The sequence below is a fragment of the Talpa occidentalis genome, unplaced genomic scaffold, assembly GCF_014898055.3.
Source record: "Talpa occidentalis isolate TD23 unplaced genomic scaffold, MPIMG_talOcc4v2.1, whole genome shotgun sequence".
Classification (NCBI taxonomy): Eukaryota; Metazoa; Chordata; class Mammalia; order Eulipotyphla; family Talpidae; genus Talpa; species Talpa occidentalis.
In genome coordinates, this window is record NW_026555331.1 from 110,128,874 (window position 1) to 110,200,962 (window position 72,089).

Here is a 72,089-nt window from a genome sequence, read left to right on the forward strand (position 1 = left end):
ACTTACTACTGACTGTGGTCTTCACACTGGATCATATATCCTTAAAGGCTGGTGTGAAAAAGTTAGAATGTTAAGTGGACACTGTGTCCAGTTCTCTAACATTCAAGTTTAAAAAGGAAAAACCTTTTGGTTTGAAAGATGGAAATCAAATAAGCAGCAGTAGTAGTCTAGTTAGCATACAATATGCCATCAATCCTGAAGAAAACTGCAAATATATTATTTGAGATGGGGACGCTATGACTTCTGACAAGGTTGGCCAGGGAGGTGAGGTCCAAAAGCAAGAATCAGACCAGCCATCGCAGCTGTGGTTTCACTGGGACCCTGAGTTACAGAGAGTTGATAACCCGGACCAGTTTAAAACAGAAAGTGAAAAACCAAACACAGTTTCAAGAGCCAAGGTCATTAAACCAGGAAACCCTGGCTGTCATGAAAAAAGGATAGACCCCAAAACTCAGGAAATAATAACAGCTGATCTCTGTTTGAGCCTACCACACCCCCACACACACCAAATTGGGTCATCCTTCTGCATGATTTATCTGATTCAATCTTTGCTATTCATAGTGAAGGTGGTCATATTGTCCCTATTTTAAAGAAAAAACTCTGAAGATGAGGAAACCAAGACTCAGTGGGATTAAGACACTCGACAGAGCTGGGGTTGAGCTTAGACAGGCTACCCAGGTCTTGCTCTTACACTTAGCTCTGTGTTGATGGTGTCTCATGCTAGGCTTATGTCAATGGCAGGACCTGCTGCATGTTTCTCTGTTTCCTTGTTGCCAGCACAGTGCTTGGCATATATGCAAGTACTTAAGAAGGGTTTTGGCAAGAAAGGATGTCAGGGACTAAAGCCAAAGCAAAACCTGATGTCACAGAAGGAAGCTGAGTGCCATAATCATAAGGAAGACGAAGAACCCGCAGGTACAGGTACACCATGATCAGTCACGAGATGGGACATAGCTAATATCTGGCTAACAGGAGTTAAGAATTCTAACTTTTAAAGCATTACTTGAGCAGAGTTAGGCTTTCTATCAGAATAAATGCAGTCCTACACTTTTATTTCACTGGACGTTGTGGAGTAAGGTCCCTAAGTAGCCATATGGACCTTATGTATGATCCAGTATCTGCTACAAACTCCCAGGAGTCAGTTGGAGAGAGTATCATCCCACTTGCAGCAAGCTGGAACAGACTGGAAACTTCTCTTTCAATGGTGAAATCCCTCAGTGGTTCTGGATTCATCTCCATAGCCTCCTGTAGTTGCATGATGGGGAAGGGACTATACTTCTGTGACATCAATTTCATCCTCTCTTAAATGTAAATTATAAGAGTTTCTACTCCAAAGAAAATCATAGGCTACAAGGAAGTTTAAATATCATCTTCAAAGTTATGAATACAGACTATATCCAAAAAATATGAAAACATCAACACAAAAGCTATATTTCACAGTGTTCATAGCAACGTTATTTACAATAGCTAGGGCATGGAAGCAGCCTCCATGGCCACTGATGGATGATTTAATCAAGAAGATGTGGTATACCCACACCATGAAATATTATATAGCCATAATAAAGGAGGAAATGCAGCCATTTTCAACAAAATGGGAGAATTTCAGAGAATTATGTGTAGCAAAATAAGTCAGGATGAAAATATGCTGGACATTTATATAGCAGACAATTTGATAAAATACTTTCAAAAACCAGTGGACATTAACATCATGAGAGGTCTGAGGTAAAGAAGGAGATGAGAGGAAAAAGGGACATAAGGGATTTTTTTGTGAGGGGAGAGGGGGGAAATTAGGAAGTCGGTGCATTAAACTTGGTCTCTTTTTTGACATAAAAAGAATGATTTTTAAGGTACAATCAGGGCAAGGTTTGTATGCTATAAAATATTAGGTAAAGAAAGGTGAAATAAATGGAAGAAAAAAGTTATGAGCACAGGGTCTGACATTTAGGAAAGGTTCAAGAAACAGTTGGTATGATCATTTTCTTCCTAGGTGCTAGTTCCAAATCAAGTGGGCATGTCCCTTCACAAATGTGTCATATCCTTCCTATGTAAGCCCAGGCTGGATACTCAGGACGCCAATGGGGCTGACTTGCCATTCTTATCCTAGCAGAGGGAATGAACGAACTCTGAAGATAAGGCATCCCTAATTCCCTTCCTTCCTCTGTAATCTCCACTCCCTGTTTTCCCCTTTCAGCCTTAGTAGACAAAGATGGAGTGTCCTGGCGTCTCTCCAGATGTCGCAGGAAGTTATGAATGAGGATTGCACAGGACAGTTGCCTCTACAGAGATAGGCCCCAAATTAATCATGAAGGCTGGGCAATGGCCACAGGAAACTCGGAGCCTTGAGGCCACCACTTAACACTTGCATATCTCTGTCTATCCTGCAACAGCAGTGAGCAAACAATAGCCTAATCTGCTAAAGACTGGTGGTGGCATTATTAGTCATGGACTATCTGAGTTCAACCTTTGGGAACATTCACTCAGAACCAGAATCTGGTAAGGGGGCTATGGGGGGGGACTAGGGCCCCTATATGAGTCTTTGAGAAATGTCACAGAAAATTTCCAACAACTGGTTAATGTCTACCAGTGCTTAACAAATTAGGCCTGCGTTGAAGTGTCAATGCCCAAGGGACTGATTTATTGACTTGCCCTAATTAGGATCTTGTAACACATCAAGGGAGCATTAAAGAAAAAACAGTGCTGGCTGGAAAGACTAAGGCATATACATAGATCTGCAATGTCTCTTTGCCTGTCTTGATTAATGGCCTTCTGATACTTCAGTAGGCTTCAGTGGGACCAGTTATCAATGAATTAAAATATTGACCAATCTGCAGGAGCTAGCATGCTGCCGCCTCTTCCCATGCCCATTTTCTCCTTTCCTAGACTTTCTCCCAATTTAGAGACTAGAAATTAGCTCAGAGGTAAGACTGGAATCTCCTTTGGCCACAGGAATAACAGACATTGAGGATTATTACCACTGAGGATTTAGAAAACTGTGGAATTAACCAGCTTCTGGATCGTTTCCCTCCACCAACACCAAGTCCTAAATATGCATCTTCATACAAAATCCCCTTAAACACAAATCAGCACAGTTTCCTCATAGTCACATCTTGCCAGTCTCTTTAAGCAGCTTGGATGCCTTGAAATAATAGGAAAGACATAGTGGTCTCTGCTCCTCTCTGCCTCCTCACTCAGAGTTCCTAAAGCCCTTGTAAATTCCTCAGTGATAAGAGCCCTCGGGGCATCCTTTGTTCTCAGAGGAGACTGGATGGGCTCCTGGATGGGGCTGGTCACCAGAAAGAGTAAGTCCCGATCTGAAGCTTGACATTTTCAGGCCTGCACCCCACTTCTCTAAAGACAGGAGAGGGAGTGGAAAATAACTGATCAGGCCTAGTTGAGGGAGCCTCCACAACACCCCAATGGTACAGAGTTGTTGAACACAGACTGGTGAACCCTGCCAGGAAAGAGATGTACCCCAACTCCAAAGAGACGAAAGTTCCTGTGCTCAGGACCCTCCCAGATTCTGCCTTATGTATATTTTCATCCAGCTATTCATCTGTGTCCATTATTATTTCTGCAAATAAAATCTGCAAATAGAGATTTATTGTCGTTTTATTCATAACTACCAAGACTTGGAACCTACTGATATCCTTCAGTAAGTAAAGGGATAAGCAAACTGATACACCCAGACAATGGTATATTATTGAGCACTAAGAAGAAAAGAGCTAGCAAGCCATGAAAAGACAAAGAAGAACTTTATTTTTTTATGAATATAATTTCTATAATTTATTTTTTGTATATACACTATTTTTTTAATAATAAATTTTATTTTTATATTCCCCATACAATTGCAACCCCCTTATTTTGACCCCAATCCCTCCCCTCCCGCCCTCTACCCCCCATAGAGTGTCTCTGATTCATAGTTTTTTGTTGATTTTGATTTTCACTTTCTTATAGTTATTCATTTTCCTGGTCTCTTATTTAAGTTTTCTAGATTCCTGCTATGAGTGAGACCATCCGGTATTTTTCTTTTTCTTTCTGGCTTATTTCACTGAGCATGATCCCTTCCAGCACCATCCATGTTGCTGCAAACTGCATGTGTTTATCTTTTTCGAATGCTGAGTAATATTCCATGGTATATATGTACCACATCTTCTTGACCCAGTCATCTATTTTTGGGCATTTGGGTTGTTTCCAAAGCTTAGCTATTGTAAATAGTGCTGCTATAAACATAGGGGTGCAGGTGCTCTTTGGATGTTTCTGTGTCCTTTGGGTAAATACCTAGGAGCGGAATTGCTGGATCATATGGAAGCTCTATGTTTAGTAGGTCCAGAAATCTCCACACAGCTCTCCATAGTGGTTGAACCAGTTTGCATGCCCACCAACAGTGCAGAAGAGTTCCTTTTTCTCCACACCCTCGCCAACATTTGTTGTTGCTAGTTTTTTTAATGTGTGCCATTCTCACTGGTGTGAGATGGTATCTCATGGTAGTTTTGATTTGCATTTCCCTGATTACAAGTGATGTTGAACATTTTTTCATATGCCTGTTGGCCATTTGCATTTCTTCTTCAGAGAAGTTTCAAAGAAGAACTTTACATGCATATTACCAAGTGGAAGAAGCCAATCCGAAAAGACAATAGATTTTATGATTCCAATTATATGACATTCTGGAAAAGACAAACTATGAAGACAATGAAAGATCAGTGGTTACTAGTGGTTGGGGGTAGGGAGAGATGAAAAGACACAGCACAGAGGATTTTTAGGGCAACAAAATCTGTATTTGTATGTTACTACAATGTATGTACAACTGCGTGATATAATAATGATGATACATATTACTATATGTTTGTCAAAATATTTAACACATGAAGACAGTAGGTCATTGCCATCTGGAAACCACTGAAAAGTTAAAACAAATCTAATTAACTATTTCTAACCACATAACCCTGTATCTATCAGGAGTTCCATGGTTGTCATGTTTAATAGGAATAAAGTTCGTGTTGTCGTTTTCTTAGCATTGTTATTTAAAAATTAAATATGGAGACCATCTTGATATTGGTCAAACAAAAGGAGGAAAACAAATACTGAGTCTCTTCTATGTGACAGACGTTAATGAGCTTGCTTCACCTCATTTAATACTTTTAGGGGCCATTTTGGTAGGGATTAATATTTCTCACTTTGAGATGGAGAAACTGAAGCTCAGATTGGTGAAACAGTCTACTCAAGGCCATAAAGGGCATAAGTAACTGAGTCAGGATTTCAAGCTTGGTCACCTTGTAACAGGGTGGTCCCAGGAAAGGGGGAGGTTCCAGATTTCCTGCCCCACCTAAGGGAGGGTGGAGCTGAGCAGGGAGAGTAGAAGCTGCAGAGAAGTCTGAGGAAGGAAGGAAGCAAGCAGATTGGAGAGCCAGAAGGAGACCTGGAGAAGCCACATGGAGCCAAGAGACACATGAAGAAACTACACTTGCTTTTTGGTCATGGACTGGGTGACACAGATGTGGATGAGAGACCCGTGGGGAGGTGACAATGGTGGTTTTTGTCTTGATTTTGATTTTGCCCTTTTCCTTCCAGACTTGTCTGGTTGTTTCTGATCCTTTTCTATGTGTCCCCACTGGAAGATGCTTTAGACTTGTGGCAGGCTTTGGGGCCTTGCTCTGGGCCAATCTCATTTGGATGGACTTTTACCCATGAGGGGATGGTAACTTTGGGTACTTGATTTAGAAACTATATTCTTTGCCTTTCCTGTATTGTTTCCTAATTGTATTAAAGTTCTTTCCCATTAAAATCTCATATGTTTTGTGTTGATGCAGCGGATGGCAGAAACTATTTAGAGCAGGCAGGTTTGCAGGGTCTGAGGTGCCCCTCTCCCTGCCCTGTAACAATATCAGTACTTAGCACAGATTTTTTTTTTAAAGATTTATTTATTTGTTTGTTTGTTTGTTTATACATACAAGCACTGGGTACAGTCAGAAGCGCGGGAGGGTGAGAGAATTCACCAGAGCCAGAGAGGGGAGCAGAGCAGGCAGAAGGACCAAAGTACACCGCTGAGGGGAGCAGCGGGAGGCAGGAGAGGTCTGCGCGCCATGAGGGACCCTCCTCCGGTGGCCAGGGAGCAGCCAGGGATCGAACCAGCGCCGCAGAGGCTGTGGGCAGCTTTGCAACCCAGCGCTCAACCGCTGCGCCACCGGGGAGGCCCTTAGCACAGATTTTTTAATGTCTTTTCTGTATTCTCTTAGTCTGGAGTCAACCCAGACTGAGTTTATTCATCATTTAAGAATATATCAAAAATTCTCTGATTTTACATGTCCAACTCAATCTTTATCTCTTTGTTTTTTCTCTGTCTCTCTCTTTCTCCCCCTCCCCACATACAGCAGGTGTTGGGTTGTTAAGGAGAAGGCTGGGCATGTGTGGGGGTAGGAGGAAGTTCTGGGATTGGTCTGAGAACATGGAAAGTTGAATCAATGATCAAGGGTTAAAGACAAACCACACACCAGACATTCATCCAAATCAGAGGCCTCTCTGAAGGACTGGGGAGGACCAGGTAAGGGGTCACGAGATGGCAATAGGACCATCAGTTAGATGGAAAGAACTACATAAAGGAGACCTGAGGGAGGTATCTGAGCTGATTCTCTGAGCCAATGAGCCTGGAACTGCAGGTCTCCACCCTCCATGGTCTTGATCTGGGGGCTTTGTTCAGATAAGCACTCTTTTCCATTGTGTTCCCCACCAACCTCTCCCTTTACGCAGTTCCCAGTGTCAGTCTCTTGAACTACACATGTTTCTCTGGGTCATTTGGCACTCCATTCCACAGAATTGTTGGGAGTCTAGGTCAGAGGTTTACAAACTGTTCTGAGTGGGCAACCACCTTAAATCGCCTCACAGGTCACTTGCCTAAAACGCAGACTTACTGTTTTTTGTCTATTAATCCAACATAGGTCACTCTGTGAATCAGTCCTTCTGAAGTCAGCAGGCCCATTGTGGAGGCACTCAGCACTGGGCTCTCAGCCCATGCTCAGGACAAACTGAGACAACACACAAAGAGCAAACAAAGTCAGGGTGGATTTTAGCAACAGTAACTGAAACCATCTAATCATATTTCACAGCTTCAAAGTGTTACCACCATTGACACGGAACAAGTGATCAACGTGCTAACATTTCATGCCCCTAAACTAATCATGCAGGGACTTCCTACCACCCAGAGCCCAGAATCACGCCCTCTTTGACCTCAGAGGATGGAGTTGGGCTGCATGGGCAGCAAACACACAGAGAATGCCACCTGCCGACTACTGAAAGCAGAACCCCCACCCCACTAACACACATCTCCTTTGTCCCTTAGGATTCCCAGGAAAGCAAACAAAAAGCTATAACTCTTCCCATTTTACAGACAAGGAAACTGAGGCACAGAGAACTAACATCATTTGTTCATAGTACTAGCGCCAGTAATTGATAGAGCTGAGACAATCCCCTTGGTCTTCTGACACTTAGGCTTGTGTGCTTTCTATCTGTGCTTTTATTTATTAAAGCAATGCAGGAAAAGAATGAAACGTGACTACTACCTCACACCATGCACAAAAACCAACTCAAAATGGATTAAAGAACTAGACATAAGATCTGAAACCATAAAATATATATAGAAGGAAATACAGGCGAAACACTACATGACATGCACCTCAAAGACATCTTTACAGACACATCACCCAAAGCAGTGATAGTGAAGGCAAAGATCAACAGCTGGGACTACATCAAATTAAAGAGCTTCTGCACAGCAAAAGAGACAATAACCAAAACAAAGAGAAACCCCACCGACTGGGAGAACATTTTTGCACACAACACTAATGATAAAGGACTGATCACAAAAATCTGCAAAGAGCTCATGAGACTCAACAACAACAAAGAAAATAATCCAGTCAAAAAGTGGGCAGAAGAGCTAAAAAGAAACTTCTCCAAAGAGAAAATACAAGATGGCCAACAGGCCTATGAAAAAATGTTCAACATTACTTGTAATCAGGGAAATGCAAATCAAAACTACAATGAGATACCATCTCACACCAGTGAGAATGGCACATATTAAAAAAACTAGCAACAACAAATGTTGGCGAGGGTGTAGAGAAAAAGGAAATCTCCTGCTTTGCTGGTGGGAGTGCAAACTGGTCCAACCACTATGGAAAGCTGTGTGGAGATTCCTCAACCTACCAAAGATAGAGCTCCCATATGATCCAGCAATTTCACTCCTAGGTATTTACCCAAAGGACACAGAAACATCAATTCCAAAGAGCACCTGCACCCCTATGTTTATAGCAGCACTGTTTACAATAGCTAAGCGTTGGAAACAACCCAAATGCCCAAAAATAGATGACTGGATCAAGAAGATGTGGTACATATACACCATGGAATATTACCCAGCATTCAAAAAAGATAAACACATGCAATTTGCAGCAACATGGATGGCTCTGGAAGGGATCATGCTCAGCAAAATAAGCCAGAAAGAAAAAGAAAAATACTGGATGGTCTCACTCATAGCAGGAATCTAGAAAACCTAAATAAGGGACCAGGAAAATGAATAACTACAAGAAAGAAAAAATCAAAATCAGCAAACAACTATGAACCAGAGACACACTATGTGGGGTGTGGGGGACAGGGAAAGGAGGGATTGGGGTCAAAATAAGGGGGTTGCAATTATATGGGGAATATAAAAATAAAATTAAAAAAAATAAAGCAATGCAGGTGGGAGTCCTTATTGTGATGGGTCATTAGTCTTCTGAAAGGGATTCATTCCTGTAACTTATTGCAAAATAGTAGCAGCAGCAGGGTCATTCTCCCATCATGAGGTCATCTGCTAATAATGTTTCTTCTTTCCCCCCAAATTTCTCTCCTATCTGGCTCCTATTCCTCCCCCACTTCCCATTCATCACCACCGCCTGCCTTGGGCTACTTTTTCCTGGGAGATTTGCATTGTCCTCCACTCCAGTCAGGGTCCCCAGACGGAGATTCTCAGTTCTGACACATGTCAAAGTACGAGAAATTAGGAAATAACAGAAAAGGGAACTTGAGGGAAGAACAACTATCTTATCTCTAATCCCTATAGGAGAGAGAGAGGAAGATTTCCTGCTTCCACAAACAGTTCAGCTCTGAAAGGAGGCTTCTTTTACATACACTTTGCAGGGATGACTTAAGTAAGTCTTGACGACTCTCTTTCCCTGGAGACTAGACTAAAAGTATTGTTTAGAAATCTAATATATGGTTTATTTACTCAATTTGTGCTGAGCTCCACAGTTCCTTCAGGCCAGCTTCACTTGCCCATTACTCTATTAATGCTCCATTACTGAAATTAGTGCTGTAATTGGAGGGGGAAGGGCCAGGGAAGGGGGCACTCCTTAAAGGCACAGGTCTTGTTTAATCCCATCATGGGCAGAGGCACTGAACTGGTTTGGGGCCACAGAAACATTTGGACCAAAGTGACGCCTTCGCAGGGAAGCAGCAGGAGATGGACAGAGGCAACTGCACTGACAATCAGGGTGCAACACAGGGCACATAAGTTCCTATGTGGCATCTGTGGGAGGCCCAGGTGAGGCAGAGTCAAGGTCAGCTTCATGGACTTTCATGCTTTCATTATCTAGCCTCTCTAACTAGCAGTTTCACACATATCTGCTCAGCCCCAAGTCCACCTGTGATCTATCTTCACAGGTTCTTCACCAACAAGGTCAAGGTCATTTTTTTTTAAAGATTTATTTTTTTTTATGCATACAAAAACTGGGATACAGGCCAGAGGTGCGGGGGTGGGTATGTGTATGTATGTGAGAGGATTCACCAGAGACAGAGTGGGGAGCAGAACAGGCTGACTGATATGCACTGCTGAGGGGAGCAGCGGGTGAGACAGGAGAGATCTGCTGTGCCATGTAGGTAGCTCCCTGGCTGGCTGGGGATTGAACTCATGCTGCAGAGGCTGCAGATAGCTTCACAGTGCTGTCCTTATTAACCCCCTGCGACACCAGGGAGGCCCCCTCAAGGCCTTTTTTTAAAGCTTCTTTTGCTTACCTCTTTCCTTTAATAAGCCAGAGGACTTTTACTCTTTCTTTCTTCCTTCTGCATGCCTAAATTGAGCCCCCTTCCATCCTCCCAACACACACACACACACACACACTACCTTCAGTCTGGGCTCCACTCACTTTCTCAAACAACCACTTCAGAAATCCTCTGACCTTGCTTTCCTTCTCCATTGTTTCTTCTCCTCTACATGATGACTGATTTGTCTTCCACGAGGTAAAAAAGTCAGCTACCTTTTAAATATCAGGGCCTATCACATCCTCTCAAAAATAAATCTCTTGTGAAGGCTGCTCATGCTCCTTGCTTTCAGATTCAACTCCCAGTCATTTTTCAACATTTTGAGATCTGAACTGTACCCTCTCCCATCTACATAACCATCTTCCTTCTAAGTCACCAGTCATCCAATCCATTGGAAAAGGGCATCAGACATACAATGAATGCTTCAGATCAATTGTGTCCATCCACCATGGCAGAGCAGGTTAAGTGGGGAAAAAATTGGAGTTAGCAAGAAAGGACAATTACTATTCATTAAACCATAGTAGTTAAGTAACTATGCTTGCCATGACACAGAATTATAATTTATCACTTCATTTGGCCAGACTGGAATTTCCTTAAAGGAAGAAACTATATCTGTTTCACCTAGGGGCTGCACATGTCTTGCACAATAAAGGTGTTTTAAAGGTTTTTAAAAGATGTTTTAAAAAAACCTCACATGTCCTGATTATTTTTGTGATTTCCCAGATCTTTAGCACTCTTGTCACAGCAAACATTTGACTTGATGGCTTCTCTGCAGAAAAAAAGAAAGCCAAGAGGCTCATTGCCACTTCACCTTCCTGTGAAACTTAAAACAGAACATTGACAATTCCCAAGAAACCTAGGTTATTTTAAGGGTGTGTGGGTGAAATACTAATAGGTTCTCACATCTCTCTACCCTTTAATCCTGCTGTGCTGAAACCAGAGGCAGAAGTGCTAAAATATAGGTGAAAAGGCTGGTCTCTGGACATTTCTGGCCAAGTCAAAGTTTGGAAGCTAAGAAATCCCATAAGATTGTTGTTGTAAAGCTTAAGGCTATATCTTGAGCAGACTCAAGGTTTATGGAGATGCAGCTGTCCTTCTGAGCCCTTGATGGGTTGGGGGATAGTTTCAGAGTCACACTTTCTAGGGGAAAGGGACATCTTCCACTGCCAGAATGATTTTCCAAACACAGACTTCTTAGTGGTCTGTGTTGTTCTCTGGTGCGAACACATCTCATAGGAAGGTGGAGGGAGATTGTGAGAACTGAATAAGATCAAGTGTGTTGAAAGTGTTGCCTAAAATGAGATTTGCAAAGTGAGTCCCTAGCATAGTGCTTGCCCCACAATACATGGCAATAAATGCCAATTGACTGATTGCTACAATCAAACAGTCCTCAATAACCCAACTCTCAAAATCAAGATAGTGAAGAGATAGCTATCTATAACTAGTCCAAATATTTGATCTTAACTTATATATATTCAACAAGATGTAAGTTTTAGAGCTTTCTTATATCCCTCTGTGAAGGGAATAACTCTCAACTGATACGTGACTGAAAAGCACAAGAGGATGAGTCCCAATTTGTGATTTTTTTCTCCAATCAAGACATCAATTAACCGAGAAAGTATTTAAATGGAATGTGGAGTATTTTGTTCCATCCTTTAATTTCTTCTTCTGGGCCATCTCCAATTCTCAGGTATGTTATAGATTCCTAAGTCTTGAGATCTACCACCATCACCAATTTTATATTTTCATTATTTTCCTCTATGCACAGAAACACTTTCTCCCTCCAATTTATAGGTGCAATTTTCTGCAAGATCTACTCTCTTCCTTACCATCTTCAAATGGTAAGGAAATTCTGTAGTTGCCTTTTCTTATTTCAGCCAATTTTTTGCACAATGCCTTCATCTCAGCCCATTCTGACTTCACAGTTTCCTTGTTTTTGTTTCTAGATGCAAACAGCAAGGTTTATTTTACAATTCTTCTTGTTAATAGAATAACACCTCAGTCAAAAATGATTACATAGTCTCCCATAATTTGCATAACTTTCTCATAATTTGTAGTACCTTTCTACAGGCACTGTAGAATAAGATCTTTCTCTTATTGATCTTTTCTACTCATTCATTCATGGGAAGATTGTTCTCTGTCATTGTTCATTCCAGTGCTGCAGCTTTTCTTTTAAGGTACAGAGCTCAGAACCAGCCACTAGCTGAATATACAGTATTTGTATATTGGGCATTTGTCCTGGGTAATGCTGCTGGGCTGAAGTTAGATTTCCCTTGCTCCAATCAAGTTTTCTGAATAAGATGCAGATTTAATTCCAGTTGCATGCAGTTTAGAACTTGAAAGATTCCACTCCTCATCCATAACTATCCTGTGTTCTTTCTGATTCTGCCCTGCTTCTGTTGTTCTTTTCAGGTGTCTAAGTGAACCAAGATGCAATGTACTTCCACCAGCTTCCCTCTGCATTGGGGATTCAGGTAAAGATGATCTGAAGCCATGGCATGAGGGGCAGGAGATGGTAAGGACATCCTGGGGAAAGACAGCTGCTCGGTGAACTCAGAAGACACTAGATGAAAGATGGCTTGCTTCTGCAACCTCTGTCATTGTGACTGGGCTACTTGGATATTTGATAGAAAGATATTTAGGTTATTTCACCTTCTATCTTTGAATCTGAGCTGTTTTAACTGGAGAATATATATATGTTCCAAAATTAATTCTCAATCCTTTCCTGTGCTGATGTCCTCAATAACAAAATTCCCCTCATCACAAAACAAGAAGAAAAAAGTAATTATAACTGTAAGATGATCTGTATGGGTGTTACCTAGCCTCAATGTGGTGACCATTTGATAATTTGATAATTACACAAATGTCAACTCATTATGCTGTATATCTAAAACTATTAAATATTGTATCAGTTACACCTCAATAAAAATTTAATTAAAAAAACAATTATCCCCAGAATTTAATATATATCCTCTTTTATATTTCTTACAGAATTATTAGGTTTTTGCTTGCTTGCTTACATTCTCATGAGTTTTATATTGTTAGGGTGGTGACTATACCAGGTACCTAAATTTCACTGAATTTTATTTATTTATTTAAAAGATTTATTTATTTATTTATTTATTTATTTATACAAGCACTGGGTACAGTCAGAAGCATGGGAGGGTGAGACAATTCACCAGAGCCAGAGCGGGGAGCAGAGCAGGCAGAAGGACCGAAGTCCACTGCTGAGGGGAGCAGCGGGCGGCAGGAGAGGTCTGCGCTCCATGCGGGACCCTCCTCGGGTGGCCAGGGAGCAGCCGGGGATCGATTTTCGCAAGCCAGCACTCAACCACTGCACCACCGGGGAGGCCCTGAATTTTATTTTTAACTTCTCCCCCTAACTTATTAGCCATTACAAATATGCAAAATTGTCAGGGCTCTAACACAGTGAATATTTTTAGGTTATTAAAGGATACAGATGATGTCCTTAATCTAAATGACCCCAGTCTGTTGCACTTTATAGAATCCTTTTATTTTCTTTCTCTCTCCTCCCTAATTTTTAGGTGGAACTATCATATCTCTTGTATTCCCTCTAGAATCACCCCGTCCTTACTGATGTGAAGCCTAAACAGTGCTGTGGCTGAAAAGGCAGTTATAAAATCTCTCAAAATTGAGGAAAATCTGTAAAAAGTCTAATCCAGTCACCCACACTTTTCTGGAGTCTCCTCCTCTAATTCTCTCCCCACCTCCCTCCGCCTCTGTATCCTCACCAACGGGTCATTTGTCCTGTTTGAACACCTCCAATGGCATGGAACTCACTACTAGGTGCTGTCAATTTCATCTCTGGGTAATTGCTTTTAAGTCATTGCCCATATTGAGTTAAAGTATGTTTTCACCTAACTTCCCAACATGGACACTGGTTTCTCCCTGATTCTGTCATCTCTTCCACCTGAACATTTGTTACAAAACTGCCCATGCTCCTCCTCCAGCCAGGTGGAATTCACATGCTCCATTCCTTCAATCACTCCTGAAATTCCATGATAACTTAGTCCCACTTGACTCTCGGGAGTTCTTAGTTCTTTTAATAAGAAGAAGAATACCAAGTTCTCTTAAGTGTCAAAAGGTAGTCTGAAGAGAAGATGCCAGTGATTCCCTCTGAGTGTTATAAGAGCAAAAAGGACTTTCCAAAGAAGAGGAACAGGAAAGTTTGTCCCAGCTAGAGCAGCTGTCGTCAATGAGATGGGACTCATTCACACTGGGAAGCCAGAGGAAAGACTAATAAAGTCGTGAATTCCAAAGATGGAGACAGGGTTTAGGGAAGCCACATGGGAGGCACTTATATTTTTAAACCCTCACTTTTACATATTAATTGGTACCCATTAAACTGCTAAGAACCCATTTTTCTAATTAAGTGCCAAAGAAAGACTGAACCAAGTAATAAGGATGGCCCTAATGGGAGCAGGAAAAGAAATGCTTTCTGGGACTTCTTTTAAAGGGATTTGTGAGCAAGTGCCAAGCCCTTCAGCATGTGGGATCTCACTGCCCACCCCTGTCCCAGAGGTGGAGATTATATGTCCCTGTTTGGTTCAAGTCTGAAGCACAGCCTGGCTGGCAAGCACCTGGCACTGGCCCAGACACGAATGTGTGCCTATTCCGCTGGGCCCCACTTTTAGCAGGTCACCAGGGTCTGTGTTGTCACCTTGAAACATTTGAGAGAGCTGTGAGCTTCAGAAGGTGAGACGGGGGTGGGGGAAGTGGAGGGTGGGGGCAGGGCAGGCTGGCCCTGGAGGGTGACTGGAGAGCTTTTGACAGCCCGGGCCAGAGCCCAGGGTCCCATTCCTGACAATGTGAGCCCCCAGGCAGGCGCCGAGTGGATAAGAGTGTAGACAGTGAGGCCGCTGTGATGCTTGCCAGCACCTGCAGATAGCAGGCAAATAATTGGCACATGTTTAAAAAAAAATTAAAAAGCTATTGGATGTGAGTATTTTCTAACAGTGTCTGGCGGGAGTGCCCAGAGGAATTTAATCAGCAAGAGTTGTTTAAATGGGACTTCGCACACAGCCCCTGGCCAGGCTGGTAATGAACTCCGTATCATGTGCCACTCCTGTCTGCTGAGGATATTCAATTTGTTAATTTTTCAGCTGGTGAGAGAGGTCAGATAGGAAAGTGACGATTGTTTTCTGACGTTCCAACCCCTGCTCACATCTTTCTAATTAATCCTTTTAGGAGCCACTGGGAGATTAAGAAGGAGAAAAGGTAAGGGAAGCAAGCAAGAGAAATGGATGGCAAGAGGGAACTGCCCTTCTCTTCTCAAATGGGATGGGAGGTGGGGGGCTGGGGGAAGGGCAGGGAAAAGCCAACATTTGGTGGACCGCCTGCTGCCCTTCCTGCTCAAAGGGAAATGAGATGCTGGAGAGACTGAGCCCACAGGGCCAGCAGATACTCTCCTATGTTGACTGTTTTAAACAACGGTCACAGAAGGAAGGGCCAGAGTCTCCATCACTCGGTCTTGGACAGACCTTAGCCATCAGGAGCTGCGGAGGAGTGAGGCCTCCCAAGCACAGTGGACAGTCTTGCAGGGTGAGAGTGTGAACCGCAGTTAAAGGCCCACGGCTACTGGAATTTTGTAAGAAGATCCCTCTGGTGTCAGGGGCCCTGATTCAGGGTATCCATCCCATTGTTTGACTATGCAGTGTTGCATATCTTCTGTTTTTGCTTCTATATCCATTTTTCCTCCTGATCCACCTGCTCTGTGATGAGGAAGCAGACCCATGTGGCCCCTGCAGGTTCCATCGATTTGGATCTGGATTCGGTCCACAGGACCCCCAGCACACTGAGGGAGGAAGAGCAGTGAGAGGTTGCCACAGACTGACTGGTCTGGAACTGGAGTCCTACACCTCACAATGGCCTCTTTCTCTCCTTATGTTTCTGTGCCTTCCCTCTCCCTGCTGACAGCTGAGCTGCCGCCAGCCAGGTTCCCCATACCTACGCACAGCTTTGCAATTTGTGTCTCTAAAAAACATACCTGAAATTATCCTAATTGTCTGTTTTCCCCTGGGACATTGACACTGTACCTAAAGGCTAAAGGAAAGCTCTTTGAATCTGACCTCTACACACCATAAGAACATGAGAAATTGTCTTAACTCTTCGAGCCAGAGTTGACTCATCTGTAAAATGGAGATGCCAACTCACAGTGCTGTGAGATAACCTGAACCAAACACCTAGTGGTTGCTTCATGAATGCCCCATTTCTTTATTTATAAAAGTCTAGAGGTTAGGAGAACCACAGAAATCAGTAAAGGATATGAAATGAAAGAATACAATGAACACTTGAATTGTTATCAAAGTCAAGCTAGTCACATACTTCTCTTGCCAGTGTGACTTCAGCCAGGTGGTGCTATTTGACATAGGATTCCTCTATCCTGGTTCAAAGGAGGCTGGACTGGGAGCTGTCCATCTGTGGCAGGCATCCTTGTGGTTTCTAGCATCCTTCAGTGCTTTCACTCACACTCTGACATACTCAGTCTGCAAGCTGGATCACCTTCTGTGTGCCAGCTGCTGTGTTAGGTTCTGGGGATTCTGAGATAAATCAGATACAGCACTAGGATTCAAAATGCTCATAATATACTCAGGTTGGTGAGGATGGGGCAGTGGAATGGACTCTAAAGCCCTAACTTTGATCGAAGAATAAAAATACCACCAAGAAAAAAGGAAGGAAATATTAATTCTATTGTTGGTGTTGGGGTGTGTGTGTGTGTGTGTGTGTGCACATGAGTGCTTGCACGCTGTAGTAGAAGGGTCTGGGAAGCATCCTCTAAGGCTTTCAAAAGCGAGCTTCTCAGAGAATAGAGAAGAGTTCTTCAGGCAGAGGGAACAGTGGTTCAAAGGCTTGGAGGCAGAAGAATTCATGAGGAATCTTTCTACAGTCCACAGAGGTGGGAGCATAAATACATGGAGCAGGAGGCTTGTTGGAAATGAAGCTCAGAAGCAGGCAAGAATCTGAAAACCTCCCCACAAAATTTGACTTTGATTTGGGATGCATATGAGAAGTAACCAAAATTCTTGAATCTGGGTGTTTTTGAAAGAAAACTTTGGTACAAAGTAGGCATTTTTGGTAATCAAGCACAGTCTAAGAGTAAGGCCTTTTTCTAATGGGATGGCAAGAGATTGATTCACAGCCATCACAGAGACTTTCCTTCTTCTAGGTCCCCACCCAGGATGGTGCCCTATTCCCAGACTCAAGTGCCTCAAAGCATTATTTAAATGCACTTTTTAAATCATGACACCACATGAGAATTTTGTACGTTGGAATAACATCTCTGCTTTTTGTGAGCTCTCAGTCCAGTCTAAACCAGCATCTAAATTGGGGCCTCTGCCTTGCCTATGTAGATTATTGCACACAAAAAGAAGGTGGGAGAGAAGGTGGGGGGTCAATTATTTCTTTATCAGGTGTAAGGATAGCTCTTCCATTCATTAGCACCCACTTGTGTCTGCCAAGAGAAGAAAAACCTGCTGCCATTTGTCAAAAAGAAGAGGTGACTCAGGAGACAAAAGACGGGGTGCCAGCAGCAAGGAGGGCCAGGAAGAAAGAGTAGACTATTCTGGTTTCCTGGAAGGGGCTGACCACACAGATGCAAAGTATTGAGCTCCACTGTCCCTTCCAGGGTCCTAAGGAAACTGAAGATCATTTGGGCCATTGCTAATCATAAAAAAGTTACTCTTGAGGGCAATGTGAGTCACTTGAAGTGGCAAGAAAGCAAATCTACCCAATGAACACATCAGGCAAATGGTAAAATATTCTGAGAAAGGAATAGCTGTCTCCAGGACTCACAGGTGAATGAATGAAGCAAAAAAGTAACCCCAACTTTACTTTAATAAATATAATTGAATAAACAAATTTATATATTGCTTTAGGCAGAATAGTCATTTTGATTGCATTGATTCTCTCCACATATGAGCATGGAATGTCTTTCTATCTCTTATGTCACCATGTAAGTTTAAATTATTGTAATTTTACCATAGCTCTTCATACCAGGAAGAGCTAATTGGCATCATCCTATTGTTCCTATACTTACCTTTTTTACAACCATCTTTCATGTTCCCAGTTTGGTTCTTTTATTTGAGTTTTAAAAATATAAAATGATGTAAAAAATATATAAAATAAAATAGTTTCCTTTAAAAAATTAAAAAATATATGAAAAAATAAAGATAATCTCATGCCATTCACAGCAACGTGGATGGAGCTAGAAGGAATTATGCTCAGTGAAATAAGCCATAAGGAAAAAGAAAAATATAGGATGGTTGCACTTATAACAGGAATACAGGGGAAGCAAATAAGACATCAGTGTAAAAAAAAATAATAATAACAGTATAACACACAACAAAGCAAAAACAGACAATTATAAACCAGAGACATCCTGCAGGGGAGGAGGAGGAAGAGGGGTGAGAGAGAAGGAGTGAAGAGCTCAGGGGACTGTGGTGATGGTGCATGGGTGCCTTGGGGAAGGATATTCTAGGGGGACTCAAATTCTAGGGTGGGGGGGAGCAAATATTGTCTAAAAAATGTAAAAAAAAATGTTAAAATAAAAATAAATAAAATGTTTTCTAATTTGCAAAAAAAAATACAAGTTCAAGTGAAAAAAAAATATTTAGTTCACTTCCCTGCTAAAGAACCTATGTATATTTTATTGGAATTGCATCTTGCTAATGGGAAGAGCTAAAATATTTGTGATACTTGATCTCTCATTTAACAATATATGTGATAGTATGTATTGTCATTTATTTATGTCATCTTTTATGTCTCTTTATAATATTTTGCATTTCTATTTATGGTAAATAAAGTCTAAAAAAATATACATTAAAATAATGATTTAAATAAAAATGGTGGGAAATTTTATGACATTTTAATTCACCCATGTCCCATCTCTTCCACTGTACCATCCATTATGAGCTGATGTTTGCATAACCAGACGAGTAAATGAATAGATAAGAGCAAAAATAGAATCTTTCTCTTCTGAACTGCTTTTTATCTCTTCTCTTCAGTTAGCAAGGTATTTTGAACACTCACTAGGTATCATTTACTACCTAGAACTATACTATGGAACATGGCAACCACTAATTAAATTTGGATATTTACATTTTAAATTAATCAAAGGAAAATAAAATTAGATTTCACTTCCTCAATTCACTAGTTTCTTTTTTGCCAGTATAACAAACTATCATAAAACTAACTAGTTTAAGAAGAATGCTCATTTATTACCTTACAGTTCTGGTGACAAGTTGAAAATGGGTCTCACTGGGCTAAATTCAAGGTATTATCAGGGCTGCCTTCCTTTTGGAGGCTTTAGAGAAGAATCTGTTTTCTTGCCTTTTCTAGCTAGAAACTACCTACATTCCTTGGCTTATGGTCCCTTGCTCCATCTTCAAAATTACCATTGTAAAACCTCCATACCTCTCTCTTTAGCTTGGACTCCCCTGCTTCCTTCTTATAACAACCCTTGTGCTTTCCACTCAGATCATCTAGGGTCATTTCCACATCTCCAAATCTTCAACTTAATCTTTTAAACAAATCCTTTTTGCCATGTAATGAAACATAATCATAGATTCCAAGAATTAGAATGTAACATCTTTGGGGACTCATCCTAGGAGTAGACTCTGCTACCACACTTTCAAGTTTTCAAGTCCACACATACTACACCAATCACAGGGCATTTCCATCATCAGAAATTTCCACTGGACAGTTCTAATCTAGAGTTTAAAATAAGTTACTTGGTTTCCCTGTGTTTCCTCCAATAAATAATATGCACATGACATATTTTCTTAATATATATGTTATTAATATATAATTAATATATTATACATAGACATTATTACAACATTTAATTACATTATTACAACATTTTATTACATTATTACAACATTTTATTACATTATTACAACATTTTTACAACACACAACACACACAACAGCATACATAATACATGCATATATATATTACGTCTATAGTTCTAGGACTCAGTGTAGGGCTCTTATAAGAAGAGCAGATAAGTAAGAATGTTCTGAGCTTTATGCAGTACTTATGTGCCAGGCACTACTTCAATCACATTACATATTTTACCTTATTTAATCTTCATATTAGCTCTATGAAACATGATTATTATCTCCATGTTATAGATAAGGAAACTGAGGCACAGGAGGTCAAGGCCCTTACACAGCACTATTCAGTAAGTGTGTGGCAGAGCATTGCACTGAGCCATATGCTTCCCCTTACTTAGACTATCACTAATCCAACCAACAGTCCTACAAGGTAAATCCCAATACAGGTGGAAACACTGAGACTTGTGCAACAACTGTATAGGCTACATTACCTGCTAAAGGTGAAGCATAGAATGTGCACAATGGTGGCAAGATGCAAACCCATGCTCAGAATTTCTACTCTAGACAGGCAGAGCTAGTGGGACTAAGGGCAGTGGAAGTTCTTATAGCTCACAGAAGAAAACAAAAATTGAGCTAATGTAAGATATAAAAGCCATCTTGGCTCCCCAGGTGGGCTGCCCATCATATAGAGGACCTGAGAGTAGGTGGTGAGCACCAACGCTGAGTCCTACAGCTCTACTGCACACCGCAGGGGTATGGGGGTGAGGGGGAGGGTAACATGTAGTTCACATTTCTGAGCTAGTGTGGAGAGCATAGCTCAGCCTCCACACCAGGATGGTTAAGGAAAGAAACCAAAGTTGGAAGGAGAAAATAATTTCAGAAGCTAAACAAAATCATGGGCTTCAAAGTTAGGCAAGAGTTCCATGATAGCCAAATCAAGACCCACAAACTGAGTGTGCCAAGAGTGATAGATGGAGCCCTAATTAAAGAGCAGCTTGGCTGTCTGCTGGAGGCTTCGTGTGCGGCCACCCCTGCTCCTGCTCTCTCATCTCTCCCCCATTAGCCACTCCCACCCTGCCCCCGCATTTGTGGACATGCTCTCATGGTGATGGATGGCCGGAGCAGGCCTGGAGCGAGATCTGCACGAAATCAGAGCTCCGGCAGTTCACAGAGCAAAACCTCCATTTGCCTTACAATAAAAACAGTAAAAATGCATTTTATCATGCTGAAAGCATTTACCTGGCACCTACTCTGTGCCAAGCACCTGCTAACCCCTAATTCCTCTCTCCATACTTCTACCCATTCTGAGCTCTGGTCAAAATTGCTCCTGGCAATGTTTTTCCTTCTGTCTGCTATGCCTTCCCTACCTTGTTTGTCTGGCAAACTCCTACACAGACTTCAAAATCACACAATCACCTCTGGAAAGCCATTCCTGAGAGCCATAGGGCTTGCTCTGTGCCAGGTTTCTGCCCCAACCCCTTCTGCACCTTCTTTTTTTTAGATTTAGATTGCTTTATGCAGCATCTACCTGTCGCTGTCAGATCAGGAGCTCCTTGATCCTGACAACTGTGCTTCACTCATCTCTGGAGCGTTGGGGCTAAGCACAGGGTCCAGCTCTGTGGGTCATCATTCAGGACTCACTGATAAGTGAATGAGGAATTCAAAGATATAGTTCTAGTCTGAAGAAGAGGTATGAAACACACACAAACCATACCACAGGTAAAATCTGCTGAAGAGATGAATGAGCTATTCAAGAACTACAGGATCCCAAAGGATGGGTGAATAATCTGAGCCTAAACAATAAGTGAAGGATGCACATGAATGAAACCATAAAAATGGAGCTGAATTTCCGTAAGTATTTTGGTTTTCTAGAATCTTGTAGGCAACCCTGTTGCCCTCTTTCAGTACTAAAGAAAGAATGGACAGGAGTGAATTTGACAGCCAAGATGCAATCACGTCTTGGGGAGGAGGCAAACCTGGCAAAGAAGGAAGGAATGACACTGCAGTCCTCTTTCTCCTTCTGCCCTGACACTTTATTTTCCTCCTCCATCCCTTCTGTTCAGGTAACTCAAAACAATGCAGTAGTAAAAGGCTGTATCTCTGGAACCTCAAATCTAGATTCTGTACCATATGACACCTGTATATTTCCTATTTGGGACTCAGTTTCCTCATCTAGAAGCATGATATAAATGAAGACAAATATGAAATGCAACAGACACACCTTGACAGTCAGGGTTCAGAGCAGGAACAGAAGCCATTTTTGCCAGCAAGACTGAAGACAGGGAATTGCATGCTCATAAGGGATCAGGAGGCCTGGAGGGATGGGCTAGAGACCAGACCTTGAGGATTTACTTCCAGAACACGCAGAACTGGACTACCAAGGATGCTGCCAGGAAGTTGGGGAATCGGGAATTCTACCACTGATCAAGTTCAAATATACTGCCAGCTGTGAGATTACGGGGCCAATCCATGACCTCTCTTCGCTTGAATTCATCCACACATGGGTGGGAGTGGCACAGAGAAGTTGAGGCACCTCATAATGGAGGATTCTGAAGGGTCTAGAGTGGGGCAACAGTGAGGCCCAAAAAAATTAGATGTGTGCCTTGTGGAGGTAGCCCCTTTAGGCAAGGACTCGATAAGACAAGGTGCCTCTGTTTTCTCAAGAGTAAAATGAGGTAAACAGAATTTTCCACCATTCGATGCTCCTCACAATCACATGGCTCACATACATTGCCAAAGTGAGGCCTAGAAACATAGTAGATGCTGAATAAGTATCAGTTCTCCTAAAAGGGAATGTGAAGGGCTCTTAAAATTAATTGTTGCTATCAATAACCTTTTGAAAAACAAATTCTACTACTTTAAAACTCCAGAAATATCCACTAATATTGCACGAAAGTATGGAATGAGGTCTGACACTGCCATTCAAAGAATTTATTATTTTAAAAAATCCTCAAAGCAATAGCACAGGAGACTCCAGACAAGAAAGAAATGCAGATGAGAGAAGTTCTCCTTTAACCTATAGCAAGATTGTTGCACTTTTCAAGCAGAATGAGTCAGTCTGTAACCTTTAAGACCAGATCTCAGCCCATATGAACAAACTTTGCCTCCAGTCATCTTCCAAACTGCCTGAGTATAAGGCTAAGAAGTAGGGCCTATTTGAATCCAGAGTAAGCTCACTAATGACTCTCCTATGTCTTCAAACTTTCAAAGTTTGGCTAAACCCACAAGTGAAAATGCCAAAATACTATGGACAAGACATTCTTTTAGAAAGATACTGGAAAGTCCATACAAGATGTCCAGTAAATTGAAATTTCTGTGCCAAAACTACTGAATCAATTGATTAGTCCCAGCAAAAAGGTTCTCTCTGATATTCTCTTTCTCTCTCCTCCTCTCACTCTCTTAACTATCTCCCTTCCCCCACCCCCCCCAGAATTGTCTCACTCTCCTGGAACCTCTGACTCAGCTGTATAAATAACAGGAAAAATAATTAGAAGTCAAGGGGTCAAATGCTCTAAATGCCCGCTGGACAATTTGCTCTTTTCCCACCAAGACTTGGCGTCTTGGTTTCCTGGTGGGAGCAGTGTTGTGAGTTCAAGTCATTCAGATAGTGAGAAAGTGGTCCAAGAGTGGTATTTCGGACCTGGTGGGGATCCTGGTCCAAAGTCATCTACAAGGAATGGCCATGGGTCTGTGCTGCTGTCTGCTAATGCCATCAACTAGCCAGAAAATCATGCAGTCCCCCATGGAAGCCACACTGAGATATTTGCTGCACCTGCTTAGGTGGATTCACATTTATGTGATTGATGAATTCAAAACCAACAAGACTGTCTATAATATGCCAGGTCCAGTGCTTCACATATGTTTACTCATCTAATCATCACAATAACGCCATTATCATCTCTCTTTTTTAGATGAAGAAACTGAGGCACAGAAAGGCAAAGTGACCATCCAAGGTCACACAGCCATTAAATAATTTGGCTGTAATTTGAGTCCATACTTTTCAACCCTAAGTTATAATTCTTCCCACACCCAATCCAGCCTCCTTTTCCAGTAATGGTTTTCGATTGTTCCGTCATGGGAGGTGATGCCATGGAGTTTTGGTATTCCATGGGGTTTTGGCCTCATGGGGTTTTGGTATTTCAGCTGACATGTCAGGTGTTTATCCCATAAATCAGTTATATCTCTGACTTATACAGGTGCTAAACACTTCAAAAATAGAAAAATTAAATAACAAATCTGAATCCTGCTGGAATTAAACTGCAAATGCCTATAGATGTGTCTGATAGTCTGAGGGAACCCCAATAGAAGGCAGGTTGTAGAAGAGACAGAAACCCTAGAGCAGAAATTGATGACAAGGGACAAAGGATCACACTGTGACTGAGCCTCCATTTCCTGGCTCCCACATGAGGATAAGTGGTATCCCAGATCACATATGTAGTAGGTGTGTGTCCTGGGAGCAAAAAGCTGGGTGGGGGAATTGAAAGAGTTGTTTTTGCCTCACTTGGCCAAGTGGAGCATAGGCCTCCTGGCACTGAGGTCCACGGTGGCCTCCCAGCTGCAGCACCTCTGAGAGTGGTCAGGATTTCTTGACACTGAGACCCAGAATGGCTCAGCCATTCTGAGGGGCCCCAGTTTCCTACCTTTGGGCAGCAACATGGGTAGAGGGCTAGAGTTCACTTAGCTCAGAGGTAACTACAGATCTATTTACCAGCCAGGGCAGTAAATAATGACCAGAATTGACTTTCAGACACATGCAAGCTCCCCTTGAGATTTCAAAAAAATAATGGGAGTCAGCTAGGAAAATTCTTCCAAACACTGGAATGTTTGCAGATAAGTTGTTTGGCATTTGTGCATTCAAGGGTCAAAGGGTCACCTTAATGTAGTCACCTCTGGACTCATCACCTTGTGAAGACTGAGTAGTCAGGACATGGCTGTTTTAAAAGAGGGGGATCCTGACTCTGGCACTAAGTGGGTGCTGAAAACCTAAATCCAAAAGTGTCCACATCTCTGGGTCATATCACTAGACAGTTTCAATCCTCATGACTATCTGCATGACACAACATAAGAATGACACTAAGAAGTGCTCTGAGCATCTTCTCCTGGGGCCCTCCAGGCATCACTCCCTGCTACTTTACCTCAGCTCTACAGAAATCTTGGCCCCATTTAATTCTATCCTTGGCTTTTGCTTCATATCTTCCTTCCCTGGATGAACTGATTTGGGGCATCTACCATAGCTCCTTATTCTGCACCTTATGTGTACACCATTCCTGTGGGCTTAGTCCCTACCACAGGCCAGTGGGCTCTCCCCAAACCTACGTCCCCACCCCATGGGGAAGGCAAAAGGAATACAAAACCTAGGTCTTCAGCATTTTAAAAGCCAGTCTTGTGAGTTGACCTTGAAAGTGTCAACATTTGCTCATGTACCCCAACCCTGTAATTGGTCAATGAGGTCACTGAAGACTGGGGAATGTCTGTGTGGGCTCTAGTTTAAAACAGGGATTGAACTAAGGTAGCTGACCTGAGCTGTCTCATGCACAGTTTTCTACTGGCCCAAATACTACCTCACATGAGGTTCCTTTGAGGACCTAATTTTACACATCTTCCTTATAATGGAGCAAAATTAGATTCAGAAAGCACACCCCCCTCCCAGCAATTCAGACAAAGCCACAGGAATTGAACTCAAGTCTCTTCACTGCTCTTAATGGTCATGTTTCCTCCTCTGCTCACTTCTTTTAGGATCTGCTTAACAGGCTTGAACCTGGTCAAGGAAGATCACCAGCTGTTTACTATGATTTAACATATCTGGGGAGGGGGATCATATAGATCAATGTGGAATCTGAGACATGGTAACCTGCAGATTTTGACTCACATAAGAACCCTGGGCAGAAGCAACCACTCAATTCTCATCCTCTGACGATTCAGCTTAGCTTTAGCATCAATCATTAGTCTCTTAAGCATTTGTGTCTCCTACATAGTGGAATCCTAGAATTCAGAGTGCCCTAGTCTGTAGTATCTTATGATATAGATACTACAAGGACCTTGTTTTTTAAAACAAGGACCTTGTTTTTTAAAATCTTCATAAGCAGCATCACAAATTACTGATATATTTACAGCTTCTACAATAGCATGATCAGTTCTAAATAACTTCAAGTCGAGTAAAAGCTGTCACTTCCCAAGCTGCAGTAACTCTTAAGTGAAACTGACTGTCAGACCCAAAACCTACACAGAGAATTATCTGGTGCTACTGACATTCTTCAACGAGGGGAAACTATCCTTCCAGGAAATAAAAAACAATTTATTCTCTCACAGGGGGTGCTTCCCATTAAGTAGGAAGATGGTGAGGTGAGATGGGATCCAAGTAGGTGATATACAGGCTCTCCTGTGCAATTTTCTCCCTTCTGGAGACAAGAAGCATACACAAAGTGAACACAAAGCCTTGAAAAGTTTATAATTTTGACTGTGTAAGTCTTACTTCCACCTGTCATCTGCAGGTTGAATAAATATTTTCTTACTTGGCCTCATACCTCTTCCCACCAGGCAGCCAGTAATTTTGAGGAGCAATCCCTCAATAATTGACAAGTACACCTGCCAGTACTGCAGCTCCCTTCCCTGTCTTGCTGTACTACGCTACCCTCTACTAGTCTGGCCAGCCACTTAGGTAATCCAGGGATCCATAGCCCTACGTTCTCCTGTTCTCCTTTGTGATCAGGAGAGTGTCCTGGGGTTTCTTGGCAACCATTTCCAGTGAGCAGCTTTAAACAAGTCACAGACCATGAGAGCCTTCCTCTAGACCCATAGAAGGCTCCCCTCTTGGCTCTAAGTGGGAGCCTCACTCCTCCACCATGGTCATAGGATTTCAGGGAGTGAGGAGGTCAGCACTTGAGATGGTGGCTGCAGTGTGTTTTTCTAAGCTGGGAAAGGCACCTCACAGACAGAAAGGTGAAATGTGAACTAAAAATAGAGTGGCGCTGGCCCCAGCTGAGGGGGCTGAGGCAGCAAGCAGGCAGACACAACAGAAGGGCTGAGTGAGCTGAGGACAGACGGCTCTTGCAGCCTCCACATCTGCTCTAAATCAGGCCATTTGCTGTGTTTCTACAACGGGCCAGAGCCAACTTCCCTCCCAGACCCCGGCATCTTTCTCTCCACATTTCAAAATGCTGCTGGTGCCTAAAACCACCAAATGAGTTCATGCAGAAAAGAGAAGCCAGTCCCTTCCATGGTTCTTGGTGGCCCTGGGGAAATTCCCCTTTTATTTGATGAATCTAAGAATCTAATGTTACCATGGCCAGAAGCATCATTCCACCAAATGAAGCCCAAAATCTGATTTTGCTGGTCCAACTGGATTTTCTGGTAAAGAGGTCCTGTGGATTTACTCTCTACTCACAAACTGTAAACAGCAGCCCAATGGAGCCTTGACCTCTGCCGGACACTAGGAGGCAACCTTCAACCCAGGACAGGACAGCTGGCTGGGTTTCTTCATCTGTCCACATGAGCTTGTTGTGGCCTCAGTCTTACTGTGTGGTGCCCACTGCCAACCCTTCTCTTCCTTCTTCCTCTGTGAACAGTAAGACACAATCACTAACATTTCGAAAGAATTCAGAAAGACCCACTTATCCTTCAATGGTTTCTTTCTTTCCTTAGAAACCGGCTATAAACTGATATAGATAAGTTATTGATATATGCTGACACTCTTCAAAAAACTGCTTTCAGGAAAAGTCAGTCACAGCCCTGGCAGCAAAAGACAATTCCACTTAAGGGTTTTAAATGAAGTCATGGAGCAAGCTGAAAAGATCCCAAATATAACAGATTTTGAGGCAGCCAGGGACTAGCAAGAAGCCATGATCAGCTCTGGTCATAAGATATTGAAGGAAATGTCACTGATAGCTGGTGAGAAGGGGCCACTGTGAAGCCCACAGTCACCTACAGAAACTCAGCAGTGAAGCAAGAAGGGCATGAAAAGAAATGCCCCAAACTCATTTTCCTCCACCCTTCTGTCTCCTGCTGGTACATTCCATTAGTCAAATCTTACTGAAGCTAGGCGGAAAGATGGACCCAAGGGAGACAGTTGAAGTGTCAGAACCATGGGGTGTTGAGAAGAGTGGAAGGGGAATGAATTAGTTTGTCCCATGCACTTTGCAAACACACAATTATATACAGTTACTTTGCAGGTCGTCCCCTGTTCCATTCACTCCCACCTCAGAAAGCATTTGCTTAGCATCTTTTACGTTCTAGGCTCAAGATAGATAACTTGGGGTACAAGGATGAAGGAGATTACGACCACCATGCTCTTGAGGAATTTGTAACCAGTGGGGGACCAAACAGTAACAGTGGCTAGAGCCCATTCAGTGTCTGCACTCCCTGAGATACCTCAATCTTTAGTGTGGGTGCCAATCATCAGCCTATATCAGGCAACTCTAAGGTCTTACCTTCAATGAGTTACAAGTGGGGAATTCAAATCATAGAATTCAAACCTCCACTGTGTGTGGTCGTAACCATCACTGTAACATGGAAGGGTGAAGGTGCAGATGGCACAGGCTGCTGCCCAAGGCATCCAGGCAAATGCAATCAGCCCATCAGTGGTCAAGACTTCAGCCTCATGGTTTTGTATTACAGCATTTGAAAAGAGCAAGTCTATGTACATCATTCAATTCTACATCAGAATCATTCTAACTTCTCTAACACTTCTGGCCCCAACGGTATGGATAAAGGACTGTGGGCTTGTATTGAACCCTGCCTGATGCCCAGGATGCAGATCCTTTTTTGGGCACAATTTCTCTGTCTTCTCCTTCTAAGGTGAACGGGCTGAAGAGCAGACCTCAGATGGCCTTATCTACCAGTTACAGAGAGAGTGGAGGAGGACGAGAATACAGGAAGTGGCAGGGCCTATCCCCAAGGCGTACACGTGGGATTCTTACATGGGAGCGAGACCTAGGACATGGGGCAGCGTGGTGCAGAGTGCTGAGCTCTAAGGCTCCCCAGCCTCCCCAGTAGTCTATCAGATCCCAAAAGGACTCAGGTCTCAGATAAATCAGATTAATTCTCCACCAGGAGAAGATGGAGTTATGGAGTTACTAGGGGAAAGCGTCACAGCGGTGAAATCTTGGTGAGATGGAGTAGAAATTCCCAATTTAACACTTCCCTTCAGAGGCACCTTACTTTTAAGATTATGCTATTTGAAAGGACACGTTCAATTCCTTTGACAGAAAATAAATTAATTAGGAGAAAAGAAAAACCACATTCGGTGCTAGATTAAATCTTTTCCCAAGTCATCAAAAATGTGGCCAGCTCCTCCATATATAACTTTAAAAGCCTCCAACAATCCTTTACAACTTATTTCTAAAGCTATTTTATTGTGCTCAAACACTTGCTATGAGATTTACTTTTTTTTTTTTTTTTTTTTTTGCGGTAACATGGTATAGGCTAGTACTCCTCAGGGCTATGTTACCACACCACAACCACCACCAAGACACAAAAGCCCTCCCCCATAGTCCAGAGGGCTCCCTCCCCAATTTGCTCCTCCCCTCCCCCTTTCCCTCTGGTAGCCTCAGCTGCAGTCATATTTCTAAGATGTGTCATTGGTTTGGTCTTATCTGATCCTTCATTTTGTTTCTCTATATTCCACAAATGACATTAACTGAGATTTGTCTCTTCTTGATCTACCCTCTTAAGAAAAATTTCAGTATATAATACAGTAGTGGTAACTGTAAGTCCAAGATTATAAGCAGATCTTTAGAACTTACTCACCTTGCTTATCTGAAATTTTATTCCCACTGATTTAGAACTTCTCATATCTGCTCCTCCCAGCCACCGGCAAACACCATTTCACCCTCTGAGTGTCTGAATTTGACTACTCTAGAAACCTTGAGATAATTGGAATCATACAGCATATATCCTTCCTCGTGTGACTGTTAGCTCACACAGCATAATATCCTCAAGTTTCATTCAAGCTGTCACAACTTTCAGGATTTACCTCTTTTTTATAAAAAGTCCTTGCAGGGAGGTAGTTTTCCACCGTGCCTCTTGACACCTGCTGTGAAGCAGGTAAGGGCTTCTAGGTTTCGCCACCAGTGGGAAGGGTGGAGACGGCAGTGAAGACCTGATTTCCAGCCCCTTGTCTCTGCTGCCCAGATGGCTGACCTTTGATCGCCATTTATGGTCTCTGCGTGTCATTTTTTCCTATAAAATTAAGCGATTGTATTAAATGTCACCAAAGTCTCTTCCACATTCGAGTGGTTACAGTTCTGTGTGGATAATTCATGGAACATGTGTCTAGGGGGTATTTCTATAGACATCCACTCAAGAATGTTTAAATAAATATATTCCTCCCCAGTGTCCTTGCCAGTTGGGAAAAGCAGTTTGTTTCATGACAGTTCTAACACCGAATTATGAAACAGAAAAAAAGCCCTTATTTTCAGCATCTTCCTCTAGTATGCTTTTTTTGTTTCCTGTGTTTCCCGTTTTTCCTTAAAAAAATGCCATAATATAAATGTTAAGATCATTATAGAAAAAGAATTCTTCCTGATGAGCTTGAGATCCTATAGTAATTATATTAAACCAGGCCTTTTATTGCTGGTTAATGAAATTCTTTTAAAATTGAACCAGCTTCAAGTAAACTGATTTGCATTGATTTGGTGATGTATAGAGCTTAAGCCACTCTATGTTTAAGCAAATTAAAAGGCTAAAGCTGGTATAGTCAAGCTGCATAGTCCCTGGCTGGAAAATTGACCCCCTGGTCCCCTTCAGGGGCACCTTTCACTGGAGTTGATGCTGCTTAAAGGGACACAGTCAATTTCTTTGGCAGAAAATAAATTAATTAGGAGAAAAGAAAAATCATGTTCGGTACTGGACTAAACGTTTTTCCAAGTCACCAAAGGCAATCTGTATAATGAAAAGATCCTCCTGGATGTCTTCTCAGTCCGTCTCACACAGTCTTAAATGACACAGCAGAGATGAAGTCCCACCCTCCTCCAGAGTTGCTCTAACTGAGCAGCTTGAACACTTCTGGGTGTCCAGGGCCTCCAGAATTCTGGTCCTTCTGCCCATCCTACTGCCAACCACAGCCTGGTACAGCCCTTCTCTCGGTTACCCCCTGAAAGATCTCTCCTCTTGCTAGAGAAAAGTTAGGGAGGACCACAGAGAGAACCTCAAAGAAGCCAGACTCAGGATCCCAGTCATGTTTTTAGGAGTTAGGAGTCATAACTCTACCACTTATTAGCTGTGTGATCTTAAACTCTCTCTGCCTCAATTATTGCATCCATAAAGTGGGAGGTAGGAATAGCACCTATCTGATGGAGTCGTTGACAGGACAAGTGTGAGAGCTTTGTACTGGGCTTAGTGTTAAAAATATATCAGTATTATTATCATCATTGTTAATGTTATATCTTGAAGTGCAGAAGGGACTGTCTTTGCCCAGCTATCCCAGAACCAACCCCCACAGGAGAAAGTGGTCCTTTGGACATGTGCAGAATAGCCATGGCACATGTCCTGGCAACTACCTGCTAAAGGTTGCATGTGCCCAGTTGGGCCAACTCTGAGGATATAGCAGTGAGTAAGACTGCTTTGCACTCTGCTTTCCAGAATGGGAGGTGGACATTAAGCAAATATTAGCGTAGGTAACCTTCCAGTAGCAATAGAATAATCCACTGGATGAGGGTGGAGGATGCTTATTGAACAGATCCAGGAGCCCTGGTGGGAAGGGTGCTGAGGGATGTGGCCAGGCTTCCCGTAGGGAGAGGCATGACAGTGAGTTGGCCAGAAGGGGGAACTAAGGAGAGGCTGAGGTGAGCAAGCCAGATCCTGCAACATGGTAGAAAGGATTACGATCTTGATCTTTTCTTCTCTCCTAATTAATTTATTTTAAACCAAAGGATGATTGTTATTTTACTGGCATAGCATCATCACATTTGCATTTTAAGAAGGTCTCCCTTGCTGAGCTCAGGGTGGAGAAGATGGGAAGCAGGCAAGAAACCCAGAGAGCAGTCAGGAGAGACCTGAGGCAAGAGACCTGAGGCATGGACTTGGCAGTGGGGGCCATTATCCAGCACAGGGAAACAGAAAGAACACTTTCAGAGAAATATTGGAAGGTATTAGGAGCAGCTGTCTGAAAGAAGACACCTTGGAGACTTGAGCATAAAATGAGAAAGAATATGGAGAAATTAAAACACAAGAAATGTTCACAGAGTCTCTCCCTCCCTAGGAGTGTGTAAAATGCTGGGGCATATGGAGAATTAGCTCCAGAAAAATCTTGACTTCCAACTTGGGAGGTAAATATATAATCAGTCAATGCAGTATAATGAGACATATGATATGTGTCTAGTGTTCCAAAAGACCCAGAGGCAAGAGCCAGGGAAATCAGGGAATTGAGGGATATTTCAGAGAGGAGCCTGGGGCTGGAGGTCTGGAAGGAGGAGAGTAAGGGGCATAATAAATGGCTTACTCTTTGAGAGCTGTGAATGACTGCAGGATACAAGATGGCAGGATCAGGGACAGAGGTAGGCCAGGTACAGAAGCTCCTGAGATTCCCTCTAGAAGCTCACTGAAAGTCTGAGAAAGACTGTATTCTTGAAGGAGAACTATATAGGTAGAAAGACTAGAAAGAGGAGGTTAGCAAGAATTTTATTTAAAAAAAAAAAAAAAGATTTATTTATTTATTTATACAAGCACTGGGTATAGTCAGAAGCAAGGGAGGGTGAGAGAATTCACCAGAGCCAGAGTGGGGAACAGAACAGGCAGACTGACAAAGTACACTGCCGAGGGGAGCAGCGGGTGCCACAGGAGAGGTCTGCACACCATGTGGAACCCTCGCCTGGCAGCCGGGGATCGAACCGGTGCTGCAGAGGCTGCAGGCAGCTTTGCAGCCCAGCACTCAATCCCTGAGCCACCAGGGGAGGCCAGCAAGAATTTTATTTATGTTTCTTGTTTATTAACAAACTCACTTCACTCTTAAGAGGCTTTGGAGGTTCCAATTAGAAAATAAACAGGTGGCCTAGACTAAGACCTAGCAGTGGGAAAGGGGAGGAAATGGTGGATTTAATAGACACTTCCAAGGTGGATTTGCTGAGACTTGTGCCCAAAAGCGCAGGGTAAGGGAGACGAAGGAATCAAGTCTGGCTGGGTGAATGGTTATGCCATGAACATCAGGGAAGAAATGCAGGAGGGGCCCAAGGGTGGTAGATGAAAAAATAATAAAATATGTCCATCCACAAAGAACAATGAGATATAGTTGGCACGTGCTCAATCTAAAGTTTCTATGAGCCACTTGGCTTGAAGTGGCTGGTGGGAAAGTTTGCCTGAGGCGACATCTGGATGTTGGGGAATTACCCACTGGGGATGTGGAAGCCATGAGTTGATTCATCCAAAGAGATCAAGCCATGAGTTGATTCATCCAGAGATGAAGAGATCAAGAGAAGGACTGGGACTGTCACCTTGTAAATTACCCAGCAGCACAAAGCCCTGAGCATCCTTGGGGTTGAGCAGATGAGAAAGGGCCTTAATGAGCCCCAAGAATCCTGCCTTCCCAACCAAACAAGTGGCTCAAAGCTAATATCATCAGAATTTGAGGAGAATACCTTGATTTGACTGAAAGATCAAAGAAAGGGGCATTTTTGATCAGAATTGTCCGGACAAATATTTTAGCCTCCAATTTATCCTGATTATGCAGAACAGACCTGAGAGGGTCACAGCTAGTTAGAAAGACGTTCACTCAGCCCAGGCAGGGGGATGACAACTCTGGGTCATATTCTATGTGTACAGCCTGTGGGAAGTCACAGAGCAGGCAAAACCCCCCAGCTCTGCTTGCTGAGCTAGTTGCACTCGGATATGGAGGGAGAAAAGATTAGATCTGCAAGGGTCTTTGGAGGCCACCCTCAATTTACAGCTGCACTCCAGCAACTTGCCACACAGCCAGTTAATAGTCAAGTTGGGAGGGGAATCAGGCCACCCTCTCCTAACCCCACCACCTGCACTTCTCCCCACTGCATCCTGCTCAAGATGCTAACGATGAAACATAAACCTTACTGCAAACAGCAGCCCCTGGGGAAACATACAGAAGAAGCCCCAGAACTGCCCCTGAGAAGCTGGAATGAGCCCATTCGTGGTCACAGCTGCAGCTCCAAGGAGCTATGAGAGGGCCTTGGGGACCCTGGGGAGGAAGGGCAACCTTTGGAGCAAGACCCCCCTGGAGCAGGCAGATTGGTATCTCAAACACAGGCTCAGCAAGCTGACTGCCCCTTACAGACCTCCCTCCCCCAAGGTGCCCATGACCATCCCAGGAGAACTTTATTGTATTTACAGATATTTGATGAGCACTTACTTTGTAGCAGGCACTGCACTTTTACACAAATTCATTCATCGTGTTTTGGTAACAATTCTACAAAGCTGTCTTTCTGCTGTCTTTCTCTTAATACCTTTCTCCTCCTCTTCCAAATAGAGACTATTGCTTGCCTTTTTTAGGACCTCGTGTGGTTAGATTGGGCCCATCCAAATAACCCAGAATAATTGCCCTATCTTTCAGTCCATAACCTTAATTACATCTACAAAGTCCTTTAACCCATATATTGACAGTTTCTAGGAATTAAGCTGTGGATGTCTTCAAGGGAGGGGGCAGCATTTTTCTGTCTGTCACACCAAGGAATTAGGGATTTGTTAGGAGTAGTTACGCTGCTGTGGTTATGATTTAAAATAAGAGTCCTTACCTTTCAAATTGTAGTAAAAAACATTTATAGAAGAAACAATATAGTATTTGAGATTTTCTTGAAATAATTCAAGGTCAAGAGGGTTAGAGAAAGTGGAGGAGGGGTTAGGTGAAACAGCATCAGCCCTCTTTTTAACATTGGTAAAGCCAAGTGGCAGATTCATAAACTGACCTTATTTGATCTCCTCTGCTTTTAAATATATATGAAATTTTCTTTAACTTATAAAAAAAGGTATGGGATTCCCTTTCTACCATACCAGTGATCCTCAAAATTCGGTGGGCATAGTGTCACTAGAAAGTTTAAGTGTGCATACTCCGGAGAGTCTGTAGATTCTGGTTCCATCCTGTAGATTCTGGTGCAATAGGTTTAGAGTGGGATCTAGGGGGTCCTAATGTGAGTGGCACTGATCACACATTAAGAAGCACTTACTAATAAAAGAAATTGAATAAGGAAATAGTAAAAATATGTAACTATTAGGTCAAAAAGTATAAGAAGGAATGAAATCATAGGGAGATTGGATCATTTGGAGAAAACTGGGAACATTTGTGAGACTATGACATGGCGCATAAGGACTTTGAAGGATTAAAAAAATTTAACTTTTTATTGAAATAGTATTACATGATAATATCATATAAGTTTAACACTAAAGACAATCATAGAGCGGTGGGTTGAAGTCAAGCAGGAGTGAGAGGTCTGAGCAAAGGACGATTAGGCAAAAACCAGACTGAACTTTGACAAGTGCCCAAAGTTAGGCAAAGGGAATGTGAGGAAAAGTTTTCTATTGAGTTGACTACATTTATAGAGTGCCTGCTGATGTGGTTCCTGCCCGTAGGAACACTCACCAGAGTTGAGTAGACGACATCCAGAGTGCAGAAGGCCTGAGGTGGTGTTGTGCACAGGAGCCTGAGAGAACGCAGAAGCCTTCCTTACTAGAGTGTGTGTATGGGACTTGGGTGGGGGCAGGGGAGGGGAACTTGTGACAGCTATCTGGAGAAGGGGATGCCTACCCTGTGAATTAAAGGATGAGCTGGAATTATAAGCTGAAGAACAGCAAGAGGATTAGTATTTTATTTAAAGGGTGATGATTTTCAAAGGAAATAGAAACAATTAGGCCTGGTTTAAAGTGAGAGCCTCTGTTATTTTCAATGTCACCTTCCATATTTTTCCCCTTACACAGAAAAGCTTAAAAAGAAAACCAGGAAAATATAATGTCAGTGGTCGAGGGAATGGGATTTCATAAATCACAAGTCAGCAGATCCAGACGCTGCCAATCCCAAAGAAGTTGCACCTGAGAAAGTTGCACCTGAGAAAAGGTGTTGAGCAATGTAGAAGTCAACAGCACTTTAAGCAAAGTGGCTATTACAGAACTACAAAAGAAACAATTCTTCCCAGAAGATAGAATAATCCTGAGTTATAAGATCAGGTCACACGAACCAAAAGTTGACAATTACAGAAAGAAAACATCAGATCTACTCCCATAATGAGAAATTTAAGACAATTTCACAGAAATAAAGAGAACAGACAAAAATCAACAAGTTGGATGCCTACTAACTATGCTCAACATTTGCAGAGTGAGTTATGCTCAAATATGCATGAAACAAACAAATAGTGTACCAAGCAAAAGAGAGTCTGAAAGAATTCAATGTACTAGAGAGGTATGCAACCAACAATCAACCGGCCTTGCAACCTGCTTCCTGATGAATTTTTTCAGAAGTGGGTAGCTAAACTAAATGCAATCCATTCCCTTGCTTGTGCCATGTCCTAGAAACAGCTGCTTTCCAAGACCTGACCAGCTACGCCTCCTCTCCTGGGTCACCTCCAGTCAGGACTGAGTAGCTGTCCCAGGGTTGAGTCAACAGAGGTGCCCGGTGAGACTCCAAATGCCAGGTTTATGGTGCAAGAAAGCCACTAACCCTGTGGAAAAAAATGAAAGTTCCTCAGCCTCTCTGGGAGGAGGCCAGTGAAAGCATTCTTAAGTACACTTGCAGATTCTGTACTTTCTGATTTAAAATACTGAACCTGGAGGGCCTCCCTGGTGGTGCAGCAGTTTTGAGCGGTGCACTGTGAGGCTGTCTGCAGCCTCTGCAGCACAGGTTCAATTCCCAGCCGGCAGGGGAGAAACCCACATGGCGCGGCAGACCTCTCCCGCCTCGCCCGCTGCTCAGTGTTTCAGCAGTGTGTTTCAGTTAGTCAGCAGTGTGTTTCAGTTAGTCTGCCTGTTCTGTTCCCTGCTCTGTCTCTGGTGAATCCTCTCACCCTGCCGTGCCTCTGACCTGTACCCCAGCTCTTGTACAAATAAATAAATCTTTAAAAATATATATTGAACCTGGAAATTTTTCTTTCCTGAATTGACCTTGTGCAACAAGAATGCTGAACAACACAGGGGTGGGGAGGAGCAGATCTAGAAAGACATGCTGCCTGAACTTTCCAAGTCGTTTGTGCATGGTACCTCTAGAGCTGTTTCCTGCAAAACAGTTGGGAAAAAGCAGGCTGCAGAAGAGTCCTTCCCAACTGCTCCCTCTCTACTTTCTGCACACACACATTGCAACAATGACCACATCACCCATCACAAATACTGAACCAGAAGTCCCCCAACAGACTCCAGTATGAGCCTTCTCAGTTCTGCCTCCTGGACCAGTTTTCCTGTATTCTACAGCACAAAGTGGTCAAATACACAAAAAGGAAGCGCCTGCGGCTAGAGCCACACCAAGGGACTAAGCTGCTTATTTTCCTTCCCCCAGTAACCCTGACCTTGGTTTCATCACTTCACACACTAAGAGGTTAGATCCTGCTGCGATATTATTGTTGCCATCCACAGTTTCTTTCCTTAGAGAAAATACTAAAATATAAATGAGTCTTAATACAATGACAGGGTTCTAATATCAATTAGTACATGTCTTCTTGGAGAACTTGCTGGTGACAACTGTGCTGCTATGTCACTCACCAGTGTTGTCTGCAATCTGTCTGTGTGTCCCTGCACCACCATAGTGGTAGAGCAGAGTCAGGTCCTGTCAGCCAGGTGGCTCCCAAATCCAGCCTGGAAAATTGTTGGAGGCCCAGATGAAAATGCATTTCACCAGACTCTCTTTCATCAAGCCTTTGAGTTTGATATTGGATTTACCTTCAGAGACCAAACTAGGGAAGGGGACTTTGACTCACCCTTGATGTGCCTACAGCATCCAGTGAGGTGAGCGAACTCTTCATGACAGTGACAGTGATAGAGGAGATGGCAGTGGGGTGACGGATAGCGGGCTGGAGTAGTGTACTGTAACACTGCTCCCAGCATGTTCAGTCAGCCAAAAGTGCCGTGAGTGTGAGAGATTGTATTGCTGGGCCTTTGGGAAATCTGGGGATTTCAGCACCCTGGTGAATGACTCATGGTGTGCTCTGGCCAGCTGAGGCGTTAAAGATGATTTAGAGCAAATAGAACTCATTTGTGGTTAGTTAGATGGACCTCTTCAAGTGTCCAATTGCCAGCTTTTGTGGGGCTCCAAAACCTTTTGAGCTTGAAACAAAGCCAGGCCTATGGATTTAGGTTGTGCTCCCCTCTCTCTGGCACTTTCTAGCGCTCACATTCTCTCTCTAGTTGCCCCTGCCCTTGACCCTCAATATGCTCATGTCATCCCCAAAGCTCCCACCAGGGTAAGATAACAAAAAGGTAGATAGCTACACGTGAGCATGGTGCCGGGAGTTACACACTCAGTTTCTAATCTTTACAAAAATTATATATTTTAAAATGAGGAAATTAAGTTCCTTGCATTCCTTTCCCCAGCAATGGTGAGAAAAATTAAGGTGGAATCCATGCTCATTCCCACATTGCACTGTGTGCTTCCATCACCCTCTCTGTCTGCTTTTCCCTCCCATCTATGTCTCATCCTCTCCAGCTATAAACTATGCTGTCTAAAGTAATTGTTCTCAAACTGTGTCCCAGATCAGCATTAACATCATCATCAAATTCTTAGACCCCCCACGTTAGAACTATTGAATCAGAAACCCTGGTATTGGGAAGATAAGACAGGAATCTAAATTTTGGTGTGAAATCTCTAAATTTTTTAATGAAAGCTCAATTGTTTTTAAAAACTCTGCAGGCCAGTTAGAACATTCTGAGGACTTAGTGGCATTCCCAGGTTACCAGCTGCCATCTTCAGTCTGAGAAAAAAAGCACAATCAAAGCAAATATTTATTTCCACAGAAGGAAACCCCATGGAGCTAAGGACTAATTATATAACAGGATCTCAAGGGTGAGCACCAAAATAGTTTGGGAAAGGAAAATATAGGGGAGAATGAGGGAGCTATTGCCTGAGAACTGGGGAAATTATCAGTGTGGCCCGTCTACATTAATCAAATTTGCCAGATAATTACTCAGCTCCCTACTTCACAGAGCATGTTGGGTGTTCATTTTCACAGCTGCATCCTAAATTTAGCTCTCACTCCTGATAACTCTGGCCTTGCTTGGGTCTTGTCTCTGACCTAGTCCTGGCAACATTCAAGGTTCTGACACCCTATGAGAGATTGAGAGGAGACCACCTGAGATGTGTCCCCTCAGGACTGGGACTTTAGGTACAAGACCTCAGAGCCCCACACAAAACATGAGCAGCTGCCACTTGCCTATATCTGTTGGGGACAAGAACTAAACTACCAAGTATTATGGAGCATCTATTACATACTTGGACCTAACCCTTAGTTCTAATTTAATTCTCCATAAGTAATTCTTGTTTTACAGAAGAGGTAATTAGAGTTCAAGGAGGTTAAATAACTGTACCAAGGCCCCACAACTGGAATGTGATAACACTGGGTTTTTTACCTGGGTCCCCAAGTGGGGCACCCGCTCTTCTTCCTCCACACCTCAACATGTTGTTGCAGTTAAATCAACAAATTACATCCTGACTGAACTTCTCTCAAGGTGTTAAAGACAAAACAAATTACAAAGTAAGGACACTAGAGACTATCAGTTTCCAGTGTTGGCTCTGCCACTTGCTAATGTGCAAATTCAAGCAAGTGTAAATTCAAGCAAATTCCACCTGTGAAGTGGAGATTCTATCTGTTCAGTAAAGGCCATGAAGAACACATTAGTTATGCAGAAAAGAGTCTAGCCTACTACCCCGCAAAGATAAGCACCCAATAAATGCGTTTTCCCTTTCCTATCCCCATAAGATTGGCAGTGTCCACAACATGTGTTAGGCAATCCATACCTAGCCCTTCCTGTGATACCTGCCCTGTGGGCAAACTTGCAAAGGAGAGCAGCCTCTGCTGCATCCTCCCACCCGGGAAAGTGCAGAGGCCTCCTGTTTCTTGTCCTCACCCTCAGAAACATAGTCATGTCACCTCTGAGGGTGTATTCCATAGAACACGGTCCCACTTGATACTAATAGGTCCTGGGGTCATTATCCTGAGGTAAGCAAAGTTAAATAGTGTTTTTCTTTCCCTACAGAACTTTCCGGAGCTTTAAAAACACTGAGACACTTCATGACAATCCAAAAAGCACATCGACTATACAGCCTTTCCCAAACTTTTAATCTTTGTCACTGAGAACCTTGCCAAATTAGCATCTTGAAAACCACATTCTGGGAAACTTGGGTCTGACACTCAGGACCTGGGACTGGTCCACTCTCGTCCCCAGGTTGAAGGGATGATACAGCTCTGTGTAGACCAGGCTAGGGCTGTGCAAGGGCATCCCACCCAGTGGGCTATTTCAGTGGCCCCTCTACCCCCCATTTAAATGTTTAATGGTTTTCTCTTCTGTACAAGCAGCGCCTACTAACATGCAGCTCCATGACATTTGATCTACATTTCAGAGGCATTAGTTCAAGTTCCAGTAAAATTTGCACTATTGGGCAAAGATTTGTTGGGGCTTCTGCATAAAGAGAAAGGTAGGTAGAGCCACCTATAGGGAGACTTGTGTTACTGCACTCGGAGAGCATGGAGGAGCAGTGGATATGGAACTCAAAGATGCCGAAAGGCACCTAAGAGAAATTGCTCTGCTTGTCTAATGAAAATAGACAATGCCACAGGGTTTTCATGGGTGGACTCTTTTGTTTGTTTTTTTGTTTGTTTTGTTAATGGTGGTGGGTGGAGAGACATGATCCTGAGCATAATTTATGTTAGGACAAAATCTATCCCTTGGGGAAGGAAGGGGATTTAAAGATGGGCCTGGGTAGCTTTGAAAATTCCCTAAAGTATGCACAAAAGCGGACCCATTTTCATCATCTCCACATCAACCACGATATTACTGCACTATTGTTTTCACCCTATGACAAGGTGTGCAAAATGGTCTACAGGACATTCTATACACAGTCTAAGGACTCCATTATAGCAACTAAAATCTTACAATGATTTCCTTGTGTCTTTAAGTATTTTGAAAAATAGACCTTTCTCCCCCAAAGTTAAAGCAATAGCACTTATATTCTAAAACCTCTGTCTACTGGATCACATTTTGTGATAAAAGCAAAATGAGAAGCATGTTAATGTAATTAGTAACAGATATAAGCAGATGTGTTCAAGCTGATGGGGAAGCTCTTGTGAGACCTCTCGGGGCAGCTGAGGAAGGAGAACCATGTGCTGGGACAGCCATTCCTAGCTCCTCCTGTGTTCAAGGAACAATCATTCTTCCTTCACCCAACATCCAACTACCTAGAGATTGTTACACACCAGACTCCATGGCGGGGTGGTGGTGAATAGACTGGTGAGAATGATGGATATGGCCCCTTGTCCTCATGATACCTGTTCTCATCAGCCAACAGGAGTGGGACAGTATTTCCAAGTAGGAAGAATCTCGAATAGCATCCTATGAGAAAATCTGACTAAGAGATGTTCCAGATTAACAGAGAATTTTTCAACAAGGAGAAAAGGGCCCAATGTATTTTGTTAGGCAGAATAGTTGTACCCAGGGTAGAGAGCAACCTGTCTTTTTCAACAATTCATTGCAGGGTGGACTAGATGCCCTTATGGACACATTCTACCAGAGAATCTTTATGGAGAAACTTTGATCTATTTCTATAAAAACATTTTATCTAAGCAATCAGTTCATTTAAGACAAACTTCAATTATCTTGATAATTGATAGTTTGTAATTAAATAAGCTAATGAAGGCAACTTTAGAAAATCCAAATATTAAGAACCCTAAAATGATTCCTATCATTTTGAATGTTTTAGATCATTCTGTTTTGTTTTCTTTCTTTTTTTACATCTATTTTTTTGTTTCCACTTACATATTTTGTTTTTCTTTAGAAGTTTTCTTAAATACTTTAAGAAGTTTTCATATTAAAACCATAGTAGAAAAGAAGGGTTTACCCATATTACTTTTAATTTGGCTAATCTAGCTGTAAAGTCTGCATAAAAACCTTGAATTCCAGCATCCCCAAGAGTCCAGAACAATAGTAACCCAGATTTAGTCAAATAAAAGTAGAAAGAAAACTCAAATTCTTAAGCCTCAAAACACCGCTTATTCCTACAGTTGTGAAAAAGCAATACAGGTTTTAATTACAAAGGTCATAAAACACATATTATGTGGTTGGGATATAAAACAAAATAATTGCAGAAAACAAGAGACTTTTTGGGAGCAAAACATTCAATGTTACAGTATCAATATCTGTAAATGGAAGTCAGACCAGAGGTTGCTTTGGGACTGGGGAGATAGATGAGAAAGGGGCACGAGGAAAAGTGGTTGCTGGTATGTCCTGTGAAGATGATGCTCCAAGGGCTCCAAAATTCTCTTCTAAACTCTTAGAACTGATGTTGAACCTACCAGGTCTGGGATGGTTGCACAACAGGTGTCCACTATAAAATGCTTTCGGTACTACTGTATATTTGAAATTTTTCATTTAAAAAAACTGCAAGAGAGAAGAATGCTCTTTTAAACCAGTGCTTCTCAGAATTTACTGTGTGGGGCATGGGGCATGGGGGAGACACCCAGGTAAAAAAAATGCATGATTCAGGAGATGGGGGGGGGGGGGCCAGGGCAGCAGGCCTAAGCCACTCTCAGCTGGTGCTGATGCTGCAGATGCAGGGACCACACTGTGTAGCAAGACTTTAAAAGGCTGAGGATGCTACCTCACAGGTGTGGCTTCTCCAACAAGTCAGATTCAGTGTAACAAATGCACAAGGGCATGTTTACCAGATTTGGGGAGAAAGAGTGAAGAACCCTGTCCAGGGGATCTGTGACATTAAAAATGCGCTATTTGTTAGCAGGAAAGTGACTCCATGGCGAAGGGCAGTGTCAGAGTTGACTGCTCATTTTATTGGCAGGAGTATTTAAAGACTACGATGCTTGGGCCCCACCCCTACAAATAACAACATATCTGAGAATTGATACCTGGGAATTGATCGCTTTAAACCCGTTTTAATAGGCACTATCCTGTGCGACAACAGTGCCCTCCAATGATGTGATCACATGTGGGGAGCCTGGCTGGTGGGGGCGGGGGGCGGGGGACGTGGCTTGGCGGTGGGGTGGGGGTGCCTGTGTGTGGCGCGGGTGTCGCAGCAGACAGGCTGACACTGCTATGCAGACCCTCATCGTGACCATTTTCCCACCAAGAGTTGCCCTGCTGCCGCCTAGCCCAGGACACTTGCCGGTGCGATACCTCAGATCAGCTAGGCGCTGGCGCCACCTAGAGCTGACAGCCTTTTAATGTCCGTTTTACCAGCACTTGAACGTTCACACATTTCAACAGGTGAAAATACTTTGTGCACCTTCATTCACCTCAGGGCAAATTTATGAGGGGACTGCCCGCGCTGCACAGATGGGGAGAGTGAGGCTCGGAGCAGAGTAAGTTCCTTGACAGCCATTAACTAAAGGAGTTGGGATTTGAACCCAGGCATCTCTGATGGTAGTCCATACTCTATACACCACACTTATCTACTATAGCACCCCCATCACGCTATTCTTCTGAACATCTCCTCACAGGGAGGAGCTGTGAGTTCCCCACACGCTGTATAATCCAACAGCTAATCCACAATAGGAGCTCAGTAAATAGCTGTTCTTTGAAACCTGGCCTGGTTATATGAAACCAAAGTCCTTTCCACACAGGCAGTCAAGTCCAGCATTCTCTTTGAAAACCACCTAAGGGGCTCATTCAGTCAGCATAAACCAGATCACTCATGATGCTGTGCACCTGAGGAGCCAATTATGAAAGGACTGGATGACCAAGAATGTCTTTGCCAATCGCATTCCTGGAGTAGCACTCACTGAGGTTGTTCATACATATAAAAATGAGGTTTACTGTCAAAGTTGGGAAGGCACCTCATGAAAGCTCCACAGCATCCTTTTTAGTGGGATTTCTTTGAGGATTTCATAAAATAAAATGAATTGACTGTTTCCACAAGGGGTAGGCAACTTTTCCTCAAATGACTCTGGTGCCTTCTTCTCATGGGGCCCACACCAAGCTCGAGATCTCTGGAGACACATGAGGCCCCTAACCCATGGCTCCCTTTCCTCTTCACTTTGCTGTGGAGTCACCACGGTGCTAACATCTTCAGGACAGCACTGGTCCCTTATGCCTGGCAGTGGTGAATCGAATGAATAATTAACTATTCAGTTAGCCACAACAGGGACACTGTCAACGTTCTCCAGCACATAAGTCTGGTATATCACAGTCAGAAACTCTCATGGTAACTGCTCTGTTGCCATCCCTCTTGGCAGAGTCTCTCCGCTTTCTAGGTTTATGATACATATTATAGTATAAAGAGTACTAACAGTCTCCTTTCCTAAGGACCACGGCAGTTAATGCCTCCACTGAAGGCAACAAGGACCAAGAGGCTGCTTAAATGAAGGCTCAGAATCAAGTTATCAAGATGATACACATTTTTACAAAATAACTTACAGATCTGCCAACTGGCCAAAGTAGAACAAACTGGTCACCAGACCTCCTCAAAGGTTTCTATGATCTTGAACCCACAAAGGAAGAAATCGAGACAGGACTCTCATGGCATGGTTCATTCACTCAACACACATCTTGTTAAGAGGTAAACATGTTTGCATTATTAGCATTCACATCCTACCATTCTCTTTTTTTTAAAGATATTAAAGGCCTCCCTGGTGGCGCAAGGGGTTAAGCGCTGCACTAGGAAGCAATCCGCAGCCTCTGCAGCACGAGTTCGATCCCCGGCAGGCCAGGGAGCTACCCACATGGCTCAGCAGACCTCTCCTGACTCTCCTGCTACTCCCCTCAGCAGTGTATTTCAGGCTGTTCTGTTCCCTGCTCTATCTCTGGTGGATCTCTAACCCCCCGTATCTCTGGCCTGTACCCCAGCTCTTGTATGCATAAATAAATAAATCTTTAAAAAAATAAAAAAGATATTAACTACTCTGTCCAAAGGGGGGCTGATGAGTTGATTGTTTTCATACCTCAGTTTTGAAAATTCAGGAGATTTTAATACAATTTTGGGACTGTGAAGAACACCAGTCAACAGATGGACTAAAGAGGGTTCATGAATTAATTGTTTGGAAATCAAGATGTACTTCCTAGAGGGGATCCCAAGATGATGAAAAATAATAATACAATATAATCATAGGTGATAGAAGTAGCAGTTGTTTATTTTGTGCTTTTAATCACGCTTAGTATTCATTTTCTCTCTAATCCTTGAAATATGAATCCACGAGTTGGCTGGCGTGGTCACTTTCATTTTCCAGAGGAGGAAACTTGGGCTTGGGGAGATGGGTGAATTGGTTTCAGAAAACACAGCAGTAAGTAGCAGAACTTGGACTGTAACCCAGATTCATCTGTCCAGGGCCATGTCAACAAAAGCCTGCACAGCTCCAAAGCTGTGTCAACATATGGCAGAAAATTACAGTTATAATGACAGCTTCCATTACCAGGGGGTATAGCATTTAAGAACCATGTGTTTTTTCAAAAATCATTTTTTTAAAGTATTTTTTTTTCAAAGATTTATTTATTTTTATACCAGAACAGGGGTACTGGCCAGATGTGCGGGAGGGTGAGAGGATTCACCAGAGACAGAGTGGGGAACAGAACAGGCAGAGTGACCGAAGTCTACTGCTGAGGGGAGCAGTGGGAGAGACAGGAGAGGTCTGCTTAGCCATGTGGGATTCTCCCCCGCTGGCTGGGATCCAACCAGCGCTGCAGAGGCTGAGGACAGATTCACAGTCGGCGCTCAACCACCTTCACCACCAGGGAGGCCCTTTCAAAAATCTTGAACATTAAGGTTTACAAAAAGGAGTTTTATTTTGAGAAATTTTTTTCTACCCAAAATTTCTTTCCTTTTTTTTTTTTTAAGATTTATTTATTTATTTATACAAGCACTGGATACAGTCAAAAGCGCGGGAGGGTGAGAGAATTCACCAGAGCCAGAGCGGGGAGCAGAACAGGCAGAAGAACTGAAGTACACTGCTGAGGGGAGCAGCAGGCGGCGAGGCAGGAGAGGTCTGTGCACCATGTGGGACCCTCGCCAGCGGCTGGGGATCAAACCGGCGCTGCAGAGGCTGCGGGCAGCTTCACGGCCCAGCACTCAACCGCTGCGCCAGGCAGGCCCCCAAAATTTCTTAACATACAGTTTACATTTCTTGATTCCTGATTCTTAACACCCTATAAAGCAGGTCATGGTTTCTCTCTGGAACCTTGAAAACGAGCTACACACTAATAGACTAGCCAAAGAAGCACAGGTTGGCTGTTCTCCACCCTCCCAGCCAGGCCCGTGCAACCAGAATAGGAGGAAAGAACATAACCTCTGTCTACACAGCCTATGTCCACTCATAACTGGGAAGCAAAATTAATCAATTAAGGTATCCATATCCACTGCTAACCAAATCAGTCAAAACAAATTCATCAAAGAATACTCCAACAGAGAAAAAAAAAGCAAGTAACTTGAAAAGACAATCCCCCAAAGAATAAATATGAATGATCATAAACATATGAAAAGGCTGCTGGAGGCCTCTAGGGGGGGGGTCACTGAACCAGTTGAAAGGAAATACACTGGACTCTTACATTGACCATGTCTGGATTTGCTGTGTTTTAAAGATGGCAGTATTTGTGAGGATTTGTGGGAAAGGCCCTCTCCTTTGTTGCTAATGTATGGTGGTATGACTTTCTGTAGAGTAAATTGAAAATGCATATAAACACCTTCATAAAGTGGGTGGACTTTGGGCCTGCCCTGGTGGTGCCGTGGTTGAGCACTGGGTTGCGAGGCTGCCCGCAGCCTTTGCAGCGCCAGTTCGATCCCCAGCCACCGGCGAGGGTCCCACAAAAAAAAAAAAGTGGGTGGCCTTTGATCAGGGACCTTACCACAAGGAGCTGATCCTAAGAAAATAAGCAAGGATGTATGTCAAGATTAACTGCAAGTGGTATGTACCATATGAAACCATTAAAAAAAATCATACACATAGATCACTTTAACATAAAGTCTAGCCAAATGTAAATCAATATATGTGATTTTACTTGCTTATGAGATTAGGACATATTTAATGTTTACTTCTGTGCATATGCACTAATACTGTAATGTTTTTAGGGTGTGTGTGTGTGTGTGTGTGTGTGTGTGTGAGAGAGAGAGAGAGAGAGAGAGAGAGAGATTCAAGGAGAAAAAAACCTTATTTTGAGGACTTTTTGCTTCACACAATGATCTCCAGAGTATTATATGCCTGACAAATGTATAGAAGATGATCCATTGAGGTGGGGAAGAAAATACTAGATTCTCTTTATACTTATTGTTCATCAAAATGAACAAGCTAATACTGGCCCCTTACTGAGCCCACAGGTGAGGCTGGTGTGAGACACACATGTCACCCCAGGGTTCCCAGAGGAAGAAGGGATCCAGGGCAGAGTACTCCTCCGTCTTTCTCTTGCTTTCTCCACATCATGCCATGTCTCAGTGTACGTATGCTCAGTTGCATCGATGTATTCCTCTGGTGTTCAGATTTAACCAAACTAGCCCTCAGGAAACAGACAAGTAATGTTAAGAGAGTCCTGCCAAGAAATGGCAGTTTGCAGATGATAATAATAATAGTGCAAGCACAGCAACCAGCAAAGGCAAGCTGACTGTGACACATTTGCTCCTCATGAGAGTCCTCAGCCACATTATTAGATAAAACAAATGACAATCTAATCAGATCTGATGAGAAGTCATCCAGAAACAACTGAAAGTATCCGGTAGAAGTGCTATTTTAACAACAGGATAAGTGAGACAGAAACTGCCTCGGAACTCTGTAGAGATTATTTTGTTAGTTAAAAAATATATAAAGTGCAGAACAGGGATTAAAATCATCAACCACTGCTGGGTGTGAGTTGACCAGAAGGACAAGTTCAGTGAGTCTGGCACATGAGACAGAGCCCCTCCTGGGAGGGGGCACAAACACTCAGATGTATGTTAGCCCCTCACTGGACTCAGAATAGGAACCTGAAGGAACTGTCTCTAGGGGCTCCATGGGACTCTGGGCAGAAGCAGCAATTACCTGAGGCATAACAAATCCCACTTTATGGAGGAAGAAACCAAAGCTCTAGCAAGTTATACAGCCAGGAAGTGACAGAGCCAGGGTTTAAATCCTGATGTCTCTGACCAAAGATACATGTTGGTCCTCACCAGCTCCAAAAGTCCATGGTTGTATTTTTTAATCTTCTGATATATTGATCAAATGTCTCTTTTCAGCACATCTGCTTTTTTGCCCTCCACCTACCAGTTCCCTGTCTTCCATTGCTGATTTGGAAGTAAAGGACTCCTTTGAGAAGGTGTCCTTTTTGAGTGAGCTCTATGATATCAGGACTCCAGGGAAAGCTTTGCAACCTGTACACCTGCCTCTTGCCTTCTTCCTCTACTGAAAAATAAAGTGGTAATGCATATTAATGTAATAAAGGCTCTGATAAAAAGTCCGACAGAAAAAGAACTTCTGCATTTATTTTCTCCAATGTCCTCCAAAATTAGTGGAACTCAGAGTCTGCTCCCTCCCTCCCCACCCATATTCTCTCACTCACCTCTTACTTTCTTGCTCTCTTCTCCCTCTCCTTCCTACTCCTCTCCTCTCTCTCATTCAGAATTCTTCTCTTAGCATTTCAGGGACACTAATGTTTCTGTGAACAAGATGGAAGATGCCACATCAAAAGGGTGACTGTCAAGGCAGAGAGATTTCATAGATGAGCAATGTTTAAAAAAACATTGTTCATGACACATGTGAAAACAGCAAGGCAGACTTTCTTCAGAACCATGGAGAGAGGTGTAGGGATTGCTGTAATACAATTTTACAGTTGGAGGAAAGATTGGGCTCAACTCTGAATACAACAAGATAAAGTGAGAATTTGAGGAGCAGGATGGAAAGTCAATGGGTAGAAAATTACTAAGAGAAAACATCATGGTTAAGGGGTCAGAGGGAGGAGGGTGACTAACCTATCTAGTGGGATTCTGACTGAAGGCAGAGTAGGGTGACCAGACATCACCTGGAGGTTGGAGGGTGAGGGACTTGATGAGATGTGGAGGAGATGATTCTGGCTAAACCAACTTAGGATTCTTGCTAAAACTGGGCAATGCAAAGACAGACATGGAAACTGAAAATCAAGACCTCTTTAGGAAGAGGATTCACAGGAGCCTAAATTATGGTCAAGAGACTGCCAGCAAGCCATCAGCTGAACCCTTGTGTCAGTCCCTAAAGAAATATTATGGGAGATACAGGGGAAAATGCAGTGAGGAAGCAGCTGGACAAAGCCAGGGAGACATCGTAACTAGGGCCTCCAGCAAAGATTCACAGCCCGCAAGGCACATGGAAATCCCCTGCAGAACTAAAAACAATCAACCTCCACCATCAGAGAATGATCAGGGGTAGGACTCAGGCATCTGTACCTTGTCAGTCTCCTCAGGTGACCGGCGTGTACCCAGGTGAGAGCACCAGGTGGCTAGTTTTGTCATATCGGGAGTCCTCACAAGCAACTGGGTGTGGTGAGGGAGCTTCCCCTTTTATAGCCTTCAGGTTTCTTATGGAAAAGCTTCTCTTTGGGCGTTCTGACCCTAAGAAGCTATGGGCTGACAAGGTCAGGATGAGGAAAAGGACTTTTCTGACTTCACTGGAGCAGGGTCATTAAGCAGAAATGGCTTCCTCTCCGCAGGAACCTTCATTCTCCCATCACAAGCTAGAAACAGGATGAATGATTATAGCTCCTTATAATCAATTCACTTCATAGGAACTCCCTTTCATATTTCCTAAATAAATGGATTTGTTTGCGGATGGCTCTATTTCCAATCAATCCTGTCAGCCCTCCATCTCATAAATGTGTATTTTCTTTTACAAATCATTCGCTGTGTTCTGTTCTCTTGGATGTGGTTTTAGATATGTACATCCGGAAGACTTAAAATGTTATATTTTCATTTTGCCATTCTCCTTTAGACACTCTGGGTGCTTACTTCCCTGACTCTCAGCCTCTATGTTAATAGTTATCAAAGTATTGTCCAGGACCATCACCAGCAGTAGCAGCAGAAGGAAGTTGGTTAAAAATGCAAACTCCTGTCCCCTGTGCTCCTCCCTCCCTCCCTCTGATCCCTCTCCCTCCTCCTCCCCTGCAGTATGGCTCTGATTTATAATTGTCTGTTTTTGCTTTCTTGTGTTTTGTACTGTTATTATTTTTTACACTGATGTCTTATTTGGTTCCCCTATATTCCTGCTATAAGTGAAAGCATGCGATATTTTTCTTTTTCCTTCTGGCTTATTTCACTGAGCATAAAATTCCTTCTAGCTCCATCCACATTGCTGCAAATGCCATGAGTTTATCTTTTGTGATTGCTGAATAATATTCCATTGTGTATATGTACCACATCTTCTTAATCCAGTCATCTATTTTTGGGCATTTGGGTTGGTTCCATATTTTACCTATTGTAAATAGTGCTGCAATAAACATAGATGTACAGGTATTCTTTTGAATCAATGTGTTTGGGTCCTTTGGGTAGATCCCCAGGAGTGGAATTGCTGGGTCATATGGTAGCTCCATTTTTAGTAGACTCAGGAACCTCCAGACAGCTTTCCAAAGTAGTTGGACCAGTTTGCACTCCCACCAGCACTGTAGGAGAGTTCCTTTTTCACAACATCCTCGCCAATATTTGTTGTTGCTTGTTTTTTTTGATAAGTGCCATTCTTACTAGTGTAAAGGGGTATCTCAATGTGGTTTTGATTTGCATTTCCCTGGTGAAAAGGGTTGTTGAACATTTTTTCATATGCCTGTTGACCATTTGCATTTCCTCTTTGGAGAAATGTCTTTTAAGTTCTTCTGCCCATTTCTTGACTGGATTGTCTACTTTGTATTTGTTGAGTCATGTGAGTTCTTTGTATATCTTTGTGATCAGTTCCTTATCCGTTGCATGGAGTGCAAAGATTTTTTCCCAATCAGTGGGGTGCTGATGGTGCATTGGTGAAGGAAACGCTATGGGGACTACACCTGAGGGTGTGGGGGAAAGCATATATTGTTTAAAAATGAACAATGATGTAAAAACTAAAAAAAATTAATTAAAAAAAATACAAACTCCTGGGCCCCACCCAGAACTCGAATCAGAAACTCTGGGAGTGGGCGCTGCCATCTGTGTGAAGCCACCTTCAGCTCACTCAGATGCATAGTAAGGTTGCTTTAAGTTATTTTGCACAATACTCTGAGGCCCACATTTTGGAGAAAATACTGTGTCTTTAAGATCTTCCCTTAGATTTACAAGCATCAGTGTAATCATCTGTGTTGGGAAAGGCCATGGCTTCTATTGTGCACCCGCTGGGGTCAGTCTTTGAAGCCTTTGACACCCTATCCGGTATTAGACACTACTGAAAGGGAAAGCTGGACCAATCTGCTGGCCAGTCCTGGGGTCTTTATAAATTGGGAGGCTGCCGGCAGCTTCTAGAGCAGCAGAATATCCTGGGTGGTGCTCTGGAGGAGGATTCCTGGGTGTGAGTAGAGTTTTAGGTCATGGCTTCAGTGGGATTTACACAGGTGTTCATTCACTTCACAAAAATTCATGAAGATGTAAATGTACTTTTCAAGCTGTGAGATGGTGGTTGCATTTCATAAATTTTTTGAAACACAGCTTTTTAATAAGGCATCCTGAAGCATTTCCTGTTTAATCACAAAGCTTGCTGCAGAGGCCTCCTCCAAGAGCGGCACACAGTCAGGAAGTGAATATGAAAGGGAAATGTTACTGGAAGAGAGAGGAGTTGGTTTTCAGGTCCTGGGAGATGGCAGAGGACCCTCCAGGCCAAGAGGGAAGCAGAACTTTTGACAGTCTTTAGGAGGTACCTAAACGCGCCCACTGAGAGTGGGAGCTGGGAGCTGGCACGGATTGAGAGGAGGAGAGACACCAGGAGGCAGAGTGGCCTGGAGGCTGCTGCTGAGAGAAGGACCCACCCGGGCCTCCACAGGATCCCACCTCCCTGATCTCTGCTACCATCACTGTAGATTATATGAGGCCAAATGTGTTCTTTATAAAGCCACTCCCAACTTTTCATTAGCTTGCTTTTTTCTTAACGAGAAAACTAATCAGGAGAAACCGCAAGAAATCCTCAGAATGGCTCTCTCCAATGTGGCCAAAAATGGCTGAGCCTGGACCAAATAAAGATGTTTACTGACAGCCTAATAAACAAATGTGCCCCTTTGGACGTAACCTTGATGAATGGAGCATCCAGGTGTTTTCAATAATGGCAATAAGCACTACAACTCAAAGTATTTCTGATTCAAGTATAATGCATTATTAGGCCATTAGAGGCTGAGCACGAAGGACCATTTGGACACGGCCCTATCAATAATGCTGCTTCCCAGCCTGCATTTAGGCCCGGGAAATTAGTCATCCTGATATTCTATTTAATAAAAACCTCAAGAAGAAGCATCAAAAATCACATTACATTTTAACAGGGTTACAGCAGCCCGGAGAACCACAAGTTTAATTTTCATAAGAGCATTCATTCCTCAATTATGTCAGACATGAAAATGTAAATGGCAAATTTAATGCTAACAATATCCCTCAAAGCACATTGGCAGGTAAAGGCACATTATGTTGAGTGGATGCTGGCTGCATATCAAGCAGTCCCCAAAGGGAAGGGTGGAGGGTAGAGGGGAGGAGGGGGGATTCAGGCCACTTGGCTGGGCTTCCCTGGGAAGAGCTACAGCCCCAAAGCTAGGGGCAGATAATCTCCTGCTCCCAAATAGAGGGAAAGTGCGAGCCTTAGAGGTATGGGGTCCCTGGCACACACATGGCATTTCCTGGGGGTGCCAAAAGCCCAGCGTGTTTGTTCTCTAACAGCAGTTGAAAGATGCCAATGAAGACATTCCAGAATGTAAAAGGGAACACAATTTCCAAGGGATCACCAGGTATTGTAGCAGGTATGAGATGGGGACGCCCCCTCCCTCTGGGGACTAGACAGGGTTTCTGCTCAAGAGTGTGGTAGAAAGAGGGGAAGAGCTTTTCTATTTTTAATGAAAGCTACTGACACCATCCACCAAAGAATTTCACTGCCTTTTTCCATTTAGAAATTATCCCTGAAAGATGTCCATGATAAATCTTAAGTTTAAAATCAAAAGTAACCTGACAGAAAATATGTACTAGATATTAGTTGTCTATATAATAGGCAGGGGAAATAATCTGAAAGATTATACACGGAACGGCTAAGCTATCTAATGAGCATGCATTGCTTTTGTAAGCAAGAATAATGATAAAGTTTTTTTTTTTTAAAAGATCGGGATACCATTAAAGAATGTTCATTTATAGAGAGCCACCTGTCTGATGACAAGTAGCTGTACCATGCTTTCCGAGTTGCTCTGTGGAAGTAATTAAGTCCCAATCATAAAACATGGGCACAGAAAGAAGTCTTAAATGTAATCTGGTCTTATCCCTCCCTTCAATTAGGAGGAAACTACGGCCCAGTTCATCCATTCAACAAGGATTTGCAAACAGTGCCAGGCTGAGGCTCTGGGCTTCCCTCCAGGTTTGATTCAAGGAGCAGCTATATCCCTAGTAACTGGATTCCATGTCACCTGACATGGGACAGTAAATTTTACCATACTTTCCTTTTGGTGAATTTTGTTGGAAGTTAGCTTTTCAAAAGATGTAAGCAGATGTTTTTATTTCAAAGAATGTAATAAGTCATTGTTATAACTACTTTTCACTCTTTTCATATTAGAAAGCTTTCATAAAGGTTAAAAAAGGAAAAATTTTAAACTGTACTATTTTATATAGAGAAATCTGTAGGGAAAACACAACAGTGCAGGAACACATTGACAAAAACAAACCATTGTTAGAATCCTAGCTCTGCAACTCTTAACTGTACAATTAAGCAACATGAGTTACCTCTGAGCCTCAGCTTCCTCCTCTGGGAACTGGAGAGGATAGTAACAGCTTCCAGAGTTATTAAAGCATTAAAAGACAAAGAATATAGTACGCCTATATTCTACAAAATACAACCACAGTGTACCTCCATGCTCTATTATTCCCACAAGAGTAAGAAAAAATAGGTACAATTTGGGAGTATCCTGGGAATTGTGGTACCAAGAAATAGAGCTGAAACTGGGTTGCATAGACACAAAGAAACACCTAACTATAAGAAATTAACGTAACCTATGAAGCTATCCGCAGCCACTGTAGCGCGAGTTCGATTCCCAGCCAGCCAGGGAGCAACCCACATGGCGCAGCAGATGAACCAGGGAAAAGGGCCAGCTACCAGAAGTTGCCAGGGAAGAGAGTAACCCTGATCGTGACCTCCTATGATATCTGTAAGAAAATGTTGGAAGCTATTCGGTGCCCTGCACAATAACACAGTCATTCTGGGGCAGGCATATTAAGGATCGTGTGGACTGAGATAAAAGTTATGAAGATTAGATCAGAGATTCTTAACTGAGCCTGCGAAGGGAAATTGGCATTCATGAACTTGAATGAAGAAAAAAAATTACATCTTCATTTTACCAATAGCTGAAATTGAGCATTTCCTTTAACAATGAATATAGGCAAAATATCATTACACAGTGGTTCATAAAATTCAATATCCTTTCCTATTTTAGTAAAAGTCTTAATAAACCAGACCCAAAAACATATCCGAAAGTCAATATTTTCTTCATAGAGTGAATAGTTGAAAAACTAAGGATGGCAGGGGCTGGAATATTTATGGGTATTTCCTACCATACTTATATTTACTTTTCCTTCTAAAAAGAAAAAGTATATTCTCACTAATGTCAATTTTAAGAAGCAAGGAGCTGAGGGTCCAAGGTGCCAGCACCATTAATCATGAGGGAAATTCAAATCAAAACCACTATGAGATGTCACTTCATACATGTTAGAATGGCTGTTGTCAAAAACATAAGAGGTGTAAGTGCTGGCGAGGAACCTTTACATATTATTGGTGGTAATGTAAGTTGGCACAAGTACTATCAAAAATAGTATGGAGGCTCCTCAAAAAATTTTCAATAGAACTACCCTGTGATGTTATAATCCTTCTTCTAGGTATATAGGCAAATAAAATCACTATCTCGAAAAGATACCTGCATCTACAGGTTCATTGCAAACAGCCAAGACATGGAAACAACCTGTGCCCATCATGGAAAGGAAATGTCACACACACACACACACACACACACACACACACACACACACACACACACACACACACCTGGAATATTATTCAGCCATAAAAAAGAAATCCTGCCATTTGTTATAACATGGATAGAACTTAAGTTTATTATTCAAAGAAGTAAGTTAGGTAGAGAAAGACAAATACTGTATGATTTCACTTTTATGTGGGATTCTAAGAAATAAAATGGCAAACAGAGAGTAGAATGATAGTTACCAGGTATTTGGGAGTAGGGAAAATAGGAAGATGATAACAGAAGGGTACAAACTTCCAATTATAAGATATAGGAACTTATATATATATAAGTTCTGCATATTCAGAGCTTATTCAGCATAGTGATTATAGTTAACAACTTAAAATTTGCCAAGAGAGCACATCTTAAATATTCTCCATATGCGCACACAAATAATTTAATTCTGTAAAGAGAAAATGTGTTAACTAACTTCATTGTGGGAATCATTTCAAAGTATATACATTTATCAAACCATCATATTGTACACCTAAAATGTGCATTATGTTATATTTAAATTTCCCAATAAAGATGGGAAAAATAAATATAAAATAAAAAAACAAGGAGATACATTAATATCTCCTATCTATCATGATCAATAAGATAAGAAATAGAGAATTTGGACAGTTTTAAATAAAATGGTTGTGTGTTTTACAAGAACTGAGGTTATTTGTCAAAACAAAAGCAAACAGTTGAAGTTCTGCTGGTATGAACATGGGAGTTTAGTAAAATGTGTTATTACAATTAAGTATATTCAAATGAAGAGTTTCTATCTAACCAGCATCATCAAAATAGAAAATATAAGGCTTAAAAAGTCAGTCACAATAATTATTAAATAACTACAAGTAATTATTTGAAAGCATAGAAAGGAAATTATAAAACTTTACTGAGGGACAAAGAGTCTATAAGTAAAGAGACATATATTCCTGTATAAGAACATTTCATCATTTAAAAATGCTAGTTTTATAATCAACTTGTTCCATGATAAAACATCAAAATTCATAGGGTTTTGTTTTTTTTTTCCCTTCAGGGTCCAGTTGCTTCACGCTTGTCCTTGGAAATCACTACACTGTCAACCACCTGCCATACTGCAGATGTCAGCAACCATCACAGTGGGGACTGGCCAACCAGTTGGATGATACAAATGAATCAGCACAGCTTAGTCAGGGCCCTCGCACCTGAAGGCAAGGGCAGATAGGTCTGTATGCTGCCTTCAAAGCCAAGGTCGGTGGGAGGCCCCATAGGAGAACAGAAAGCAGGTGTACGCCGAAGTTAGAAAGTCTGCCTCAGGACCAGGTTCTGGTGCTCCCAGGCTCAGTGTTCAGTGGCTCCCTGCAGGTGACCTCTCACAGACTCATTTCCCCCTCTCTAAAGTGGCAACCGTACACCTGCCTGCTCACAGTTTTGTTGGGAGAGCCATAGGAGAGACTAGAATAAAAAGTCTTATAGACTCTGCAAGTAGAAATACAAATGAATTCTAATACTCTACACTATAATTATAATGTGTCACTACAGAAGTAAGATTTCCTCATTCTTTGCTCCTTTCAAATGAAAAAATGGTGTAGTGGGTTGAATGGTAGACCCCAAAGACGGTACTAACTGTGTACATTCTGGTTTAGAGCCCCAGTATGGCCCGGGACAGCAAGGCCTGACATAATTTGTCTGCTAGTTCAGATTATCTTCTCCAAAGTGGTTCTTTTAAATTTAGCTTCTTTTTGAGAAACTTCAAATATGTCCTATCAATGAACCATATCATATCTATCTATATGTTTATCTACTCATACTATTAGAGTAATTTATACATAAATGCATACATTTATAAATTTAAATAGAATATAAGTCTAGTGACATTATGCTTCTGGAAATGTCTACCGGTACCTCTCACTTCTCATTTTATCAGATGTGATTAGGCTAAACTCATTCTCACTTAATGCTTGTTTGAAGACATTTTTGATTGTCACAACTTAGGAATGGGTGCTGATGGCATCTAGTGGGTTGCAGTCAGGAATGCTGCCAAACCACTTGCAATGCACAGGACTGTCCCCCAAACAAAGAATTACCCTGTCTGAAATGGCAATGCTATCAAGGTTGAGAATTACAACATTAACCCTCTTTCCTTCATCATCTGAGCTAAACTTTTCACTAGTCTGGCCTATCCATGTCTCAGCTCTACCACCAGTGAAAATAGCAATTCTGAAATGGTGGCAATTTCCCTGAGTCTCAGCTGTCAGGTTCTTAAACCTGCAAACCACTTTCAGTCTCACACCAATGCTATTCACTATGTTGTTTAAAATAGGTCAGCATCTCATGGATCACAAGTTCATTTTCGTTTTCTTCTTTTCCTTAAGCTCACCAGGCACTGTAAATGTCACTTTAAATCCTTGCCAGGACCACTTTTCTGACATTCCAGTTCAGAAGTAAGCAGCAAGAACAAGCAGGGGCTACCATGTGGGCTCAATATTTTGATAAAGGTGATGGCAAAGGCATCTTTGTTGAGTTTGTGGCTTCTTTGCTCATTATGGTTTGGGCGTTGCTTCGGCTGTCTAGTTCCTAAGTCTGACTTTCTGACCCCACTGGAGATTCTGTGAGCTGTTCAACATTCTTGCACAGATTAATTTTCTGTTTAAACTAGGTAGAGTAGATTCGTGGTTTGCAATAACTCTTACTATAACTGGAATCTTATTTTACTAAATTTTACTTATTTTACTACAAATAAATACTGCCTTTAATTACTTGTAAGAAATAAATATTAAACAAAGTGTCTTTAAGCAGAAACACACATAACAAGCGATGCATTGAACAGTTGACAAGCCAGAGGTTGACAGGGACCATGCTCTGCCCCTCTCTGGTAGGGATGATTCCACATTCACAAATTTGGTATTTGTGGCAACTCTGGAGGACATAATCACTACAAGTAATGAGCATCTGGGGAGCAGTCCTCTTGGAATCAACTTCACAGCAAAGTACAAATTCCTGGTGGCATATATTTTGAATATGCAAGGGCACATGTGAAAAGCTTACTGGGGGCCTGGTAGAAAGATGGAGTTCCAAAGAAAGCACAAAGCAAAAGACAAACTCCTCCTACTTCCCTATGAGAATATGATTCTGCCAGAGATCTAATAACTCAGTGGCTCCTGGAGTGAAGATGAATGAAATTAGAATGATTTGCCCTTTATAAAAATATCTCCTGACCTTAAAAAAAAAGAAAAAAATTATTTGCCCAAGACTGAAGAGCTCGGTGACTGAGCTTTTGCTTATAATTCAGTTCTATCCTCTCCACTGTCCCACAGAATTACAGAAAGTTTTCCTCATGACAATGTGCAAGGCCAACAACGGAGCATCTGAGCCTCAGGCCTGTGGCCACAGCAGCTGGAACTGCCCATTAACAGCCCGCCCCTAGCTTTAAGTCCTAGAAGGGATTAGCGCCACACAGCGTGATTCAACCTGAGGATATTTTAGAAAATAGCCAGGCTGACAGATGAACAAATTCCTCCCAGGGGACTGGTTATTCTAGGGCTCACATTACAAACTCTCTCAACAAAGAACATTTCTAAATCCCAGAGAATATACACAAAAGTATGTGCTTGGTGATATTGACAACAACAAAAATGCTAACAATATTTATCTAGGGCTTCTACTGTGCCAAGCACTAAATCCAGTGCTTAACTTGTTATAACTTTAGAGGTTCTGTACATCAAAGTCAAGCCAACTAAAGCAGCATTTACAAGAAATGCTTGCTTTGGGGTGAAGTTGGAAGTTTCTTACATATTGATGTAAATTTAGGCAGCATTATTTCTGGAAATCTCACATTAGAGATGTATGTCTTAGATATAGTTGATCACAGAGAACTTAATAATGATCCTGTTATCTTTATTCACAGAAAAAAATATTTCTAACCATTCACTACAAGAGAGAGGTAGGTTGATTCTAAAGCATACCTAGTAGAACAGGACGTCTGCCCACAGGAGTATACAGTTAGCAGAGAGGAACAGTGGCCTGAAATAACCGAAAAGGAAGCAATTTGACAGTAAGAATTGAACTGTCACCTGAGGCAAAAGCAGTCCAGAGGAAGGGAAATTTTTCCTGCATAGGAGGCACTAGGAAGTCTCTCAGAGGAGGGGGATTTTGAACTATATGTGAAAAGAGGGCATGGGGTGGGAAAGTGAGAGAAAGGAGGTGGCTTCAGAAACTCAAGGGAATCAGCCACAGGCAGGAAACCATAGGGCATTTGTAGAGAAAAGCAAGTCCATCATTTATTATATTCCAGGTACTGAGTTAGGTCCAGCATGGAACATGGGTAAGATTCCTGTTCTCAAGGGGCTCACATTCCAGAGCAGCACTTCCCCAGGCACCTATGCTCCATGAGATAGCACACACTGAAATGAAATGTGCTTGCTGATTCCTCTAATAAGTCTGGTTAGGAAACAAATGAGTAGAACTAGTGACAGAATTGATATACATTTTTGCCCAAGGTCACCCCATCACACAGCAGCACCTGGTATGCAAGCTGAACTCAGATTCCTACTTCTACTTCCACTGTTCAGAGCTCTTCTTCCCACCACTTCCTGTCGCAGCTCCAATAAGGAGGGTACCCAGCACATTGTGACTCCTGAGTTATGAGCCAATCAGGAAATAAAACAAAAGTTACTTCCTCAGACGGGTACAATATTGCCTTATTTTTGATAAAGCTGTAATTGGAGGATATGCTTATTCCCCTGGGTCCCTGGGCTCCTAATACTGAATTGCAATCCTCATAAGACAGGTCTGTGCAGGAAAACCCCTTCAGGGGCAAAGCCTGCGCATGAGGAGAAATTGAATGGAGTGTGTTCCTCCTATTCACTCTCCAGGGAAAGGGAAGAAAAAGAGACTTGGTTGGGCTGTGTCTTACCAATCAGATTAATGCATTGCCCCTTCCTAGGGCAGTGGGACAGGAAGGTCAGGAGCGTTAAGTTGGTGGAGCGCCCCCCTCCCCACAATAGAGGAAATAGGGTGAGCCTGCCAGCCTGAAGCAGTCTGTTTCTTCCAAAGCCTCAAGGCTGGCCCCAACCTAGTAGAATCTCAGCTACCATCTGTTGCCACTCTACCTCCTGGCCTTGCTCCTCATCCTTGGAGACAGCCACCACCACCACCTTAGCTCAAGCTGCCAGTCCCAGGTGCTTCCCTCAAATGACTCCCTGCTGTGGTCTTGCCTGCAGGTATCAGAGCCTGCCCTGGAGGTCTCAGTTCAAGGTCAACCCTCCATCCTCCTATTCCAGCAGATTTTACAGGAACCCCAGATACAACCTGTCCTGCTATCTTGTCTAGTGAGGTCAACAACCAGGTTCCCAGTTCCCATGAAATCTCCTGCTGGTTTTGGCACCTCTGGGGGGGAGCATGGGGAGTAGGTGGGGATGGAGAGGTTGATGAGTAATTACATAAACATGTGGCTTTGGTTTCAGTCTTTCCTTTGAGTCTACACACTCCTGCCCTTGAATGTCTAAGAAGAAGCACTTTAGTGTGGCACTGATCTCCTTCCAGAAAAGTTGAGGCACCATCCCAGGAGCCTTGGATTCAGCAAAGTTAACGAATCTGGTGAAGCAGTGGAGTTGGGTTGGAATGGGTTCTGTGGGACTCTGTCTGATGCCCAGCTCTGTCCTTACCCATTGTACTAGAATAAGTGCATGCCAAATGCACTGGGAGAATCTTCTGCGATGAATCTCAACTGCTCTAACTATGCCTCCTTAACTTAAAATGGGGCTAATACTGTCCTAACTCTAAGAACTGTGAGGACTTGGTGAAACAAACATGAAATCATGCAACCTGAGGTATTCTGAAAATTAAAAGGCAATGTAGCATTAAGGGATTATTATTCGTTACCACCAACATGATGGTCATAAAACATAAAACACAGGAATGAAGGAAGCCACTTCTAGCCCCATCACTGCCCCACTGGAACCTGGAGAGGCCCAGGAACACCCAGGGCTTTGTCTCGATGAGGGTGCAGGCCTAATAACACCTCCCCTGACCAGAGCAGAGTCAAGTGATGAGGGGTGGGGAGATCCTGGGCCTTGAAGAAATGGAACTTGTTCTGATCTCCATTTCTCTCATTCCAGAAATAGCAAGGCCCTCTGAGCGGGTTACAGGGAGTGTGGTGAAGCTGCTATGTTTGATTTTACCCAGAAGTTATCAGTGGAGAAGAGCAGTTGCAGAGCCCCTCTGAACAGGAAAGAGGATCACACACTTAATTCCCTGATTTAGCTAAACACTCCCTTAGCTAGCCTGACTTTAGAAAGAGTAAATATTTTCTGGAGGGTCAAGTAAATGATTTTGTTTCCAAAATACACTCTGGCATGGGGTCTGGGAGAAGAAATATAAGTTCAGATTAGGTCTAGGGAGCAGGAACAAACATTTAGCCCCAGTTGTGTATTAACCATAGAACTGAGCCCCTTTACTCTTCATAGCAACCCCACGAAGAAATCACCATCACCCTCATTTTAATGAGAGCTGAAGGATGGGGAAGCTTGGAGAAGCTAACTGGTCTACTTTAGACACATGGGTGACAAGTAACAGATCTGGGGCTGAAATCCAGCTTGCCCATCTATAACATGCCTGCTGTTTCCAGGACACTCTGCTCAGCTGACTTATTTAGGATCTACCTTCATTCCCAGAGGACCAAAGAGCAGACATACCATCAAATTCCAATGCCTCTTCATCTGTCCAAAAATGTAACTATTTTTTTCCCTGGTAGATTAGAAAAGTAGGACTTTTAGACAATAAAAGGTTGCTGTTGGGCTTTCCATCTCATCCTGGAAAATAATGAGCAATATCTTTAGAACTTAACACAGATGTCCCCGCTTGCTTGGTTTCGTGCAGTCTTCAATTGCTAGATTTAGTCTGCACCTGTGAAATTGCTATCAAAACAAACTAGCCAGTTTTCAGAGGTCACACATCTAAACCAGGATCCAGCTATCGTGCCAGACTACAGCTTCATAGGAGGACAGTCACCTTTAGCAACAGCAAGGTTTCACTAGCCTCCATTCCTGTAACTCAGGAAGTAACAGATTCCTCTAGCTCCTGGTCACACACTCCTGTTTATAGCCCCCTCCCCCAGTTTTCCTTGTGGGAACTTGTACTGTAACCCCACATTAGAAGTGCTGGCATTTTTGGCTTGAAGTGAAAGGGGAAATTTGGAAAAAGGTCTGGAAGAAAGCATTAAGTTTATTAAGAACTTGAGAGACACAGAGAGAGGTCACTTTGCCTAGAGAAGGGAGACATGGCCAAACACAGTCAAGTCCTTATATTTGATGCAGAAATTCCAATCTTGCTTATATTACTGGGCATCTACTATATAGTGGGCACTGGTCTGGCACTCTTACCACATTGCCTGGGTATTCTTCCAGTTTACCCACACTGTATACCCACTGATGTTTTTACAGAGATAACAGAGGAATGAAAACGAGGAAGATGAGAAGAGAAAGGGAGAAGAACAGAGCAAGGCGAGGGGTGGGCAACTGCTATTTATTATGGACATGCTTGTGACAGTGCAATGTTAGCCTTGTTGCAGGCATCGCGGGATTTCTCCTCACATCTTCTATGCAAATTGCAAAGGAGGCATAAGTATTTCCATCTGAAGTTGAGGAAATTGTAGCTCAGATGAGGTCACACAGTAATCAGTAGCATTACACTAATTGATTCAGGACTGATAAATGGGCCAAAAAGAGTTATACTAGGGAAATAAAGTTTCTTTGCTCCAAAAACAATCATATTGCTATGGCAAAAAATTGGTGTTTTATTAATTTGTTGGGACACTTGCTTTCATTATCAATTTTATGTTCATATTCTATGTAAACAGTTCTGTGGTTTGATTCCATTGCCACATGGCACAGTAACACCCAAAGCTGTAGTACCAACTCTTGTCACTTCATGCCAAAAAAAGGTTTTTTGTACTTTTTATTAAGGAGCAAACTTGAATCCTAAGTGTACAGAATAATGAGTTTTTTCTGTGGAAAGACCACAACCAGCACCCAGACCAAGAAAGAGAGCAATATCAGCATTCTAGACTTTCCCTTGGCCCCTTTCCAGTTACTTCTCTCTCAAAAGCAATCATTAGTCTAGCTTCTAGCACTATAGGGTAAGTTTTGCCTATTTTCAAACTTTGTATGAAGGAAAAATACAGTACTTATTCATTTGTGTCTGGTTCCTTTTGTTCAACATTAGTTGTGATATTTGTCCATATTGTGAAATGTAGTTTTTAGTTTATTCCTTCTCATTTCTGTATAGTATTCCATTGTATGGTTGTTTCATTCTGTGTCCATTCTACTACTGAAGGGTTTTGGATCACTCTCTATTAAGCATGTTGCTGCCATGAACGTTCTAGTACATGTCCTTAGGTAAATGCATGTACTAGCACTAACTTTGAGTGCAAGTGTAAAGGCAACTCCCAGCTCTTTCAAACTTCTCTCACTGATGGGCTATAGGAAATGAGAATCCTATTAATTCCAAAAAGCCATTTTGTGATTACTTGATGAGGGAAGAAGAAACAATATAACTTTAATTTATAACAGTCTCTGGTGTTCAGGCCAGTGTCCCTTCCAGAACTGCTCCTCCAGATGGGAGAGAGCTGCCAGACCCAATAACTTGGGCAAGACCAAGGCAAGAACAGAGTTTAATAGGTGTTCTTCTACCAGGAATGGCCACTATGACACAGAACCAAAGCCAGCAGTGCAACTACTAGAAGATGGAAATCACTGTCCCTTTTCTATGCAGCACATGAATCTGGATATCACTGCCAGTCACCCAGCACAGGATTCCCTCAATAAAAGCTGGCAACCAGTCCTCAAGGCCAAGCTCAACTTCCCCAGGGCTGCATTACTTCAAAAGTGAAAATCAAAATTATTCCTGGAAAAGGTGCTGAGGTCAAAACCAAGTCTATCTAGGGGTCAGAGACCTCAGGAGTCAAGGTCTAGAGTCAAAAGTAGGGAGAGGATCAAAGGAAGTAGGAAAACTAAGAGTTGGCTGGAGGAAGCCTCAGATTAACAAATAGAGGTTAGATTTGCATTCTTGAGATGTGGACTAATAGAGCAGAATTATGTAAAGGAACTCATTCCTGACACACTCATGTTTTCCCTCATAGGTAACAAATGTACCATTCTGCTTTCTACCCAGTTCTCAGTGTTATGCAAGGGATATGCAGGCTCTCAATAAAAGTATATAAACAAAATGTTTTTTAGTGTGCCCTGCCCAGATATTGAAGTCTCTAGATTTACAAATCTTGACCCTACGTGAGTGACCAGCTGGCATCCCAAGATGATACCCCTGCCTCTTTTATAACCACCACGACCCCCAGTTTGTGAAACACAACCTTCCCGTAACCAGAAAGTAATTTCTGCATCAGCACAAGAAATCTGGGCTCAGCCCTCAGAAAAGAAACTGGAAATATGAACATAGAACCCCTATGACCTAGTCCCTTATTCTCAGAGGGAAAAGTCTAGGAGAAAAAAAATCTGTTTCACAGAAGCCAAAGCATGTGGCCAAACTATAACCTTACAAAGCTCTCAGCAGCTCTGGATGTCTTGTCTGCAGCTCTTAACTCAGGCTACGGAGAGGAACTCATGGAATTCAGCCCAGATACACATTTCTTTTTGTACCTAATTCCCTGTAACTGCTTTGAACTGGTTCAAAGTCTTCGAACATTGTTTAAAATTCAAAACAGATACCTTCAGAAATTTCTAGTGGTCAAAACAAAGGAAAGGGTCAAAGGTCTGAGGACAAAAGAAAAAGTCCTACATAAGAAAATCAGAGACATGGTCAGGAACCAAAACTACCCAGAAACTACAAATATCTAAAAAATATTTTCCACATATTTTAAAATACTCTTTGCCTATTTACTTAGATCTCACCATCTTCTAAAAGAGACACTTAAATTACATACACATATCTATCATACAATTATCTATCTCCCCTATGAAGTTGTGAGTTCCTTGTGGGCAAGAATTCCATGTGCTTTTGCTTACTATGTACTCTATAGCACCAGGCACAATACCTGGCATATGGCAATGTGTTCCGTAAAGATGTTAATGAATAGTTGGATGGATGGATGGATGGGTGAAAACACACAATACTACCCAGCCAGTGTCTGTATCACAGGGTTATTATTAAAAATTTTATAAGGATACTTACAAAATAACATGAGTTTGTCTTTTTTGATTGCTGAGTAGTATTCTACCGTGTGTGTATATATACATACCACATTTTCTTGATCCATCTGTTTTTGGGCATTTAGGTTGAAAAAAAATGTACACATACATGTACATTCCATGGAAGGAGTAATGAAGTGCAGTGATAATATATGCGTCCTTTAGAAACAAAACAGACTGATTCATATTCTGTCTACCCCATTAATCAGCTGTGTGATTGGGTTGATGCTTCTGATCTCAGTTTTGTACCTTGCAAAATAGGTAATAGCACCTATCTCACAGGAACACTGTGCGAACTGACCTTCACTTGAGGTCCACGATTTAATGACTTACTAAGTACCAACATTAAGTACCTGTTTGTACTTAAATTCAACATATTCCACAACAGTTTTATAAATAATACTATTCGCATTTCATAGGAACTCAGAGAGGTTGAGCAATTTGACCAAAATAAAGACAGTAAGGAGAAGAATAATATTTGGATGAAATTCCTCATGAAAGCAAAATTACAAAGCTGTAAACAAGGCTGCACCCAAGCCCCAGATATCACATAGTGGTTCCATGTACTCCTTATGTTCAACTTCTCCTTTCTTTGAACTCACACAATTCAGCGACTTCTATATATGAGGAAAACAACATTCAAATCTAATTTCTAGGGGCATGACTTCACTTAAGAAATGCCACATTGGTCAAAACAGACATTATACAATGCAAAAAGAGCATATATAGCACTGAAAATACCTTCTTTTAACAATGCTTGGAGATTGTTTATATGGGGCAGCCTGTATTCCATAAGCTTTGGCTTGTTGCACCCTGAAATAATTCACAGGCTATTATAGTGCAAGTCATATAATAGTATTCAAACATATCATTAAATGATAGGTGTTACTATTAACTCATTTCAACTTCAAAACATTATGAGATATTTGCTATCTCCATTTTATAGTTGAAGAAACCAAAGCTTATTGAATCTATTAAGTAGATGTATTGATTGCTATATAATAAATTACCTTAAAACTTAACAGTTTAAAACAATAAACATGTATATTCTTGCACAGTTTTTGTGGGTTAGGAGTCGGGAAATGACTTAGATGGGTTCTTCTGACTGAGGAGTTCTTGGAAGGTTTCAGTCAGGCTGCCAACAGAGGCTGCAGTCATGGGAAGACTTGACTGGGATTGGAAGACCTCCTTCCAAGGAGGCTAATAGGGCAGGCCAGGTTGGTGGTGGGAGGCATCAGTTCCTCCCCACAAGGGCTTCTCTGTGGCTGTTTGGATCACTCACCATGAGTGATCCAGAATACAGAAGGTCATATGGAAGTTAATCCATTTGGCTACTCAGAACATCACTTCAAACACAATCTCTTGTTAGGAGTAAATCACGAAGCCAAGCCCACATTCAGGGAAGGGAGAAATAGGCTCTTATTTTCCAAGGAAGTGTGTCGAAGAATTTATAACATAGTTTAAAATCACCACAGAGGTAGAACTAGAATCCTTACATATTCCTTTCTACCTTTACAACTATAACATTTTTCCTTGATGCCCAGCGTAGGAAAAATGTGGCACAAATTCCTCAATGAAAACCTCTACTTTGTAACAGACACCATAAGCAATCCCATTATTTATTCTGCTGGAATTGAGCTTGGCTTCAGAATCTCTCTCACACCATGTTCCAGGAAGCCACCACCAATCATTTAGATTTGGGCCACACACGGAAATTACTCCATCCCTGCCCATACTATCCCCATAGAGAAAAACCTCATGGTTATTTTTAGTGTCACTTGTAGATCACATCTTAGATCCTTTATAAAATCAGATCTGTAATAATGCCCTTTCATAAAAGTTGTCTAAGAAGGGTGCTTTAAAAGGCCTCATTTGTTCTTTTGGAAGATTCTCCAAATTCCAGAACTCCACTATAACTATACACCCCACATTCCAGTAATGTTGTTTATCTTCTGATGACAGAGGAGAGAACTGTGTCTTAACAGCTTCAACTTTCTTCATTTGGTACAGTGGCTCTCATCCATGGGTGCATACTGGAATCACCCATACTGTGGCCTGGTCCCCACCCCAGATATTCTGAATTTGATCTGGGGTACAGCCGGAAGCCAGGGACTTTCCAAAGCTCACATGTGACTCTAATATACACATGTCTGAAAACAAAAACAAGCATATTAATAAAATTTGTGGAGCAACTAATCCCCAGGCATTAGTCAAAATTTACTGCTCTTTTTTCAGTGTCAATTTCAATTTGACTTTAGATTATCTTCCCTATTCTCTGGTTTTTCTCATCACTATTAAATGGCTCAACACTTTTTACACGTTTTTGTGATTGTAACACATTTTTCATGAGCATTTCCAAAGTCCTATTTCTTTCCTTACTGTACACGTCCCTCTATAACTCATTCCATTTTCACAAAAAGTATATCACCTTGCAGTAAATATAAAATTCTGCTGTTATTGAAGCTTTATTGCCCATGAAGAGCTTTTTGTGTTCCCTATAACTGCGTAATTCAATTTACAATGCACACACAGTAGCAAAATAAACTTAGTGGCCTGACCACCTTTTTGTTAATGACACTATAAAAAAATGAAAGCAAATAAGAAGAAATAGAACAGCAGGGTGCTTCACACATACTTAGTGTAAGTTTTATTAAGTGAAATGGGTTCAGTTGTGTATGATGTGTATGTGGAGAGTGAGTCACTTTCCCCATACATAAATTTAACATTTCAACAATGGAAAATATTTTTCTTCATTAAAAAAATATGAAACGCATTGCATTAGAACAGTATCCTCATGCATCCTAGTGTTCTGTAAGTAGTTATTGATTAAATGAATGAAGTAATGAAGTCAAAAGTCCTAAAAATTGATTTTTGTTTGTTTGGATATTTTTCCCTGAACAAAACAACTGGTCGGGAGTCTAGCAAGAGGGCAGCAGAGTGAAGACACAAAACTCCCCTCTAGTATAGACTCAACTAGATGGCAACAGAGCAAAATCAAAAAGCCCTGAAGGAGGGCCTCCCCTGGTGTCGCAGTGGTTGAGCGCTGGGTTGCGAGGCTGCCCGCAGCCTCTGCAGTGCCAGTTCGATCCCCGGCCACCAGCGAGGGTCCCACAAAAAAAAAAAAAAAAAAAAAAAAAAAGCCCTGAAGGAAACATGAACCACCACAGCACAACTAAGAAGGAAAAACAGACACATGGTAGGAAAAACTTTAAGTGATCTCTGTCTTTGGTGACACTGGGCAGTACAACTACTGAGAGGGAGGAGCATCTGCTGTGTACAACCCCCTCTAGTCGCTGACTCAGGGGCATGCCAACCCGGGGCACTATTGAGACCCAGTGCTGCACTGGAAAAGGGGGCATTCAGAATTGACACCCAAGACAGAGGGTGCAAAGATGGAGAGCTGTGGGGAAGGGGGTGCAGAGTGAGAATTACTGGCTTGAACCTCAGGCTTTCCATCTAAAACAACTGGAGCCTGAACTACCCGAAAGAAACAGGTCAGGTCACCCGTGTCTCCTTATAGATGAGTAAATGAGGCCACCGCTTGAGGCTGGGATAGTCAAAACACCTGGCAGTCCCCATCTCAGTTGCTAAAATCAAAACTACAAATGAACACTTGCAGAAACTAGAGTTTAAGTGCCTATTAATAACAGGGTCAATCACTGCAGGATGAAGCTCAGTGCTGGTAAAAAAAAAGACAACTCCCTGCCTGTGACCTACTATCAACCACAGTCTGTGCTCAGAACTACACCCAGCGCTCAAAAAGAGCCCAGAGCAGAAGCAGACACAAGACTACAAACAAAATAAGACTGAGGCGCTGGCTTAGAGGAGGGGATCATTGTGGCTCTCCAGCACACAACTCTGGTACTTACAGCTCAGTAGAACGCTTGCCCGCATGGAGGAGATTCTCTGGTGTCCTGCTGCCCCAGTCCTCTTTTATAGCTACTTCCCGCTCACTGGTAGCAATCTCTGATTACTTCAACAGATGCACAGGCCACAGCCTATTACAAACCATTAAAATTAAAAGTGAGGGGACAGATCTGTCTGACGACTCACAAGTGCTGATGAAAAAAAAAGAGTGGAGTCTCAATCCAACAGAACTGCTGTAGCGCCAGCAAGGCAAGGAGCAGGTTTTCTATGATTCAGGCAGACAGGTAAAGGAGTCCTGGAGCCCTCAGTGGCTTTTCAGGCTTTTAATGATCTTTCTACACCATTTATAGTGAGACAACGAGGTGCTGGGCGGGTATGTGGGTCGGCAGGTGTAGGGTCGGCAGGCCTCCTAGCCCCCGGCGAATCTTTAACCTTTCTGGGCTCTCTGGCATTCTCTCGTGGTCTCTCTGCTGGTCTCTACTGCTCTCTGCTGTTGTGCCATGTCCTCCGTGCCACCATCTTTATATGCTCAGTCTCCCAGCTCAGGGGCGCCCCCTCACACACTGCACACCACTCTCCAGGTGCACCATCAGGCCTGCGTGTAAGACCTCAGGTGTCTATCATTGATGCTAATGGTTGGAGAGCAGAAAAAACCTGATCACTTCCATTTACCCTACAACTGCCAAACACGACTGAAGTGGTGTTCAAGGTGACAGTTATAACAACACTTAAGGAACTCAAAAAAAAAAATCCATAGAGGACATAAAACAGCACAGAGTAAAGATAAAGAAAATATGAGGCACCTATAATTAGAAGTAACAGAGCAAAAAGGAATACCATAAATTAAAAAAATACAAATAAGGGCCGCAACAGCAGACAAACAGAAGCAACAGAGAAAATTAATCAACTTGCAAATGAACACACAAGTAAAACAACATACAGAAAAAAGAATTTTCAAAAATGAAAATGGTATAAATGGCCTTTGGGATAAACTAAAGAGAAAAAACATCCTTGTCATTGGGTTCTGTAGGGTAAGGTAAAATGTCAGGCTTTTCTGCCCTCCCGCCATCAGGATAGATGATGGATCCTTGCGGTCCTGAATGCATGCCTGATGGCGGGCACCTGGAGTACTGGGTGTGGACATAGGTAGATGGATTCACCTCGGCTGAGACTGGGCTATTAAGGTCGGCATCACGGAGACGCCAGCAGAAGCCAAAAGAGAAGCCGAGAAAGAAGTAGCAGAAGCCGAGAGAGAAGCAGAGAATACCAGAGAGCCCAGATAGAGTGAAGACTTGCTGGGGGATGGGAGGCCTGCCAGCCTCCTGACTCCCCAGCACCCCTGCCTGCTGTGTACCGGGTAAATCCCAATAAAAGACCCGCAAAAAATCACTGAGGACTCTGACTCCTCCTTTACCCGGTCTGCTGGATCAGAAAACCTGCTCAGTGGCCATTCCTGCCACTACAGGTTCCTAGAAGGAAAGGAGAAAGAGAAAGGCATTAAAAATTTGCTTCAAGAAATAATTGCTGAAAACCCTCGCAATCCAGGAAACAAACCAGATGCTTGGATGCAAGAGGTCCAAAGACATCCAAGAAAAATAATACCAGACAGACATGCAATAAGACAAGTTATTATAAAACTGTTGAAAGCCAGTAATAGAGACAGAATACTAAGAACATTGAGAGAAAAAAGATATAAGGGAATATCAGTCTGCCAGTGGATTTTTCAGTAGAAACATTGCAAGCATTAAAAGATTGGCAGGAGATATTTAAGGTACTTAAAGGAAAAAAAAAAAAAAAAACTTCCAGCCCAGAATCCTTTACCCTGTAAGATTAACAGTGAACAAATTCTTAAATATTACTTGAAAACCTGAAACGTTCCTGAGATAGAAAAACCACTAATGACAAATTGAGGAATAAGCCTCCCACATACATGATTCCCATCAAGGTGACCCATTTCAGACAGAGGTTATCAGGATATCCATTTGCATGAATATATATCAATGGATAGAAGTTACAGAAATGTATAATCATGTGTCTACAAATATTGTTTTATTTTCAAATGTTTAAAAGTGGAAGGTAAAATTTTCTACACTTGCTTCCTTATTGAGTCAATACAACATCTTCATGTAATTTTCTTTCCAAATCAATTTTTACATACATTGTAATAAAATAACCCAGGTTTAAAGGATAGTGTGGATATTCAATGGCCTCTTAGAGGCAATAATTTGACAACTTCCCTATTCACTGCATAGGGAAGAAAAATGTCTGTGGAATTTTTCCCCATCTATTATCTTCCCCTCTGCAAGCTATCATTTGACAAATTCTTACACAAACTGTGATAAGCAGGAGTGCTGTCGTCAGAAAGAGGCTCCACAGGGCTGAAAAATATCTTTCTTGTGAAGGAATATCATTTTGCTTTTCAAGAGCTGAAGAAGAGTTAGAGGAAAAATTTGGTGATCACTTCCCAGACTGGCTGAATTCTGCTTGGAAAAACCAACTTCATTTTAGATCTTTGTTCTTCCAAAGATGAAAGTTTTATTCTTGCCCAATATAATCATGACCTTTCACCTTTTATCTCCTTTCCAGAAATAAGAAAGATACCAAGTATACACTGAGCTGCTTTATCAATATTTACTTCTAGATCTTAAGTTTTCTGTTTCTTCTAGTTTTAATTTCCTACAGCTATTCTTTTTCTATTCTTATTGTATTATAGAAATTTTCAACATATTTTGTAATTATCGTTTGAAAGTCTAGCACATCAGTTCTGTACATGACAGAGGTCTATGACTGGAAACCACAAGTCCTGACTTTTATTTCAGGTCTGTCTCTAGCTCCCTGTGGCTTCCTTTGCTTCTCTGAACCTAAGTTGTCTCATTTACGAAATGAAGAACTTAGAGGAAATGCTTTCTCCCCC